The 70,137-nt window shown below is 41.8% G+C and overlaps 5 protein-coding genes across 8 annotated transcripts; 2 read left to right on the forward strand and 3 right to left on the reverse strand.

Moving 5' to 3' along the window:
* Positions 1-15,677: 15,677 nt before the first annotated feature.
* On the reverse strand, positions 15,678-28,294 carry enc1 (ectodermal-neural cortex 1). Its single transcript, XM_026173293.1, has 3 exons — positions 28,179-28,294; positions 21,235-23,050; positions 15,678-18,141 (listed from the first exon to the last, which is right to left on the reverse strand). The coding sequence occupies exon 2, from the start codon at positions 23,042-23,044 to the stop codon at positions 21,269-21,271; it is 1,776 nt and encodes a 591-aa protein (XP_026029078.1). The 5' UTR covers positions 23,045-23,050; positions 28,179-28,294; the 3' UTR covers positions 15,678-18,141; positions 21,235-21,268.
* A 4,596-nt stretch (positions 28,295-32,890) lies between these two features.
* hexb (hexosaminidase B (beta polypeptide)) lies at positions 32,891-41,152 on the forward strand. Of its 3 annotated transcripts, none has more exons than XM_026173296.1 (14): positions 32,891-33,226; positions 33,371-33,525; positions 35,157-35,222; positions 36,068-36,114; positions 36,234-36,344; positions 36,437-36,538; positions 36,625-36,757; positions 36,845-37,025; positions 37,112-37,198; positions 37,287-37,359; positions 38,693-38,873; positions 39,229-39,319; positions 40,527-40,631; positions 40,781-41,152. In XM_026173296.1, the coding sequence occupies exons 1-14, from the start codon at positions 32,976-32,978 to the stop codon at positions 40,842-40,844; spliced, it is 1,647 nt and encodes a 548-aa protein (XP_026029081.1). In that variant the 5' UTR covers positions 32,891-32,975; the 3' UTR covers positions 40,845-41,152. The 3 variants fall into 3 exon arrangements, with proteins under 3 accessions (XP_026029081.1, XP_026029082.1, XP_026029083.1); XM_026173297.1 differs by lacking the exon at positions 38,693-38,873 and adding an exon at positions 38,128-38,302 and having other exon boundaries at positions 32,892-33,226; XM_026173298.1 differs by lacking the exons at positions 39,229-39,319; positions 40,527-40,631; positions 40,781-41,152 and adding an exon at positions 38,128-38,302 and having other exon boundaries at positions 32,892-33,226; positions 38,693-38,807.
* On the reverse strand, positions 41,143-47,087 carry gfm2 (GTP dependent ribosome recycling factor mitochondrial 2). Its single transcript, XM_026173295.1, has 20 exons — positions 46,645-47,087; positions 46,473-46,557; positions 46,062-46,107; positions 45,871-45,968; positions 45,625-45,750; positions 45,466-45,554; positions 45,276-45,364; positions 45,115-45,175; positions 44,557-44,742; positions 44,383-44,463; positions 44,129-44,277; positions 43,245-43,385; positions 43,027-43,126; positions 42,749-42,935; positions 42,576-42,652; positions 42,356-42,494; positions 42,078-42,263; positions 41,814-41,929; positions 41,550-41,732; positions 41,143-41,452 (listed from the first exon to the last, which is right to left on the reverse strand). Exons 1-20 carry the CDS (start codon positions 46,684-46,686, stop codon positions 41,324-41,326), a joined length of 2,310 nt encoding a protein of 769 aa, XP_026029080.1. The 5' UTR covers positions 46,687-47,087; the 3' UTR covers positions 41,143-41,323.
* A 90-nt stretch (positions 47,088-47,177) lies between these two features.
* On the forward strand, positions 47,178-50,073 carry nsa2 (NSA2 ribosome biogenesis homolog (S. cerevisiae)). The gene is made up of 6 exons (XM_026173301.1): positions 47,178-47,327; positions 48,546-48,733; positions 48,820-48,970; positions 49,108-49,287; positions 49,419-49,611; positions 49,804-50,073. The coding sequence occupies exons 1-6, from the start codon at positions 47,325-47,327 to the stop codon at positions 49,869-49,871; spliced, it is 783 nt and encodes a 260-aa protein (XP_026029086.1). The 5' UTR covers positions 47,178-47,324; the 3' UTR covers positions 49,872-50,073.
* A 1,946-nt stretch (positions 50,074-52,019) lies between these two features.
* On the reverse strand, positions 52,020-55,912 carry tor1 (torsin family 1). Of its 2 annotated transcripts, none has more exons than XM_026173299.1 (5): positions 55,505-55,912; positions 53,712-53,977; positions 53,446-53,621; positions 52,986-53,113; positions 52,020-52,905 (listed from the first exon to the last, which is right to left on the reverse strand). In XM_026173299.1, exons 1-5 carry the CDS (start codon positions 55,701-55,703, stop codon positions 52,661-52,663), a joined length of 1,014 nt encoding a protein of 337 aa, XP_026029084.1. In that variant the 5' UTR covers positions 55,704-55,912; the 3' UTR covers positions 52,020-52,660. The 2 variants fall into 2 exon arrangements, with proteins under 2 accessions (XP_026029084.1, XP_026029085.1); XM_026173300.1 differs by lacking the exon at positions 55,505-55,912 and adding an exon at positions 54,941-55,263.
* Positions 55,913-70,137: the final 14,225 nt, after the last annotated feature.

The raw sequence follows: 70,137 nt of genomic DNA on the forward strand, positions 1-70,137 counted from the left end.
CCCCCATCAGACTCTTTCCAAAGTGCCCAAAGGATTGACCTAGATTGAGGCCACTTTAAGAACTAATTTCTGCAAACACAAAGGAGGATTAGTGGAGATTAAGATGACAAGGTCTGAGGATTGAGTGGTAGCTGGCATAGGCCAATTATAATTACTGTTCGAACAAAAAGTGGACTGTGGCTAATCCATAGAGGGCTCGTGTTTGGATCTGCTCTGCTCCAAAATTGTTATTTAGCTCATAATTTTGCCAGCGACTGTACCTTAAAAGCTGCACATGGACCACAGCACCGCTGTCCATGTCTCTCCCAACTGCCGAAATCTTCTAAAAACAGCACAGGCTCATTATTCATAAAGGCGCAGCGATTAAATCCTGTGAAAGGATTCGAGATGGGTTGTATTCAGAGTGTGACATTTTCTGCAAGGTTATGCTAACTAAATGTTTTATCTTGCTCCTTTCAGCCTAATGGTTGCATTGTTGTGGCCACGCTTCCAGACTATAAACAGGTTGCTGGCAAAGAGCAGCTTACCCTGCTTAAGCCAGTAATTTTTCCTAACATATTCCATATGTTGATCTACTTTGCTGAAATACACATTCTGCTCGGCCAATGTGATTAAGCCCGATCACACATATATTGTCAAATACATCCAGTGTGCACGTTTAAAAGTGGGATTTTAAAAAAAATTGTGATGAAAATGGGACACTTAGTCCTCTAAAGATCAATCCAGTGCTTTAAGTTTATGTTGTTGCCATTGATCTGCTCTGAAAAGATGGCTTTTTCATGTTGGTCCTTTTCTGCCCGTCTTTATCTCCTTTGCTTAGACTAAATGAAGCAAAATGCTGGAGAGGGAAACATGTTTAAGGAGCCGACCCAAAGTAAAGTTTGATGTGGCCACTAAAGCTGTCAGTAAAGCCGTGTGATAAAGCTCCTCCGAAATGCCAGACGCTTTTCATCGTTTCTGACGCAGAGCTTTGGGTGTTTCGAAAAGTTTTCACTGCACATTGGGGCATTGGGGACTGGGTGTGTGAGCGACTGCGGCCAGCAGAGTGTGTCTGTGGGTGTTTGGAAGTGTGCTCGGGCGCATGTGCGGCTTGCAGTGTTTATGTTCATGTGTGCGTGTGTGGTCCGGTGCAGAACAAAAGCGGACACTCATCGGCGGGGTTGGCGTGCGCAGAGCACATTCGGAACGGGAAAGAGAGGCAGGCTTTCATCTTCTCGCGTGCTTGTTGATACCCCAATGGGGACCACATGCCCGAGTCAAGCGAGGAATCCTTTTGTGCGATTAAGACTAAAAGTTTAGGTGTCCCCCACTGTTGGGGCCCTGAGATAAAGCTTCATAGCCTCATCAGGGAAGCCAGTGGAAGCCAATGAAATCCCTCTAAGGCTCAGATAACAACCTGCCATGATGGAAGCCAAGCAACGGATAAAACAGTCAAAATCCTAACCAGCTGTCAGGCGTCCTGCATTACTCTGCTAATTACAAACTCTGTGGGTTTCCAGATCCCCCCCCTGCGACCACCTCCAACACCCTCGGCTGTCCCAGCCTCACCTCTGCTCCATCTGTAAGCGTGGCATTTAATTAAGGAGACTTTCCTAATTAATGAGAAATGCTTCAAACCTGCAGTCTGACTTCAAGTGCTTATAAAAATGCCTGAGAAATTGCAGCTCTGCACACCGCTCACACTCATTCATTAGCTGCGGCTAAGCTACCTTACATCAGCAAACATTCATTTATCAAGCTCATTGTGAGCAAACCTCAGTAAACACTGTTTTCTTTTCCTTCAGCTATGTTTTCTTTTCATTGTTGTCTTGATATATATGTATTTTTCCCTCTTAGTCAGGTTGTTTTGGTTTGCAGATTAAGGTCTTAGCCCGGAGTTGTTTGTACCGACATGTCTGTCAGAGTAAAAGCAGCGCTGACCTTTATCTGACAGGTAGTTTCAAAGGATCAGGGAAAGTCTGTCCCCAGAGAACGGTGGGTAATAATGAGTTCACATCATGTCCGTCCTTGAAGATTGCAGAATTCCAGTCGTTTGGTTAATCAGGAAAGCTAGAGGTGCACTGTTTTAAGTCCCTGAGAGTAAACAGTTTTGAGCTACTTTTCAATTTTATGCAAAACTTACTTCACTTTAATTGCAGAGGTAAACAGAAAATTCAAAATATTCTTAAAAGTGAAACGAGGGATTTGCACCATTTTGGATTGAGGGGCCTAAATTAAAGAGTTAATTAATTTTACCTCTAAACATGCCATTGTACCCTAACCTCTTAACCCAAACCTAACCATATATTACCTTTAGGGGTGCAACGATATTTGTATCGATATTGAACCGTTCGATACAGTGCTTTCGGTTCGGTACGCATATGTATCGAACAATACAACATTTGTAATTTATTTTATCAATTTTCCTTCTGACGATGCTGTCTGTGTTGAGCGCTCAGTGAATCTGCGTTCGACTACTCCGCCTAGGCTGCACTGTCCAGCGCAGATCCACTGAGCGCTCAACACAGACAGCATAGTCAGAAGGAAGAGCGCAGGGCAAGCTAGCGAGACAGAAGTTAAGCTCTCCTTGCAACAGGCAAATTGAACCTCATTCAGATCTGGCGTTTGGAATTATTTTGGTTTTCATGTGACGTATGACCCTGAAGGTAAGCGAGTCATGGACTAAAGTAAAACAGTATGTTGGATGTGCCATGCAATGCTCAATTACATGGGTGGGAACTAGTGTGTTAGCGCAGTTAGCTCGTTAACATGTTGGCCGTCTAGCCCCATGCACAGGGCGATCGGTGGTAGCTCGTTAACGGAGATTTGCCGTGTTGTGGCGTTAAGGTCATTTCAACGAGATTAACCTGAAAGCACTAGTGGGAACACAACGAATATGACTGCACATTTACGCTGACATCATCCTAGTGCAAAGACAAGTGGAAGCAGACAAAAAAAAGCAAGCATGCTACTAACTTTAGCCGAGTCATTTAGACAGCTGTTAGCACATGATTCTCCTTATGCTGCTGAGAATATAGCCCAGAAGAAGCGGATAGTATAGCTTTTATTTTGGAAAGAGACATTTCTCTGTAATAAACTCTCTTTTCCAAAGATGAGTGATTCCTCAATCAGATACAGGGCTCGCAATATCGCTAGCCTGACGTCCCGGGGCTAGAGATTTTTTCAGTCGGGCTACCAAAATCTATCTCTTCCCTGCCCGTCGGGCTATTGTAGGAAAAATATATGTCAATGCTTTTGCATTCTTTCAGAAATGTAGCTGGGTAATTATGTCATTGGCATCGGTGAGCCACTGTCAATATGTGACATATTGAAGTCGCGTTTGAATTTGCGCTTGTTTTTTTGCTTTCACTTTGCAATCGTGCGAACTGTGTATAGAGAGCGACAGCACTGATCTGTGAGTGATGATAATTTGTGCACCAATTCCTCTGACATCGTCTTATTAATCGTTAGCTTACTATGCAAACATGACAAGTGAAATCTCCCGCAGCAAGCTTAAACATGTGAGAGGTTGATCGCGCAGAGAATCGCTGAGCTTATGTGAGTGCATGTGTAAAAGCATTTCAGTTCTGCTGAGCCAAATAAGACAGGTCAGGGTGAAGAAGTGACAGCCAAAGAAAAGCTTACCACAAAACGGAGAAGTTATGACAAATCAGACTATAAGGCAAAAAGAAAGTGCAGCTTTGGACAAAATAATTTCTGTGGCTGCAATATGACGAGCTAAATAACCAGGGCTGCACATAAGTGGTCCGCAGGTGCGCATTCGCTGTCAAAATAAAAAAACACGCACAAGGGTTAGGGTTAAATTTAAAAACTGTACTTTTGAGTTAAAATATATATTTATAATTTTAATAAATGACAAATTAAAAGTGCATGAACATTTTTTTGTATCGAAAAAATATCGAACCGTGACACCAAAGTATCGAACCGAACCGAACCGTGAATTTTGTGTATCGTTGCACCCCTAATTACCTTATACTCAATCTTCATACTAAAATGTAATCAATTATGTCATGGGGTGTTGCTTTTGTCCCTAAAAGAGGATGCAAGTGATTTATTTAAAGTATGACGTTCACTCACCAGCCACTTTGCAACATACATCTTGCTGGTACCAGGTGGACAGATTCAGCAAGGTCTTGAAATAATTCCTTGTGATAGCATCATGCAATAGTTTTAAGGCCACAGTATACCACAGTAGTCACTTTGCATGCCAGTAATGTCAACACAGTAACATTCATTCATGCTTGGCGTTAACTAGCCACTGCAATATTCTCCTGAACAGTAGGTGTTGCAAGTTAAAACATTCCTCCACATCATCTCCCTCTGTATAATCTGTGAATCTCTGTGCTGATGTGCCATTGAAACTGTGTTAAAAACTGACATGGTTGAAAGATGCACGACCGGCACAAATGGCATCTTGCGACAGTGGATGTGACGTTCATTTGGTGTAACTTTGTCTAATGGTGCCATTCGCCTGGCACCACACAGCCTTGTTGTAAGCTGACAGGAGTGGCACCTGTGGGTCTTCTGCTACTGAAGAGCATTCAGAGATGGTATTCTGCATACTTTTGTAGTAAAGAGTGGTTAATTGAGTTACTGTAGCTGTCATGTTTCGGCTGTGTGGCAGGCAGGATGAGGACCCAATCGCAAAACTCACACACACGGGGATGAACTCAAAAACACAGCTTTATTGCTGGCCACGAGAAACAATACAAAACTAAACTGGGAAAAACTAACATAAAGCTCACCAAGGAACACAGGGGAATCACACACAGCATGAGGGATGATCAGGGGAAGTGGATGCACACGGGGAACACAGGTGACACTGATAATCATAACAAGACACGGCAGGAGTGAACGTAACACTGATGGGAGATGGGCAAAGTAAAGCAGGAAGTACACAGAGGTTCAAACAGGAGGAGAGAGAGCACGGGGAGAACGCAGACATAACGGGCTGGGGAAAACATAGAATAAAGCACAAAGAGAGACGAGGGCTCATAAATACACAGAGGGCACACAGGGGGTAAGAGTCACGAAGGGAAAACACATAAGGAACAACGTAACAGATCAACCCAGGAAGCATGGCCTAAATAAAGAACAAAATACAAAAATACATGAAAACTAAGAATACTGGGCCCACATGGCCCAGGACCATGACACCACCCCCCCACTAAAGGGCTGGCTCCCGACAGCCCAAACCCGAGAAACAAAACACAAGCGAAACAGAAAACACCCCACCCAGGGCGGGAGGCGGGGGACCAGGACGGAGGGAACAAAACGAACCAAAAACAAGGAGCACGAGAACAAAACTGAGTCCACAAATACACAAAAGAGTCCAGAACAGGAAGGCGAATGTCCAAAGAGGCCCGAAGGCCAACCCGAGAGGCGACAACACAAAAGTCCAGTCCAACCGTTCCGGAGGCCGGCCACGGGAAAGGTGGCCACGGTGACAGAACAGATCCGGAGGCCGGCCACGGGAAAGGTGGCCACGGTGACAGAACAGTTCAGGGGGCCGGCAGTGCGCAAGGCGGCGGCGAAGCAGTTCAGGGGGCCGGCAGTGCGCAAGGCGGCGGCGAAGCAGTTCAGGGGGCCGGCAGTGCGCAAGGCGGCGGCGGCGGCTCTCCAGTGTCAGGCGTACTGGCCGAGGCCCGGTGGGCACAGGACCGGCTGAGGCGGGACCAGGCGAAGCACCGGCTGAGGCTGCAGCAGACGAAGACTCTGAGGCTGCAGCAGACGAAGACTCTGAGGCTGCAGCAGACGAAGCACAGGCCGGAGCTGCAGCAGACGAAGCACAGGCCGGAGCTGCAGCAGACGAAGCACAGGCCGGAGCTGCAGCAGACGAAGCACAGGCCGGACCAGGCGTAGCAGAAGGTGGCTGGATGGGCTCCTCGGGCCCTCCAGCAGACGAGGCGTGAGGCCGGACGGGCTCCTCGGGCCCTCCAGCTGAGACAGGAGGCTGAACGGGCCCCTCGGACCCTCCAGCGGAGACAGAAGGCTGAACGGGCCCCTCGGACCCTCCAGCTGACGTGGCATGAGGCTGGTGCGGTTCTCCAGAACCCCCAGCTGACGAGGAAGGTTGCTGAACGGGCCCCTCAGACCCTCCAGCGGAGACAGGAGGCTGAACGGGCCCCTCGGACCCTCCAGCTGACGTGGCATGAGGCTGGTGCGGTTCTCCAGAACCCCCAGCTGACGAGGAAGGTTGCTGAACGGGCCCCTCGGACCCTCCAGCGGAGACAGGAGGCTGAACGGGCCCCTCGGACCCTCCAGCGGAGACAGGAGGCTGAACGGGCCCCTCGGACCCTCCAGCTGACGAGGTAGGTGGCGGCGTGGGAGCCGCGGAGTCCTGGATGAGCTCATCCGAGCTCCCAGCAGGAGCTGATGCAGAGCCAGAGAGACTTGAGACCCCTGGCTGAATGTTAAGCTGACCAGCGGACCGTACTGCTATCGGGGACTGGGCTACAGGAGCTACTGGGGCCTGCGCTACAGGCGGCACGGGAGCTACTGGGGCCTGCGCTACAGGCGGCACGGGAGCTACTGGGGCCTGCGCTACAGGCGGCACGGGAGACTGAACTGAGGGTGGCTGCGAGGGAGCTAACTGAACTGAGGGTGGCTGCGAGGGAGCTAACTGAACTGAGGGTGGCTGCGAGGGAGCTAACTGAACTGAGGGTGGCTGCGAGGGAGCTAACTGAACTGTGAAGGGCTGCGGACCCTGGTGGCTCCGAGGGCCCCCGAGAGCCAGGCGTGTTCCCCGAAAGATGTGCTGACAATCGGGGGTAGGCCACGGCTTTCCCCGGAGCTCCTCCTCTACGTGGGTGCAAGCTGCTTGCTGCTGCTCACAGAGACCGGGCTCCATGATTTCCTTAGTAGGTCTTTCTAAACAACTAAACACCGTACTGTCAGTCTCCGAACACGATTCAGTCATAGTGTCCGGCCCCGGCAAATCAATGCTCATCTCACTCTGCTTCATAGAGGGGACGTGAGGCACGAAAACGCAGTCACTCACCGGAGTTAATGCGGTGCCACGGCGGCGCCGGCGCCGCCCCCTTCTGGTAGCTGGCGCGATGGGCGCTGATGGTACCAATGCAGGGGGTGATGTAGCGGCGATCTCCCGGTCGTCCGCCCACATCCTTGCCAGAAATGAGGCAGGCGAAGTAAAGTCTAAGCGGATTGGAGACGGCGAGCGGCTGGTAGGCTGTGCAGCAGGTGAGAGGTCCTCCTCCGGGATGAGCCAGGGCTTCCACCGGAGCTCGTCCTCCCGATAAGCCCGTAACACCTGCTGCCGCTCTTCCTCGCCAAAGTCTATGGCCTCCGTCGTCTCCGTGTGCCACGCCGTGCGGCCAGACCGCGGTGAAGACGCGGAAGCCGACGGGGCGCGAGCGGAGGGTGTGTCGGTGGCGAGCCTCACCGTTCCAACCGCAACTGCTTCCGGCTCCTGAGACAGCGGCGATGACACCCGTTCACGGGACGGAGGTGTGGGTGCTGAGGCGGCATTCAGGACCCTCTGGGCCAGCGCACGGGCACGAAGCTCCTCCTTAAGGGGGCCCAGGGAGTCAAACGCCTCGACGAGGTGGGGGAGCTGTCGCAACCGTGGCTCCCGCAACAAAACGGCGTCCACGGCCGCCAATCCTGTGGAAACCACACTTGGATCCGCGCATCCGATGATGCGATCCATAATGCGGCAGAGCCGGTTCAGCTCCTCCCCTACCTCCTCTGAAATGTCCGCTGAGTCCGACATGGTCGTGTCGTCCTGGAGGTCCGCGGAGGGGTTGTGAACTGCTGGGTCCATGTTGTGGTCGCGTTCTTCTGTCATGTTTCGGCTGTGTGGCAGGCAGGATGAGGACCCAATCGCAAAACTCACACACACGGGGATGAACTCAAAAACACAGCTTTATTGCTGGCCACGAGAAACAATACAAAACTAAACTGGGAAAAACTAACATAAAGCTCACCAAGGAACACAGGGGAATCACACACAGCATGAGGGATGATCAGGGGAAGTGGATGCACACGGGGAACACAGGTGACACTGATAATCATAACAAGACACGGCAGGAGTGAACGTAACACTGATGGGAGATGGGCAAAGTAAAGCAGGAAGTACACAGAGGTTCAAACAGGAGGAGAGAGAGCACGGGGAGAACGCAGACATAACGGGCTGGGGAAAACATAGAATAAAGCACAAAGAGAGACGAGGGCTCATAAATACACAGAGGGGCACACAGGGGGTAAGAGTCACGAAGGGAAAACACATAAGGAACAACGTAACAGATCAACCCAGGAAGCATGGCCTAAATAAAGAACAAAATACAAAAATACATGAAAACTAAGAATACTGGGCCCACATGGCCCAGGACCATGACAGTAGCTTTCCTGTCACTACACTAAACAGTTCCTGAAACACTCAGATGAACCCTTCCTGCACCAACAACCATGCCACATTCAAAGTCTGCTTTCAAAGTAGCTTTTTTTAGCTTGTCCCTGTATTGACAGTGATACTGGAGGTACAGACAGGAACTGTAGGAAAGGATAGAGACATACAGCAAAGGTCAAGCTAGTGGTTTTGTGACATGTGCTCTTTACCATTAAGCCATGAAGCGCCCCCATAACTGATTATTCTGAATGATTTCTGCAGCTATACATCTTGTCAGATTGATATAGGTCAACAGTGACATGCCACCATACTTGTTCCTAATGTTGTCTGTTTGAAAAGGGCAGCTGACGAGGAGTGGAAGATGCAAACAGGGCACATTTAGACCCCACCGCCCCTGTTCCCTCCCTTAATTAGAAGGCAAGAGTTAATTGATTGTTTTGGCTTCTCATTCACGTCACAAGGGAATAATGTTTACAGACTTCAGCCTGAGCTATGCTACTTTAAAGTTAAGCGCTTTTACCCCATCAACCCACCTAAACCACCAGGCCCTTCTTCAACTACTCCCCCCCACCCCTTCCTTTCCCAACCTCAAACCACACCCGAGTGAAAATCCATATAACAGCAGAAATTGCAGGGCAAATGCCTTTGAGCCACACTGATTAAAAGACCCACCAACCCCATTTCAAAGACGACATAAACAATGTTAGGAGCACGCTGCCTGCAGTAACTCACCCCACTGTTATTACATCTTATGAAGTAGTTCGGCATTTCATCTTTCTGTGGTTTTCAGCACTGAGATAAGCCTGAGAAAGCTGAGGTAAGCTAAGTGGCCTTAAAAGCATCCCTGAGTGGTTAATAAGTATGTACTAATGACTCCCAAACACATCTTATCAACATAAAAAAGCCTGATAAAGCGCCAGCATAACCAGAGGGTGAAGTGGTGTTTTGATTCGTAGGCTCGTAAATCTGCAGCTGTCAGAAAAAAAGGAGTGTAGGTATTCATGACACTTGCAACATGCAGTTATTGAGCTGTGGTAGAAACACAGTCTTATCTACGGCCTCACCTAAGTACAACTTCATCTCCTGATTGTGTCCTTTTCAAAACCATTAAACCATAACTAAAAAGCCTTGTGTTTTCACCATCTACGCCATCTAAATTGCTTCTGTCTCACAGCTTTGAAGCAGCGTGAAGTGTTTAAAATCCAGCAGAGGAGAATTTAAGAAGGGTCACGGGTGCTTCTGTCAAGAGGTATGGTGTCTCAGTGACAATTCAGATAAGATTCCCGTAGATTGGTTGCTCAGTTGTTCTCAAGCTCCTATGGGAGATGCAAGTGAGTGTGTCATTACACATGATACATGTGCTCTGTCCCAGAAGGCATTTTCTCCCATACACAGTCATTGGAACAGCAGCAGCTGTGCAATGATGAATCTTGTGTAGCATCACAAACCACTCGATCCAATAACATTTGGAAAGTCTAGAAAAGGTGATTTTATTTCATCACGTGCAGGAATGTTAGCTGGTGGAAGTCTTGGACTGGAAAATGATATTGTACGGAGGATAGGTCCTGTTAAGACCGTGCCAAATATTGATTAGGTGGTGTGTCCACACTAAAAAACCCTAGCAACTCCTGAATCAAAATGTATATGTGCCATTTAGGGGATCCAAAAGGACTGCTTAGCATTGTCGTGTCACAGAACAGAAGGTTTGGCCTTTCCCTCCACAGTTCAAAGATGTGCATGTTAAGTTAATAAGTGATTCTAATAGGCTGTAGGTGTGGATGGGTGAGCGTGCGGTCGTTGTTCTCTCTGTGCTGGCCCTTTCATGTCCAGCCTTTTGCATTCAAATAAGCTCCGGCAACTGACACCTCATGACCCCGAAATTGGATAAGCGGTTAAAAAAATGGATGAATGGATCCCCTGACCTTTCCCTTTGCAGCACCACGAGGTTGACATTTATCTTATTGAGTGTATGCCCCCTCCAGGTGAATTCTTATTTTTTGTCCAGTGATTTATGGTCAAATGACTGGAAATATTAAACCTGCTATATGTTAACATTGTCATTCAACGTACCAGCCGTAACAATTTGTCTAAAGACTCGGTGTAAGTTATGTGCATTTTCACTAAGCAGCCAACAGTAGGGATTTAAAACCACTGAAAGTCATATGAATGTGTAGGCAAAACTATAAACCAGGCATAACCATAAACCTGATTAATAATTGTGTGTATTGTGTATAAATCAGTGTATAAATGGGGCATCCTTCAAGTCAGGTATCGGAACTAATTGTTGATTCTGAAATGGCTACAGGCGCAAATGTGGTGGGCGAGTGGCTGTCTGTGTCAGTTTTTACACGGAGAGACACTATAGGAAGGTGGGGCTCACTGTCTCTACCAATGGTTCCATCCTCAACCAGTTTGGGACGAGTTTCTGCAGATGCAGCCATCAGAGTGTAAGTGCGACTACTAGTCAAGGTGCACACTTATGTGAAGAACATGCTTTGAGTCCTCATATATATAAGTGACAATCCATTAACCATTTCTGGGGCTAAGACAATGGATGGATGAATGGATGAATGGATGAATGGATGTGCTGCGCTGTGCTGTGTTGTGCTGTGCTAAGATAAGATAAGCTAGCTGGTAGTCAGTAACTGAACTTAGCAAAAAGATAGAAAACAAGATGAAAATGCTAGCCTGCCTCTGTCCATAAAATAAAATAAAATAAAATAAAAACACAGACAGCACCTCTGAAGCCCACTAATTAACACATTTAATAGTAACCTAGTTCTAAAGTCTTCCAAAATCAAACAAAACCAGGAGCAGGAAAGCTCTTGCTGAACACTACTTTATTGAACAAGTCATTAACAACAACTTCTTCTTCCTGTGAGTCATGGTGCTCACCTCACGTGTTTATCGACAGGCACAACAACAACAGGCACCTTCCCTTCTTTTTTTATGAAGCAAAACTTTAACAAACTAAGTTTGCTGTCTAAATTTGCACTTGGACTGAGAGGTGAACAAAACCAAGGTCAGTCATGCATTAGTAGCTCCCTTGTGTTCTTTTAATTAAAGCACTTTTCTTAATGTCCTCATCTCACTTCAGGTGATGTAAAGCAGTAAATTAGCTTGTGGCTGCAAAGCACCATAATCAGCAGGATGTCTTTCCAGGGATACCCACAAAATTTGAAGGACAGGGTCAGTAGGATTATCCTTGGGGGAGGCTACATTAATGACACAAGCAAGAGACAAAAGCACAGGGCAAAGATAAATAAAAGAATAAGAAACAGAGTCATTGTGGATCAGGAGAGACTTCCTCAGACTTATTTTCTGCCCATCCATTTTCATTCAGCTTTCTCACAACAATGCAAGAGCCGTGCTGTGGAGGATAAATAAAATGAACAAAGGTGTTTTAAATGAACTGGAATAAACTCGTTTAAAAAAAAGAAAGAAGCAAAAACAAACATGTAATGGAAATTTAAATTGGTAGAGACAAACAGCAATAAGCCAAAACCATAGAACATCTCTGCAGACATTCCTGTCTGCAGTTAAAAGGAAGCCTTGATAAAGGTTAGAGGAAGGTTTTGAAAGTCTTCTGTGACCTGAGCCTTGCATGGCCTTTTCTTTAGCAGTTTATCATTTTTCTTTTTTTCCTGCCCGTTATGTTATCTCCTGAGTCTGCTTTGTGGTCTAGATAAGCAGCATATGCTGAAGGGCTTTTGAAAGTAAATTAAACTTCACTGAAGGACACAGAAAACAACAAGGTTCAAAAGAAATACCAAAACATTTCAATGTCACCATTGCATTTTCAAGCAATCTAGAAAATGTAATATAATATTTCAAAGGGAAACCTGGTGTACTTGTGCTATGAAGTTATTTTAGAGAGTACTTTGAAAACTTTTTAAATTTTTAAGTGAAAGATTAACTTTATCATGTGGATTTTTTTTCTGCTATAAGCTTCATTTTGGGACATGTGACAGTGGCACACTGGCCCCTGACACAGTACCCTTGCCTGAGGCAGATTGGTTTTCAGCTGCCTGCCTGAATGCTGATGTAACTCATAGGTCAGAGCGAGCACAGCCCAGTGGAAGGCTCTCTCATTTCGAAAACATTCCTGGCATGATCACAGTGTCTGTCTGGGGTGGTTTGAACCAGCTCCACCCTGAATGGCATGAAAATTTCGTGGTTGGGCAAAACCAAAGAAGCTTCCAGCTTTGTGTCCATGTACCTGAACCTCTGCACAGCTGTCTCCAAAAGTTGATTCTGTTCATCTGGACGTAGCGTTTTGTGGGAGAAACGTTTCGTCACTCATCCAAGTGACTTCTTCAGTCTCAGCTGACTGCAGGTTTCCCCAATCTTATAAACAGTACATTTGCATAATGGCTGAAACCAGCCCAGTGAAGGAACAATGGGCTGGGAGGTCAGTTCCTTAATCTTAATTATGCAAATTCTCATGACCATTGATCAGCAACCACTGACTAAAACCCACTGATCAATGGCCATGAGTACCATTCACAGAGAGTTGGGCAATGGCTGCAATCACAGCATTGTAAGATGGCGAAAGATGTACCCTTAGGCCCCCTCCTCGATTCATTGATGGTCTTTCCCTTTTCACATAAATGACCTCCTTGACTCCGCGCTCAAACCAGCATTCCTCCATGTCCAAGATGTGCACATCCTCATCCTTGAAAGAGTATCCACTGGCCTGTAGGTGTAAATAGACTGCAGAGTCCTGGCCTGATGAGGTGGCTCTTCTGTGTTGTTCCATCCGCTTCGCCAGAGGTTGTTTGGTTTCCCCGATGTATAAATCCTGGCAATCCTCCTGGCACTTGACAGCAAACACTACGTTACTCTGTTTGTGTCAGGGGACCCGATCCTTGGGGGGGGCTTTGATCAGTGGATTTTGGTCAGTGGTGTTGATCAATGGTCATGAGAATTTGCATAATTAAGATTAAGGAACTGACCTCCCAGCCCATTGCTCCTTCAGTGGGCTGGTTTCAGTCATTATGCAAATGTACTGTGGGCTTGACCAGTGAAATGACATGATAATGTGTGTAAAATTGCACACAAAGTTCTGGTAGCACAGAGTGTCCTGTAGTTATAAAATCAAACAAATATTAGGGTTTCGTTAATTTACAGAAAACGTCCTCTTTTTTAGTATGCTTCCTCTGTGCTAATAATAAATTTTAGATCAATTTATTGCTTTCATGTAGTATAGAAATCCTTCCTATTTTCCAAAGCCATCCACTGGGCTAATTGAGTCTTTGCCGGGTCGATACTGGCCCCCTAGGCCTCATGTCTGACACTGCCGCTCTGTGGCATGTCATCCTGATATTGAATTTATGGCTTTAGGTTGAAGAGAATATGCACATTTAACTCTCAGAAGCCTTCCCCCTACTGTGAGCATAGTACTAATCTGATATTGTATGCTGTAATTTCTTTGTACCATGGAGCTTTATTGTTTCCAAAGGCAATTAAAAACATCATTTGCCAAATGTTCGCCCTCATTCTGGGGCCATCTCACATACACAGTGCCAATGCTGGAAGTACTCATCAGTGCATCACATGTGTACTCGTAAACAACTGTAAAAAGTCACCGACATAAAATGCACTCTGACTCATGCTTGAGTAGCAGTAAAGTTAAAAACTACAGTGCCCATCAGTTTTGAGAAATGGAAGAATCTACAAATAAAATGAAACTAAATATCTGTATATGTATTTGTATTTTCTATAGGAACCAAAGATCTTGGAGTTCAGTACCCCAGACAAACCAGCACTGAGACATATGCACTGTTTGTTTTGGCCTTCTAATGCAAGATGAATAAAATATAATGATACCATATAGCCACGTAATTATATTTAATTGTTCAGGAACATTTTTGTGCCCCATCTCAAAATTTGTATAAATAAATCAATAAGACCTTTGATACTTTTTCATTCATCTTTCATTCATGTTCCAGATCATCTGCTGACATTTACAAAACACAGAGTGGTGGTAAAGACACAACAAATGTGCAGTTTTTATATTTTACTGGAAAAACATCTGAAATGTTTTTGTCTGTGTGCGCGTGTGCGTGTGTGCACATTACTGAGTCAAGCCTAATGCCTGCGTTGCCAGGCGACGGTGACATGTAGGTACATTGTTTTTATCACACTCGGCCACACATACAGACTGCCCACACAAAATCCTAGACTTTTAGTGTGTTCAAGCCAAGTTCTGCATAAGCTTACAGCACCCAAAGGATTCACAGTGTTAAAGGGTCGAGCCACCCTCGGTATGGTCTGGGAGGCGCAGGGAGGTGGGGGTAAGGCCGACATCCTGGCGGACAGGAAGCCCAACTTCCTGTCTTGATTAATGAAGGGACTGTTGAGGCACAGAGGGGCCTCCCACACACAAAGCCCTCGCATTTAACCTTCAGTGTCAGCTTGATGTTGGTTTTTTCCCCCGGATCTCAGAGTGCTTGAGAAAAACATTCTTGTAAGAAAAGTGAAAATGGTGCCGGTACGATTTTTCACAGCTTTTTTTGTTTTTTCACAACATCTCAGCACATGCTGACACAGTCAGAAAAAACACTTGTTTATTTCTCAAGCCACCATCCCCTCCCCTCCAGCGTGTTTTTGCTTGCATGAGGGTCGGGGATCCAGTAGAACTGGTGTTTCTCAACCACATGTCACCGGTCAGGAGTTGTGTCAGGGCGAAGAATGTAAACAGAGTCAGCAGAGCTGGAGCTGGAGGAACTCAGCCGGTGGCGGTCGCGGGCTGATGGGATGTTAAAACTTGTTACTTGTTAAAACCTGGGGACGTCCTAAAGCAGCAAGGACTTCACTACTAGCGTGCTGCTTTGCAATGCATTTCATTGGAAGATAGAGGAGGGGGAGGGGGTGTAAAAAGTGAGAGGGGGAGTCAGGGCTGGGGAGGTGCTTTTTAAGATTTCATGATGTCTTCCAGCCCCCACAGTTGGCAGGGAAAAAAAAAGGTTGCTGTTGCCAAGGTGACTTGACAGAGAAAGGGAAAGTATCTGGCTGTTCTTGTGCAGGAAGCTCAGAAGCCAGGGGCACAGATAAGATGATTTCAGTCCCTCCTCCACAGAACAAAAGCCGTACGCATGATATACTGCCTTAAATACCTCAGGACGCTCTGGCTGCTGCGTTCACCCCAAAGCTGCCGAAATATGTGAAACATGCAGCAGTGCAGAAAGTCTCCTATGCTGTGCTGAAGCTGCCTTGCGCCCTTTAAAATACACACCACCACCGCGTTAAAACAAGCCAATGGACAAATGGTTTTTGGCACTGAGAAGAAAGACACAACACTTTACAGTCAAGAGGAAAAAACTCTCATGTTTATTTAGCCATGAATTTCACATTGTGAAAAAAATCACATGTACAAAATAATGCCATAAAAATAGAAATTAAAACTCTTACATGACGAAAGGAACCGATGCACACCGACGGTGGCTTAATTTACATCAACACATGAAAGCAAGATACTGCATCCGATTCTGAGCCGGCTGGATTTCCAGATAAAACAAGAGGATAAAGGAGGGCAAAGAGCTGAAATGGGAAATGCCACTCAGCAATTAGGTGCAAATTGAAGGGGCATTCATTACTCTCTTGTTGCCAGGGAAACTTGTGTTCTACAGGGAAAGAAGTACTCCCGTCTGATTGGCGGGGCCGGAGGCTCCGTGTTCCGTGGTTGGATGAGGTCAAACTTATGGAGCCACAATGGTTTGTCCTGAAATTGACAATAAAAGGGAACTTTTGGGTGGCTTGGGGCGCTGAAGCAGAATTTACTGGGCTGTTAATCCCCTGTTGATTTAATTTGAGTGCACATAGAAGTTTTAAAAAAATTACATACATATTCCACCAAAACATTACCTCTTACATTGAAATTCAATGATACCATTAATATTCAAATGTAAAACGCCAATGTTCAGGTCACACAGACAGACACACAGATGAAAAACGCTGATTAATGTTGCCAAGTGTTTCATATGAAAGTGTTTAATGACACATGTTTTGGTCTTCGGATACCTCTTTTTTTTTTTCTTCTTTTTTTTAATGTGTATGAATGACACTATGGTGAAAAGCACTGTGGTGTCTGCCCTTAACAATGCACAGCTTACTGGAGTTCTTAACCTAATGATTACAAAGACTCACGAGAAGCCAAGTTAGCACATGTGACAGTCGTCCAGCTGTCACAATCTTAGCCATGTCAGGGTTACTCTCCCTTGTTGGTACTGGGTCATATACTGCACCGATCTGCCAGCCTTTTCTGTTTTATGGTTCATCTAACCCACTTCATTTGGTCTCCTATTTAGGCTGATTTAAGGCAAGTTTGGACCCAGATTAGAGCTTAAAGAGAATTAAAACAACATTTCTTTCAAAGCCGTTCAGTCTTCTATAGTGTAAGGGACTCTATAGTCTTGCTAATGACTGCTTTACATTATCCGTAGTGTGAGTAATTCTGCCTCTTGCATCCATGAAACCCTGGGAGAGGTTTCTCTTAAAAGAACCAAGTACCTCACGCAAAAAACTGGACTGTCCAAAATACAGCCGCCCGCCCCAACTGCGATGAAATTAAAACACAACAACCGGCCATGCACAACATAACCCAAACATACATTCACATAATGAACACAGGCAGAGAAGAAAATAAATACGATTAAAACATCTTAACATAACAAGAGTATTCATTGCCATATAAATTAAGACTACATTGCAGCAAGTTTAAGAAGAAACTGATAACTTCTCAGTTTGCGTTTAAGGTGACGAGAGTCCATGCCAGTTTTTTTGTTATCTTTTGTTTGTTTTCTTAGCGAATCACCACAAACATGCTCAAAAAAGGGTTCAGCTACGACTCAGGCGAGCGAGCCGCTGCGTTTGTCAGAAGCAAAGCCAGTCTTTTACAGCATGAAGTGTTACGGCGTTCCTTCCGAGCCTGCCGAAATCCGCCCAGCCCTGTGTACAGTGGGTTGGTTCAGCGAGCGTCACATGCAAACATGTAAGGTCATGACCTCAAGGCACCTTCACCCCATCCCACTCCTTGGCCATGCACAGATCTACCCCTCCAACCTCTTCCAACTCAGCTTGTGTTGGCCATCAAAACCTCACAAACCAGGCAGTGCCCTGTCACTGCCTGGTTTGTTTCTGTGTCACAGCTGTTAGACGCACAAGCTTGAAACGACGCAAAAGAAGATACAAACGGAAGAGCTTATTAGAGGACTGAGGGGGTGTTTGCTCCTTCATTCTGCCTTTTATAAATCATCTATGTTCAGTCAAACTTTAACCTATCCTCGTGTTCCACCTCCAGCAATCTAAACAGGGCATCTGTCATGCTATACATTTTTTTCTTCTTTTTCTCTTAATATTTAAAAACAACAATAAAGTCCTAACAAGCATTTCATGACTGAACGGGGGGAAAGAAATGCAGGTAGTGTGATATGTTTTCAGCACGCCAGTGGCAGCATGAAAGCACAAGTGTAAAATGCCCCACGCAGAGTGGGAGTTTGTGCCAAGCAGCAGTTTGTTTGGTTTGTTTGCGTGAACTTCTTTTTACTGTACGCCTCAGCTTCCATCTCACAAAACGAGAGATGGCATCGTTCTAGTGAAAGCGTCCATCTGTCCATGCCTCTGATTTTTTTTCTTCTTTCTTTTTTTGCCTCTTTGCAACATCAAAATGAATGCGGGCGTCTGTACATCACTGCTCAGTGTCTCTTTTGGAGAAAAAGAATGTGTGCTTCTTCACAGTTGGGAGACCAGTAGATGATGCAAAACAGGGAAATCTAAGGGAGAGAGAAAAGAAAGACTCATTAGGCAGGCTAATAAGGTGAAAATGCCTGAAAGCAAACAGTGCTAAACAGTTTAAAGGTGACCTTTTAATTAATCAAAACAGTACAGAAGATGGATTAGGAATAAAAGATTTTTTTTCTGTCTAAAGAGTCAGGGTGCACAAAATAAAACCAAACTCCTGCCTAGTGGACTGTATCCCTGCTGTTGAGTCAGCTTTTTGGAGACGTGTATTTGTCTTTACATGAGCAGTATTGGATTGTGTTTAATTCACTTAATAATCATGACAGACATGAGTGATGCACATGATCTAAACAACAATTTAGGAGTATGAACAGTCCACAGGTTGTGTTTTACTGCAGAATCAGTGAATCTAATTCAAACTCAGTGAATGTATTGCTGGGAACCACAGTGAGAGAAGTGTAGTGTTTGGTGTCATTTGGGTGAGCGTGCCTCACATGTTGGTTACAAGTTTCCTTCTGTTAGCAGTATATTCAGTTTAATTAAATTCCATTTTGTTTATACATTGCGCCAAACCACAACAATAGTCATCTCGAGGTGCTATATACTGTAAGGTAAAGACACTACAATAATACAGAGAAAACCACAACAGTCAGACAACCCTCTATGAGCAAGCACTTGGCAACAGTGGGAAGGAAAAACTCCCCCTTTTAACAGGAAGAAACTAATAATAATAACTCGTGACTAAATGCAAAGTAGTGCATAAACACATAGAGAGTGAAAAGAGATGAGTGAAGTGCATATGAGTATATGTCTGTGTTACACTCTCCCCGTATGGGTAGTGCTGTTGTGTACCTTCAGATCCAGAAACCTATTTAAGTACTGGATTTCTGTTCAAAATTATTAGTAGTCTGAAAACTGGAGTCCTGAGTTTTGTTTTAGTCCAGAGATTAACACAGATTTGCTAGAGTATTTAAAGCAGTGGATACTGTGTGATCTCCATTTGTTTACTTTTATGTCAATAGTTTGTTGTTTGAAGCCTGATTACTCTGACATGTTCTAAAAGATGGGATTATTAGCTTAGCTTATCTTATCTTAGTTTAGCTTAGCAGCTAACTGTGGAAAATTGAGAAAAAGCTAGCGTGGCTTCATCTGATGCTAACAAAAGCCATCAACCATTATATTCGCTTCACCCATACAAAGACTGAGGCCTAAAATGATTCTGTTATGCCTCACATTAGGCATTTTGGTGGTAATTCTTCAACCATTTCCCCCTGCTAACAGCTTTCTGAGAAAATAAAAAAGGAGAACTCAAAGAGGAGTTAGGAATTTTCCCCTGGGAGAAAAAGACTGCAAACTTCGTTTTTTCCCCTCACAGCTACAATCTCCTCCTGTGAGGTCTAACATCCTTCATTCTCCTTTTATTCCTAAACAGTCAGCCTTCTTTTCCATTCCTCCACATTTCATCTTTTCACCGCGTTCATTGAGTAGACTGTCAGTTGCCATGACAGGCAGACACAGAAAAAAAACAAATTCTCTATTAAATTAGTGGCAGGATTATTCACTTCACTGAGCATTTTATTGCGCTGGCTTACAGATAGTTCAGGCCTTCAGTCTCTCTTTCAGAGACAAGTCACACACAAAAAAAGAAACAATGCAAAATATTTCATCCAGTAAAGAAGAGGAACATCACAGCCTTATAGCAGTGATGCCACTCCGAGCAGTTTCCTGGGATTATCAAGTGGGACACCGTTTGTGTGTGTCAGTACTTTGCATTCATACCTGCTAGCCATTTCAGAAAAAAATAGAGAAAAATGAAAGACTGTCTGCAAGGCTATGTGTGCGTGGGCATCGGAGTAGGTTGCAGTGATTGTCTGATGTGATGTGATCATGACCCTCCAGCCTGCAGTGCGCAGAAAGATCAGGTTTGCCAGCTCACTACCCATGCTCCACATACGTCCAGCCTATTTACCATCAGAGCCGGAGACCGTAGTTAAAAATAAGACCAGGAAGGCACAGACGGAACCGGAAGAGACCGTAAATTTTCAGAGCGAGGCCACTACTATGAAGGATGGTGTGTGTTTGAGTGGGCTGAGGGGTAGGTCTCACGCCGTCTAGCTTTACAACGCCTCCTCATGTCCCTCGCTGCCACTTCTCGCAGTCGCCTCATCTTGTAGCTGATGATGAATGGTTTCCGACACTGCGTGAGTCGCCGGCCACCTCCCTCTCACCCAGTGTAAAGACCATAACCTCATCAAAGGAAGGCAACTGAGAGTGGATTATCCGCGCTGGGGTGTTGCAGCCTGCTGGTGTGGAGCTTGTCTAATTGGCAGACCCCTTTTTCCCTCTTAGAGAGATTTCCCCCACAGGAGCAATAAAAGTATCCTATTCTCTTTCAATTACCCTCTCTGTCCTTCGGCCCATCCCCGCAGCCGCATAACTCACTTAACTAAAGCACACAAGCCCTATCAATCCCCCACTGGTCTGCCCTCCACTCCACTTATCGTGCCAGTATAACTCTTATTGTGAAAATCTAAAAGCCTAACAGAGTGAAAAATTGCATCATGTTACAGGCCTGAATTCTTTTTAACTTTAAAATCATGATACTTCAAACTCTAAATGCAATTCACATAGACATACATCTATACGGGGGTAAAACATTAATAATGCAATTCAATACTGAGTGTTTATACTACCAAAAACTGTCAAACCCTTCAAAGGTTGCTTCAAAGAATCGCTCTAGTGTAGCACTGTCAGATTTGTGATAGAGGGTTCTTAAAAAAGGATCAAATTGTATGATTTCCCTTGGGAAAACCCGACTCTTGGACTGCCCTAGATCAAACACGAATGCTGACAGAGCTGTCAAAGAGTCAGGTGTCTTATAGCAGTGGCTAACATAGCCTCGAGGTGCTAGTCTCAAACAGAAGGGAAGTGTACTGCTGAGGTGGGTTTTTTTTTTTTTCGTATTTCTAGTTAAATTTCCAGTTACTTCAGGCAATTTATTGGATTTTTTTACAGCTCCAACTGAAACAAAAAAAACCTGCTTCATACAACTGTTCTCATATATCGCATAATACCAGTACTCCACAAGGCACGTAAAATCAAAGGCATCAGGAGCACGATCTTACCTAATGGAAAGGGTGCATGTAGAGGGTTCTGAACTCAAGCAGGTAGATGTTTCCAGGTGCTGACAAAAGCAGTAGGAATGAGTGAGTATGGCACTGTAGTTATGCTGTTCCATGCATCCAGTGTGGGGTCATAGCAGTCCAGAGTTTTACACCTCTGTGTGCCAAAGTACCCACCCACCACATAGAGTTTGTTCCCTGATGCCACAGCCTGGCAGCTCATCCTCTTGGCAGTCACATCACCCACTTTTGTCCACTGGTAGCTCTCGCTGCTGAACTTGTATGCTGAGCATGCTGAGAACTCTGTGTCTCCGCCCATGACGAAGATCTGGTTTCCCAGGACAGCGGCGGCTGTGTAGCGCCATGGCTGAGGGCAGGATGCAGGCACGGTCCATCGGTTCTCCTGCGGATCGTAGCACTGCACCTTGGGCAGCTTGTCGTGGGTGACGCTGGTTCCTCCGAAAGCAAAGAGTTTGAGTTTGACGCTAACTACTGCTGCGTTGCTCACACCCTCTCTCAGAGGAGCTACCATTGTCCACTTGTTTGCCACGGGGTCAAACTGCTCCACCTGTTTGAGAGACACTGATGGAGAAGCTGGAAGGCAGCCTGTCGCTGCGGTGTGACCACCTACGACGTAGAGACAGTGTTTCAGCTCTGCAGACCCGTGGCCGAACCTGGCAATCAGCATGGGTGCCGCCTTTGACCATTCCTCGTGGACAGTGTCATAGACCCAAACATCTTTGGACACGCCATTTTCTGAGCCTCTGCCACCAGTGATGTACACCTTACATCCAATTGCACAGGCACTAAACTCCTTCCGTGGACTGGGGATGTCAGCCTTTGGGATGATCTCTTTGGCTTTCTGGTCCACAAGGTACAACTTGTCACACATGAAAGTCTGGCCACCCAGAAGAAACAGGGCATGGCTGGTTTTTCTGGGTCGAGCACATGGGCTGTTAACAACGCCATCGTTCTGTAGGATTTTCAGCTTACAGCGAATAGCTTCATCCACCAGCTCCTTGCTCTTGGCCTGGGAGTTAATTAGCTCTTCGGTAGAGACGTTCTCCATTAAAAAGATGGCAGGCAATAGCGCAAGGCGAACCGTTCTCAGGAGCTCCGGGAGATGGCAGTGCCTCCTTTCCAAGTCGTAGTTGATCCAGTTAAGAGCAGCTTCGTAAACCAGTCTCTCGTCTTCTGTCTCTAGCTCCTCATGTGATAAAAGCTGCACCACCATATCTTTGGGCAGTTGGAGGAAGTCCTCCGTCTTGCAAATAGCAGGAAAGTTGCTGAGGCACATGCCCCAGGAGAGCTCTGACAGCTTGGTACACTGATGGGCATCTGACAACAGAAGCATGCCAAGGCAGTTGGATGGGTGAAGGTTTCTCTCTAAGAATTCTGCGCAGGCATCCCGGATGTCCTGAAATTCCAACATGTCCCCAGCCTCCAACAACGACTCTGCATTCTCCTCATTGATGACCACCCGTGATGAATAAGCGTAATCCAGCAGGAGCTCCAAAACCTCCGGGTGGATCGAATCATGGAAGTCAACCTCACTGGCCTGACTTTCCCTCAGGCCACCGCTGAACATGGCCTCAAAGTAGCGACTGCAGGCAGCCAGCACTGCGCGGTGGCAGGGAAAGGAGCGGCTGCCAGCATGGAGCAAGACGTCGGTGAAAAGCCTTTGCTGCCGCAGCGAGTTGAGGTGCATAAGGACGCTGTCGGCATAGGAGGACTTGTGAAAAAGGTAGATGTTCATGGAGCCGGTGCTGGCTCGCGATTTTCGGTTCTCATGGACGCACACGGACATTTTCATTGAATCCTAAAATGAAAGAGATAAAGAAAAATCTCTCATCAATGCACTGCACATTTGAGGCCCACTACACATAATTATTATTCACCAATTCAACATTTCCCACAACGTGTATCTTCCGTCTTCAAATAGTCTGTAATATGGTGTATCTTAACCTTTTAAACACATCCACTAAAATTTAAAGCTAGATGCAATTTATGTTGAAAAATGGGGCATGTAGTAGCTATTAATCAGGAGCTTTACAGTGCAAACAAACTGTTTGTCCTGTACAATTAGTCATAAAAATGTAGGTTTAGTGAAGTGAATACAGTGGATGCACTATGTGGTGATGTTGATGCTGATATATTACATTGTTGGGCACTGATATCTACAATGAGATAAAAAAACAAAAACGTAAAATGTATTTTTGGAGGAGGAATCTCAATCATTCCCAAGAGATCAAGATATTCAGAAAGAGATCAAGTGATTACAAATTACAAAACAGCATAAACCTGAGGGTTCTGAAGGTCGAGTAGATAACAATTGTGTTCTTGCAGAGACTGCAAGGCCTTGCAGCTCTGAGCAATGCTAATCCTCCTCTTTCAGAGATGCCACGATTAACAATGAAGTTTCCCTTTGCAGAGGATTCTTCATGAAAAGGGAAAAAGAAAGAGACAGTGGGGCTCTTTTAAGCCTCTGAGAAATGCACTCTCCTTCCAGAAAATCACAGCTCCCATCTTCACTGTCTTCGCCCTGTGCTCGCTCACAGCTCGCTTTTATTCCAACCAATTTCTAGACATGTCTAGTGCCTTCTGCACTCTATTTACAGAGGGACCAAGTCTCTGTCTGACCCAGTAAATCCACAGCTGACAGACATTTTAAGTTGTCAGCCTGCCCCTAAGTCTATCGGTCTTGATAGAATTTGATAGAAGGCTGGTTAATCCTAGTAGTAAGGGTAGGTTTTAGTACAAAAACAGGACTGGGCTTGTTTCTAATGGTTTTGTAATTTCATTCTTGACTGCAAATAGCTCCACAACCTGACAGCTGCTGTAAATTATAATGATTAAAAAGTTCTGATGGCTCAATAAGAAAAAAAAAAACATCAATAAAATGCTTCAGAAGAAGGAACAGACTTCCATTTATATGCTAGGTATAAAACAGATGTAGACGTTTAATAAAAACTGAATTTCTATGGAGGTTCAACGCTTAAAGGAAGTCATATATATATATATATATATATATATATATATATATATATATATATATATATATATACACACTTTTCTGCATTTCAAAGGCTCTCCTGAAGTGAAATCTATTGTAGCTGAAAGGGGTCAAGCTCTGTCAGCAAGCAAATGTTTTACAAACCTACAGGTTTGTAAAACACCTCCCTCAAGGTGGTGTCGGAGAGGCGGATGCTGTCCAAGATAAAGACAATGTTGGATAACACCTCCCACCCACTCCATGACATGTTGGTCAGTCACAGGAGCTCGTTCAGTGAGAGACTGAGATTACCGAAAAGCACCACTGAACGACACAGGAAATCATTCCTGCCTTTGGCCATCTCCCTGTACAACGCATCCACTTAACACACTGTTTGCTGCTACAACTACACATGTTTCTTTTCCAAATATTTATTTATAAGTGACTTATGTATGTATGTATATATATGTATATATTGTACTATTCTTAGTTAGCGTATTGTCTGTCTTGTCTTAATGTTGGTTTAAAATGGAGCACTGTAACAAAAAATAATTTCCCCCAGGGATCAATAAAGTATTCTGATTCTGATTCTGAGGTGGCGAGCATTTGATGTTCGAATGATAGGATTTTCACTTCAAGAGTGAAAGAGTTCAAAAGTTCCTTGCTGTCATAAATGACTCCTCTTCAAAAAACAGAAAGCTACAGAGAGCTAAGGACAGTTTCCATTTTCGCTAAGTTGCATCATCTGTTCCAAAATCCTCAGAATGCAGTCTCATGAATAGGAAATCAAGCCCAATCCCTGCAGGTATAAATGCAAGTCCAGTGGGGATTTCTGGTGAGCAGTGGCACTCATACCTTGGGCTTAATATCTCAATGCATACTGAATGAACAGCTATGAATTTTGATTTTATTTTTTTGGCATTCAGGGTGCTCAGAGGATGAATCCTAATGATTCTGGGCTTTGTCCCTTTGAACATGTTCGCACAGGGATGTCAGCGCACAGCTCAAAGGACAGCCATTCCACGTCTTTGTATAAAGAGGAAGAATCTTATTTATCACAAGTTAATGAAACCCAAAACCAACCGCCACCGGTTGAACAGGATTTACTGCATTCCTGCAGTGACAAAACTGGCAACCTGTCAACTCCTGGCCTCTGGCTCATCTGTAAGGAGAACATCCTCACCTAATCTCCTTGCACACGTCACATGCTACACACACACACGGACACATTGCAGCTCAGGGTTTCTAACTGGAGGTTGTAAGTGACTCGATTTAAATATGTGATCCTTATAAGTCAGGCGCTAAAATGAAGAGGTTTCACACTTGTTAATCATTGGCATATTAATAAATAGAACCATTGGTACTCTCAGGCACTGGAGCTGGCAGATAAACACTTCAGTTAGTCCAATAATTTAGCTTCATACTAGGTAGCAAAATGATTACAAGCTAATTATAGTCTACCAGTAAATGATAGACACTTAGCTGAGCTGCTAACCGTCTCTGTTCTTTTGCCAAACAAATCATTTAGTGGCAATAAAATAGCAAAGCATAACACAGCTTTTCCATTTAATCTCACTGCAATGCACTCATTCCTCCAAACAACACTGGTGGCCAGCACAATTACCAAAGGTGATCTGTTTGCACAATCTTCATTTTCCCTGTTGTCAAACGAAAGTGCTCACTCACGCCCGCATACTGGGGAGTGCGGGAAAGGTGAACAATGAAAAGATCAGTAAACCACATGCCTCAACTATTTGCATATTAAAGGGTAAAGCCTGGATTACCAGCTCAAGCAGCTGGTCCCGAAACCCGTTTGTGACATATACAAGCACGGCTAGATTCAAAATAGAAATAAATAAAACAAAACAAAAAAAGTTTTATACAAATCTTAGACAATGCAACGAGAAAGAATAATTGAAGACTGCACTTACGCTTAAAAGTGTTGGATTTGCTTCCTGATTATAAGCTTAAACTTAGACTAACCTCTGAAACATAAGCACGTTTCTCTTGTTTTGATCTTAAGCACTGATTACAGAGGAAATTAGATAACTCGTATCACTGTTTAAATTTGCTTAATCTCATCATCCACAGGGCACAGGCACAGAGCGCATTCAAACATCACGAGTGTGACAAGTCTGTAAAAATTCCTAACAGCTGTCTGGAAACTGTAAATTACATGGAAGTTACAAAAGGAAAACTATTTCAAAGCTAGGATTAAACTGACAAACCCTTTTCGGCTATGAACTAATGCAGGCTGTCTTACTCCTGCTCTAAATGAGAACAAACTCCTGGACACATCTTCACATCTGCAGACGCAATCATTTTCCATGAGAATATAGGAAAATATAATCAATTTCAAAGTAAAAATAATAATAATAATAATAAGCAAATGACAACATTTACATAAAATGTTGGGAAACATGCACTTCCCTCTTTGGTGACTCAAGTTTTTCATACCATAATTTATCTGATTATCTGATGTTTCTGACTCTTTTTTCTTTGCGCAACATTCTTCCTCCTACTTATTCATAGCTTCATGACAAAGCAAAGTAGCAAAGATTTTTAGGTTAATGAAACTTTATTAACATAACCTACAAAGAGGTTCAACCTCAAGTAGTTTAAGTCCCCGCCCTGCCTCCATTCAAACCAAATTGGTGAGAAGATTCCTGAAGGTTTTGTACTGTTGGTCAGAAAGAACAAAAGACATTGCTGTGAGTACTGAGAAGTTCTGCTGTGCCATTAATATTTCTATTTCTTTTACAAAGTGGTCATTTTTATAGTTTATTTTTAAGGACAGTGGAGAGAAAGACTCACAGTTGCAAAGGTGGTGCCCAATTTACCGCAAATGTGCAGATAATGCAGCCTAATTTCAAACACAAACCCTTTGATGACCATTACAATATGTGACAGCTTGTGGTATAATAAAGCAAATATCTCTGTTGCACAAGTTAATACAAACAACTAGACTAAAATAATAATTTGTGACAGCTTATCAGCATTGAGGTTTCCACGCTGCTCTGGAGGACTTCCCTCTATTATAATACCACAGTCAGTACACCAAAGGGTCCAGACAGGAAGAAATGCCAGCAGTGCCAAGATGTGTGGTTGGCTCAGTGGCTGAGAGAGGGAGAGATGTCTTCCTCATCCCACCCCTCACAGAAATCAGATCCACACACCGAGCACACAGCCCAGAAAGCCCACACTACACGCCTCACTCAGAAAGCACACAGTTAAAGGACATGCACATGCAGCCACTGGACTCGAGCCAGGGCCTGGCTGACTACAGCCTGTTTAAAAATCATTGCCAGGTGTTCACAGTCAACCATGGACTCAGGAAGAGGGATGGGAGGGGAGTCACTTCAAAAGTAAACACCGGAGCTTATGTGGACCTCGTTCTGTACATCTGCCACTCGGTGAGTGGGGGCGGTAATTGAAGCAAGATGCAAAACAAGAGGAAAGAGCAACGAGCTATAGATGTGTTCGCCTGCTTCTTCAGTGTTGAAGATCGAAATGTACGATCTCAAGTCTAAATGCACAAACAAACGCCGTACAATTGAAAAAACAAACAAAAAAAACCTAATTAAATAAATTAAAATCATGGCTTTGTAACGTCGAGAAGAGCGTGTCACACCTGACGTCGCATTTTAAACAAGCAAAACATCCCCAGCATGCACGAATGTGCAAGGAAACAGCTGAGGACATGAACGCAGACGACCGAGGGGAGATCAGCTATCGATAAATCAATAAATCAATAAAATGAACCTGAACGTGATCAGCGAATGTAAACATTGTTGCGCTTCCTAATGCTCCATCCTGGAGCAGAAGGGGGATGCATTCGTAGTTACTATGTAACAATCGAGCCACACGCTTTAACATGATGCAGTGAGGTGGTTTAGCATTATTAGTATCATCATTATTATAATCAGTATTATTATTATGCTTTGTTTTGTTTTACCTCTTTGGGTGAAAGCAGGAGTTCAATTGTGCCCGGAGTTTCCCTCGAACATGCCACTTCTACAAGAGCCACGATGCAAGCCTTACGCTCGGGGAGTGCAACTCCGTGGGATTTATATCCGAAAGGTCACGGAATACTAAGTCGAGATCCACGCCGATTGTGAGTTACAGGTAGTTTACCGAGGCTTCAATGGACCTCTGGGCAGCCGGGTATCAATAGATGGTAGCTGTGATGTGAAGGATGAGCGGAGATGTTTGGATGAGCTCCTCTAAAGCTGCTGCTGCTGTGTGACTGAATCCTATGTGTCCTCCTCCTTCTCCTGCGCTCCCACTTCTCTCTCACTGAAACAAGTGGGTGTGTCCGAAACCGAGCGAAGGAAAGAGAACATGTACCATACCATCCCACTGTGTAAGATAATGACCAAGTAATCGCTAAAGATGAGTTCAGTTAAAGTTTTCTTTTTTCTTTTTTAAGGACTTTCTGACCGTTCAGACTCTTAATAAAGTATGCATTAGAGGAGTCTAATGCATGATTAACGTAATCATTAATATGATTAACGTATCTGTATATATATATATATATGTTTCTAAATCTTTCTACAAAGTAACTACTAAGCAGGCTGCGTGGATAGGAGCGGTGCTTAACTTGGTTTGAAAGGCAAATGCTTTAGTAAAATTCTGATACAGTGTGCAGGATCTGCGTCGCAGCAGTCCACGTAATGGTTTAGTGGTTCCTCAGAAGACCAAACAGGATCCACCCAGCATTGTGACAGAAGAGTCAAGAGAAAATTAAAGGTATTGTTCCGGTGTTGTGCTTTGTGGACTCAAGACTTTAAACAGCCACTCCAAGACATTGTGAAACAATAACATATAGGAAATGCCACAAAGTCTGACTGAGTCACATTGAGCCAGTGTCAGGTCCTATAGGATTACAAAGGTCTCTGTGGTTTTTAGTAAAAGGGGGGAGAGCTGGGAACGGGAAGTCCAATTTTATCTGTGAGCATCTTGTGTGAGTCACATCTGCGGTGCTCGTTGACGGTGCATTTGGCTGTGACTAAACTCTTCAGAGGATCCTCGAGGCTGTGATGTTGCTGTTTGGTTTGTTTGTTTTTGATGTGTAGTGTGGTGGCCACAGAGCTGTTGAGAACTCACGCCCAGTTCCCTTTCCCATCGACTGTTGATGAAAACCGAACAATCGGTTTATGCTGAGGATAACGCAGCATACTGTTCACCAGGGAAGTACACTCTGAAAAGTGTTGAAGAGAAACGTCTTTGCGCTCTAACATGGACTTTGTGTATGGCAAGAGAGACACCTAGTGGGCAAAGTCATGCAAGTAGGCCTGTTATGTGCAGGATGCTACTTTATTTGGCAGCATAATTGTCGCCAAATAATGACAATTTAATATATTTGCCAATAATTATTATTGTCAAATAATTAATTATTGTCAACAGCAGACTAGCAGACAAACAGGTTTTTGTATTGTTTCTTTGCTCACTTGTAAGAAGTTTGTAGTGCAGTAAAAATCAGGTAAATGTAGCATGACATATGTTTTCTTTATTATACAAACATTATATAGGAGTAGACAATGGATAACTGAATAACTTTATATTACAGTATATTCCTAACTAAGCAGCTCATTCTCAACACTTTTATGAAAATTTGACCTTATATGACCTTGAAGAAGAGGTCAGAGGTCCAAGCTAACGTGATATCCCTTTACTGTACTTTCTATAAGTTGATAATACATACACTAACAAATCACCATTAGGTAATACTACTTTACATGAAGCTTCAAGGTGGAGCCTGTCCCAGATGCCATAGAGTGAAAGGTGGGTACACCCTGCACACATATGCTAGCATGGATGGAAACTGGAGGACCTGGAGAGAACTCCTGGTACTCCAGCGGATTCCAACACAGAATCCTCTTGCTGTGAGAGATTAATAATAACTAATGATTCAATGCAGAGAGGTGTATAAAGACATGGTGAGTGGAAAAGGTGCATCATGGGAATCCCCCAGCAGCTATTGCAGCGTAACTATGGGAGGATTCAGGCTCACCTGATCCTGCCCTAACATTTTCAAAGTAGAGAGGATGTCTGTCTCCCTAATACAAAATTGGAAGCTGGTTCCACAGAAGAGAGCCCTGAAAGCTGAAGGCTCTGACTCCCGTTCTACTTTTAAATACTCTAGGAACTACAAGTAAGCCTGCAGTCTGAGAGCAAAGTGCCCCAATGAGGTGATACAGCCCTATGAGGTCATTCAGATAAGATGGGGCCTGATTATTCAAGACTTTATATGTGGAGCAGGATTTTGAATTTGATTCTGGATTTAACAGGGAGCCAATGAAGGGAAGCCAATATAGGCAAAATATGCTTTCTCTTTCTAGTCCCTGCCAGTACTCTTGATTTTGGATCAACTGAAGGCTTTTCATGGAGTTTTTCGGACATCCTGATAATAATGAATTACAATAGTCCAGCCTAGAAGCAATAAATGCATGAACTAGTTTTTCAGCGTCATCCTGAGACGGGATATTCATAATTTCAAAGATATAACGGTAATACAAAAAAGCAGTACCACATATTTGTTTAATATGTCCATTAAAGAACATGTCCTGGTCAAAAATGACGCCAAGGTTCCTCACAGTGTTACTGGAGGCCACCGTAATGCCATCCAGAATAAGTATCCGGTTAAATACCATATTTCTACAATTTTTAGGGCTGAGTACAATAACCTCAGTTTTATGTGAATTTAGAAGCAGAAAATTAGAGGCCATCCATGGTGTTTATGTCTTTAAGACAACTGCAGTTTAACTAATTGTTGTGTCCTATCTGGCTTCATGGATAGATAAAGTGGTATGCTATGTTGTATGATGGCATACCTCTAATTATTGGTATGCCATTATACAAGTGGTTACAAGTGGTAGATATTCAACTACATAGTGTATTGATCAAGTCCATGTGGTGTTTGGTAGATTTATTTGTCTATTCTAATTGTAGTAAAATGGTATTCTGAATACTATACACCAATTTCTTTAAAGCAGGGATCATACTGTTATTTGTCGATTCATATATAGATAACAAAATGATGTGCCATATTTAGGAGCAAAGCCATCAATCCAATGGCATAAAATACTTTATATGACATGAGAAACAAAAAAACATTGGCCTCACACAGCTGAATAACACTGTGGTTAGTAGATGTTGAAAGGAAGCATCAGTGATGAGTTAAAATGACCAAATGACAATGCAAATACTGTTTTACCCAAAGTGTCTGCCTATATTTTTATCATTTGTGAGTTAAATAAATGCTCCAATCTGCATATTATTCTTTCAGTTTGGGGTTCTTGTGTTTAAAAGTAATTAATGGACGAATAAGCATGCAAAGAGCTAGTTATGTTACGGTTTTTTAGATTACCCTGTCATGTGGGCTGTCAAAGATACACAGTAAAACCTGTTGTTCTTGTTTAGCACTAACTTTAGCGGCCAAGCACGTCAGTTAGAAATGAGTAAGCAAATATACCCGATGGCAAGTTGTATGTAAATTCACACACTTCACTTTAGGCTGTAAACACATTCACATAATCTAGATAATAGAATAATAAGGTATAATTTACATACTGGTCAAAGTTTGGTGTCTTTCTTTTTAAACAGAAAGGTAGGTTCGTGATGCAAAGCATACTGTACATTTAGGTGCTATCCCAAAACATAGTGTGAAAAAACCTTCTTTTTAAGTCAAAGAAAGAAAAAAACGGAATATTGTTAAAAGGCCAAGTCAGAAACCTGATGTCACAATAATGTAGTGTGCTTTTGACTTACACAATACAAAAGTAAAAGCAGAGAAACTATTAAAAACGCAGCTGCCATGACGGCCTGCCTATTGTGGCAGAATAAACTAGAATCTTCTGGAAACTAAACTGATAACATCAATGTGCTTCTTCTTTAGCCGATCCTTTGTTGATTTTATGACATGTTTTGGGTCACCGTCGTGCTGGAAGACATATCCGTGATCCAGCTTCAGTGTTCTGGCTGAATGGTGAAGTCATCCTGTATCCTTATTAGAAAAACAACCCAAAAGCATGATGCTTCTACCTCCATGCTTGACTGTGGGAAGGGTGTTCTTTAGATTATACTCAGCATTTCTCTTCCTCTAAAAATGGCGGGTCGAGTGACCACAGCGTTTCCTCACAATCCTTCACTGAATCATTTAATGATCATTGGCAAACTTAAGATGGGCCTGTACACCTGTCTTCATGTACAGGGACCATATGATCACTGCAGGATTTCAATCGATTACATCCATTCAGTCCTTACTGAGTTACCAATGGTGTTCTCTGTGATTGTTCAGATCATTAACAAACTCCTCCCTTGTAATTTTGGGCTGATCCCCCACCTTTCTCATGATGATCTTCACCGCATGAAGCAAGATCTTGCATGGAGCTCCACACCAAAGGTGATTCATTGTCATTTTGTATGTCTTCCATTTCTGAATAATCACACAAACAGCTATCATGTTTTCACCAAGCTTCATGCTGATTGTTCTGCGTACTTTGTAATAGTTTAGCATTAGTAAATCAGCTTACTTCAATAACATTTCATTCATACTGGACCCGACTCGATGATTTGGGTGAGTAAATATACGATACATTGTACTTTTCAAGAGAGTAGGCAGGTTTGTGGTTTCTCTTTAAATTTCTGTTAAATTTGACTTCCGCATGGAAGTCCCGCCCCCTCTCGCAAAATAAAAGTGCTGCTGTCGCAAGGTCTTGTGACTTGACTGTAACTTGTCAACAAAACAGTAATGCTGAAGTTCGTGTCGCTATTGCTGGCCCTTAGTTTCTGCCAGGGCCTGCAGCACAACAACATCGACGACTATGTTGAGGCCGAGCCCGTTTTCGAGGCGTCAAAGTACGGCTCCCTGTGGCCTCTGCCGCAGAAAGTGCAGATTTCAGAGGTTTCATTCAAGTTAACCAGTAGCAGCTTCAGGATTGTTGATGCCAAAGCATCGTCCGCTGGACCGAGCTGCAGTCTCCTACAGAGCGCATACAGGAGGTGAGCAGCTGTGTTTATAAGCTGTTTTTATATTTATTTATTTAAATCGCTGCACATTATTTATATATGTGGCGAAATCTCAACACCGCAGCCCGTGTTGCGTTCAGGGGCCAGTTTCCACCCTCGTGCGGTCTCTCTCTGCAGGTATTATGAGTACATGTTCGGCAGCGCTAAAAAGCAGTGGTGGAGCAAAAACAACAGGCGATCAGATCCCTCTGATCTGTCCGAGCTGCAGGTGTGGATCACATCACCTGACTCTGAATGTGACGGATACCCCAGTGTGACTTCTGACGAGTCATGTGAGTACCTTCCCTTCCTCGTTCATGTCATGTTTTACGGCGGTATCCAATCAGGCGCCTCTTCCTCAGCTATTCCATGTAACAAGCTGTAACTACTGTTAATAAACTGCCTTGCGTCACAGAGGGGAAATTGTGTACTTTTTACTCTATTACATGTATGTTCCAGCTTTTCAGGGTACTTCCCACTTTCTGATTTTACAAAGCAAACCAAACGAAAAAGATGTGCAATGAAAGTGAAACCGAATGAATGAAAATATGGAGCAAATTTGTACAGCTGTTTTATATTGATTATGTATGAAGTGTTCCTAACTTGATTGTAACTATTGCCACCTGAAAACAAATTTTCATACTATGCAACCATGTGGAAAAACTAAGTACACGCTTACAGCTCCCATAGGAATTAAAAGGTTAAGTGGCAGCCATTGATTAATTGATCATTGGCCACTGTGGGCACCTCTCTAAAGGCACAAGTTTGGGCATTTAACATCCCAGGAAATTCACCCCAAGGTCAGAGCAAAAGCATTTCAGACACTACAGGCCTCAGTTAGCATGTTAAAGGTTAAAATCCATGATAGTACAATTACAAACAGCCTCTCCAAATGGGTTGTTTAGAGAGGTTTTTTATGTTGTTTTTTTTTATGTGCATAAGAATGAATCACAACACTTCTGGAACAATGCCCAAGGGGTGATGTTTGGTCATAATTTACAACTCCAAATTTCGAACGCAGTTAATCAGCACAAATACCTCATACCAACTGTCAGCCATGGCTTTTGGGCCAAAATGCCTCTACACCAACGAGAGACTATTCCAGTCATACAGAGAACACTACAACAGTACAATACTACAATAAGCAAACAATAGTTTGAGGCATTCTGCTGCTGAATCAAGGGGTGTATGTAGTTTTTAACAGGACTGCATAGTCCTGTAGACAAGGTCGTTTTCACAAGCGTATATAAATGATCTTAACACTTCGTCCATCTGTGATTATGCGGAAATGAATATTGCAAACTGTTATCTGCCTCTGCATGATGAGCATGATATTTATCTACTCTTGCTTGTGGTTTCTGTCCTGTTTTCTTAGACTTTAACACCTAACTTAGAAGTACATTTAGAAATCAGACTGAAATGAAGAAAAAAAACAGGTTTATATTGTGACGTTTTAAAGAGATTAAAATTTCATTAAATTACAGAGTTTAATTACATTTTTGACATGTGACTTCTTACAAAACGTCAGTATTGACTTTAGTACCACCAACTTGCATTTTATTTGATTTACAAATGAAATTGTTTTCATTCAAAGAAAGTTATAACATTCATTTTTCTGTGAATGCTCTGACTAATATTTCATTGATGATACATTTATTTACATTGGAAATGCAGGGTAATTTCAGTGCACTAGAGCATTTTTGGCTGGTTTCCGTGGTCACACTGAAGACTTTGCAGTGGAATTAGTGATCACCTGGAGATCAAATACTAGAATTAACCCTAACCTTAATCTACACCAAATGTTCAAATCCTTCCTTAAGGCCGTGACTTGACCATTTCCGTACCCTGACCTGAACACCTCTACAACAATCGGCCAAGTTTTGACACGCTGAATATGCAGTAAACAGGTGGTGGTTTCTTACAGATGAACTGACAGTGAATCAGCCAGTTGCTGTCCTGAAGGCACCTAAGGTCTGGGGAGCTCTGCACGGTAGGATTTACAGCATTTATTTTCTTTGTCAAATAATTTCTTATTTCCCCTTTTCTGTTTAGTAGTAAGAAAACAAGAAATTCTATAAAGATTTCTTTGTCTTTTTTTTTTAAATTAAATAGCTCATATGAATAGTTTTTGTTTATCTTGTTTGTTTTTTGAGAAATTTCCTTATTCGATTACTGGCTGAGAGACGAGATGATAGCTATCAAATCAAGGCCCTGATTAGCTAGAAACGGGGTGAACAAAGTCATCCAGCAGCTCTCAGGCTTATAAATGATCATGTTGCACCTCATTTATTTGTGTACAGTAATAGTCTGCTCAGGTCTTCCGTGTTTGCAAATGCTAAATGGACTCATACTTGTATGGTGCTTTTCTGCTCTAATTGAGCCCTCAAAGTGCTTTTTACTGCACTCACCCAAAGTCCTACACATCCTACACACACTCAAAATCCTATGAACACACTGGGAACATGTAAGCTGAAGGAGCCGGGATCAAACCACAACCTTCCAATTGGTAGACGTGCCACAGCTTCCTGTTTATAGCTTTAATGCTAAGCTAACTATAGTTGTAGCTTCATAGACTCTTTGTCCAAAAGTACTGGGCCACCTACAGGTGCTGCTCAGCCTTGGAAACCCAGACCACGAAGTTCCTAGTGCAGTTTTTGTGCTGATGTTAATGCCAAAGAGCTTTTACACAGGACACACCTCAACACGACTTGTTGTTGTTGAACTTTGGTCATATTATCCTTTGCTGTTTTCAGATTACATTTAGTTTTATGGGTGTGTAATGTTTTCCAAGAACTGTATCATGTGTTTATTTTGGATTGCTATATTTTTTTCTAGGCCTGGAAACTTTTAGCCAGTTGGTGTTTGAAGATGAATATGGAGCTGTAAGTTGAAGACATTTGGCTGGTTCTGTTTTTTGTTTCTACCATGTTAATCCTTAAAAAACTTTTTGTGAGCTAGATTTGAATTGAATTTTTGTCCCCCAACTTTGCATCTTTTTCAGAAAAGTATCAATGCAGCAATAATCAATGACTTCCCCAGGTTTCAACACAGAGGCATCTTACTGGACAGCTCTCGGCACTTCCTTCCCATTAAAGTCATTTTGGCCAATTTGGTGCGAGTAAAACCATTAAAAAAAAATTTTTTTACCTTTCAATCATTTAACAGACTTTCTAAATTACTTTCTCTCCTGGTTCATTCATACAGGAAACAATGGCAATGAACAAATTCAATGTTTTCCACTGGCACATTGTTGATGATCAGTCCTTCCCTTACTTAAGCCGAACCTTCCCACAGCTCAGCGAGCAAGTCGGTACAAAGTTTGTTGGTTTTAAACTTCACCAGAGAGGAGCAGGGTGCTTTTTATTAAGAGTGCTGTGATCCACTGTTCGCAGGGAGCTTACCACCCATACACCCACGTGTATACACCAGCCGATGTGAAGATGGTAATCGAGTTTGCTCGTCTAAGAGGCATTCGCGTCATACCGGAGTTTGACACTCCAGGACACACACAGTCTTGGGGCAAAGGTGAGGTTTTTAGACAACTTTTTAGTTTTAACAATTTTTTTTTGTTTTTGAAGATGTCTTGATCTTTACTCTATCATTTCCCATCAGGCCAAAAAGATCTTCTCACACCCTGTTACTCTGGGTCCAAACCCTCTGGCTCTTTCGGGCCAGTGAATCCCATTCTGAACACCACGTACGACTTCATGGCTCAGTTCTTCACGGAGATCAGCACCGTGTTCCCCGATGGCTACGTTCACCTGGGAGGTGATGAGGTGGACTTCACATGCTGGTGAGACTGTGCACGCATAGTCAGAAAAATTACTTTTCGCCTCAGAGGTCAGGCAACAGATATTAGCTGCTGGCTTTGTCCTGCAGGAAGTCCAACCCAGACATTCAGAAGTTCATGGAGCAGCAACATTTTGGAGACGACTACAGAAAACTGGAATCATTCTACATCCAAAAGTGTGTTTCCCACCAAACCTCTGTTTGCTATTTAATAGTTGAAATGAAAAAAAAAAAAGTTTCCTTTGATGCTTTCTTGATCCAACAGACTCTTGGATATTGTGACCTCTACCAAGAAGGGCTACCTGATCTGGCAGGAGGTCTTTGACAATGGTGTTAAGGTAAGTTCTTGAAACATTAGCTAAATCAATTTGAATGTTGAATGCTTTATCATCAATTTAACTTTGATTTAATTTGAAGTTTTTCATTTAGTTAGTGAAGGACTAATTGGAAAAATTATGCTTTTTTACTTTCTTGCTGAAAGTTGGATAAATACTCAATTGTCTAAATGCTAAATTATAGGCTCGCACTAGTAGCCGGTTACTGGGGCTATAGTTACCATGATACATATATATATTTCTCATGAGCCTGAAAGGAAAGGTGACTCCAGACTTCTGCACAGTACTGTATAATTGTGTTAAACTGTCATGAAATTAGTCACTTTTCTCAGGAAGCTTGTTAATATTAGCTAGCTGACAATCATAGAGAAATATTCAAATAATCAATACTGTGAAATGATGCTAAGTCCAAACTAGCTCAATTTGCATCATTAAGAAGCTTGTCTTGCCTGTATGGGGTCCTGGCTACTAAAGTTTGAGAGTCAATGGCTTAAAAGATTTAAAGTCTGCTTATTAGACTTTGGGATTTTATGATGTAGGCCGTAACAGCAATTTACCCATTTCAAGACTTTGTAGTAAGCTTAGCTTACTAGCTTTTTATGCTAACTTAGAGACAGACATGAAATTAGTCTTGAGATTCTCGTCTAACTCTTGACAACAAAGCAAAACGATGTTACACCAGTCATGTCCTCTAATCATTTCTTTAGTCACAGTCAACCTTCATGTAACGATTTAACTCAAGTGCACGAGTTTGATTTGTAACCATTCCAGCTAAAGCCTGACACGGTAGTGCATGTGTGGATTGGTGGCGGAAGTGATAAGGAGATGAGCAGTGTCACGGCAGCAGGCTACACCACCATCCTCTCTGCTCCATGGTACCTAGATTATATTAGCTACGGGCAGGATTGGCAGAAGTACTACAAAGTTGAACCACTCAACTTTGAAGGTCAGTTTTAAACAAGAATTGGTCATATTTTGAATATATATTGATATGAACTCAATTTTTTTGTTACTTCTAACAGGCTTACACTTGTACACTTGAAAATTGCACAGTTGTGACAAAAGGCCAACAGACTGAACATGGGGCATTGTGGTTGGTGGTTTCAGATGTTGTTCCTTTTAATGTGCTGCTGTTTTCACCACTATGGGGGACCAATCGCATATTTGAAATGATACTGAAAAAAATGAGAAGGAAGTCATGAGTAAACAATGTTGGGTACATTTGTGCATGACTGGTTCTCTATAAAGCTAGAAAAAGCTTTTGTCCTAGTTCCTCCCCGTACTTTTCTCTTATGTTCTCATTACTGAGATGTCTGTGTATGTGTGTGCTGTGTAGCTGAAAGCAGACACACTAATCCACGTTTGGAAGGGAAACCAGGAACAATACCAGAATGAGATGGCAAGCGTTACTGCATCAGGGTACCAGACCCTGCTGTCCACTCCCTGGTACCTGAACCGTATCTCCTACGGGCAGGACTGGCAGGGTTTTTACAAGGCCGACCCACAGGACTTTAAGGGTTTGTGTCTGCATTTTTTTTTTTTTTTTTTAAGGTCATTTCCGATTCATATTTACAACCTGTCAGAACTTGACCACGTTCATGTGATAATATTTTATTGCTTTGTTGTTGTCAGGGTCACACTGTAGTCAACTTTTGGCCTAGATCTCAAGTTTCAGGAAGGTCACTCCTGTGTAAATTGGTGTAAGCCTGTTCAGTAACGAGCAGAACAATAAATTAATATTTTACTGTCATTCGGGAGAATATATAATTTAAATAATTAAATTATTTTATTCATCACTTGTCCCTTTTCAGTTTTTCGAATGTGTCATTGTTGAATTTCCCTGACCCGATCAAATGCTAAATTTTAAAACAGGAACTGATGAGCAGAAAAAGCTGGTGATTGGTGGAGAGGCCTGCTTGTGGGGAGAGTATGTGGACGCCACAAACCTCACACCCAGACTTTGGTAAGCCTGATATAGGTGCATTTTAATAGGCGATTAACAGACAATATGCATATTATTCAGTTCTAAATGAGGTAAATGCTACCTGAGCTCAACAACACATGACATATTACACTCTTTTATTCAATAACTAAGCAAAAATGCAGAAGCAGTGTATAGAAAACGAGGTGCACTTTATCATTCAGTAATTGTTTTCGCTCACAACATTGTGGAGGAATTTTGGCCCTCTATTGTTTACAACCGCGGTCCCCAACCCCCGGGCCTCGGACCAGTACCGGTCTGTGAGTCGTTTGCTACTGGGCCGCGAGAGTTGAGGCTCAGGTGTGAAATGTATGGTTTTCAGGGTTTTTATCGGTTTTCAGCGTTATTTTGTTATCGTTTTTATTGTTAACTCTGTTTTCCTTGGTCTTTTCACATGTGTTATGAATAAATCTTCTTTTTTTTTGGTACCGGTACTAGTTTTATTTTGTTGTATTTATCCGCGACACCTTAAAGGCCGGTCCGTGAAAATATTGTCGGGCATAAACCGGTCCATGGCGCAAAAAAGGTTGGAGACCTCTGGTTTACAATGTTCAATTTATTGAGGTTTTCAGGAACCTTTGAGAGCTATTTGCATGAACACAGCTCTCTTGAAGTATTTATCTAATGCTGTGGAGTATATTTCAATCAGGTTTGAGGTCGAGAGCGTGGTCTGGACTTTGACTGTGCCAATACAGCATTACTTTTTTCTCTTTCAGCCATTCTGTTATAGGTTTTCTGAATTTTCTGAAATCTCACATTTGCTTCTACAATACTTTAGTATTCAGAGGAGTTCATGGTTGACTCGGTACAACCTGAATCATCACCCCTCCACCACTGTGCTTGGCAGTTGTTACGAGGTGTTTGTGCCAATGCTGTGTTCGATTTCCACCAATTTGGCCAAAGACTTCTGTTTTAGTCTCATCTGTTCAAAGGATATTATCCCCGAAACCTAATCTGTGCTGCCATGTTTTAGAGGAGAGGCTTTCTCCTGGCAAGTCTTCCAAACAAACCCATACTTGTTCAGTCTTTTTCTGATGTGAGACTTTCAAAATGTCCATATAAGCCCTCCCAAATTGATGGGCAGCAACAATTGCTTCTCTAAGATCACTGCTGATTGCTTTCCTCCCTCATTGAGTTAACCTGAATACTCCAGACAACCAAAACTTCTGCTTCTTGTTATTACTTCCAGGCCTCGTGCCAGTGCTGTGGCAGAGCGGCTGTGGAGCGCCAAAGACGTGACCGACATCGGCGATGCCTTCAACAGACTGTCGCTGCACCGCTGCCGTATGGTAGAGTAAGTATCAGAGGAGCCTTTGTACCACTAATTTGTATCTACCTGCTAATTTTATCAGTTAGCAGGTGCCTTTCTGTTAAGAGGAGATTCATTTAGGTATTTTGCATTAAGGTGTTGTTCCACTACTAAATAATTTTGTCCTACATTAGGCGCGGCATCCCAGCTGAGCCGCTGTTTTCCAGCTACTGTCCACATGAGTACAAGGGTGTCTGAAAACGAAGACCGGACCCAGCAAATGAAATGGAAAGGGAAGAAATTCATATTCTTTTGACTATTCTTCAACTATATGAAACTAAAATGCTGAACTTCCTAGATCACTGTACCGATGAGCTCTGAAACACATCGTCCTTTTTTTAGATTTGCTCCACAGAACTTTTAAATCACATTTAATGTCGAGGGTGTTACTGTTATGATTGCACTTTTTTTTATGAATGTTTCTAGAATTCATTGTCAATAAAAAGTTAAAAGTTCAGAAGATTTTTCTGGTTGTTTACAAAATAAAAACCAAGGATTTAAAGTGACTGGTTTCACGTTTATTTTAGAACATCATACACAACTTCTTGTCTCTGTTAACCAGCTGTAGATATTCACAGAATAAATATTTGATCCAGACTAATTATTATTGTCTGAGGGGGAGGAAAAAAACCATCTCTCTGTTTGAGAAGGCTTCTGGTCACATTACTGAACTGGGATCACAGCAGGCCAGAGAGTCTTTTGAGGAGTGTGTTCTGCTCCTGAGGGTTCATGGCCTCGTAGGTATCCAGCTCCAGGGAGAATGTGGCGTTGCCAGATGTCAGTGTTCGTAGAACGGTGGAATAACCCTTTACGTGGACACAAATTTTTAAATCAGAAATAATTCTCACTAGCAAATTAAACCCTCCAAAAAAGCAATCTGTTAACGTTTGAGTGTCCTCTCACCATCATCTCAGCCAGGGGCACGGTTGCTAAGAGCACCTTGTTGTCATGACGGCTCTGGATGTCTCTGACCGTTCCTCGTCTTTGAGCCAAGTCTCCCAGCACCGAGCTGAGGTGGTCATCGCCGACAGTCACTTCTAACAACATGACTGGCTCGAGGACCTGTCCGCCCGCGAGCCGCAGGGCCTGCATCCAAAGAAATGGAACCACGGCTCAGCCTTATAGTTCCAGCACTAACCAATTAGAGCTTATCAATAATGCTTTTACCTTCAGCATGCAGCGAGACACGCAGGCAGACACCATGGCAGGTGAAGTCCCAGGTTCTATGGTAACACGCTGCATCAGTGTAGACACACTCTGCAATGGGTAACCTAGCAGTGGCCCTGAATGAAGGAGTTATTGCAATTAAGGGGGGGAAATTGTAATAAATATACAGCATATAATTAAAAAAATATTTAACTAAAATAAGGGACGTTCCAGTGCTTTGTGTGTTTCCCTGAAAGAGGGAAAAAATGAGTTTGGTCCATTTACCTTGAAGAAATGAGCTGTGCACTCCATTCTCCACTGCCTCTTTCATTTCTGCTGAAAGCTGTCCCTCTAATTCTTCTGTGAAAGCCAGTTCGCATGAACCACCCACTGAGGCGACATCCACAGGCCTGACAGCCAGCTCCACTGTTACGACATGTCTTCTCTCCCCTACTGTCCGGTCCAGCGTGTCTGCACCAAATTCATAAAAAGAATTTGACGGCTGCTGCGCGAAGCTGACGAAAACTGTTCCTCCAAATGTAACAAGTGAAAAGTGTTTGTACCTGAAGCCGAAGCCTCGTGGAGAATTGTCTCTCTGTAAGCAACCTGCAGCGGCCCGAGGTGAGTCTCAATGCCGTGCTCTCTTCTGATTCGATCGTGGATGATCTCGATGTGCAGCTCTCCCATTCCGCATAAAATGGTCTGAGAACGGAGAGCGAAGGTGGTTTCGGTGACTCATTCTAGCACTGGACAAAGAAAGTCCCGGCTAATCCGATGCATTACCTGACCAGAGTCTGGATCAACTCGGACTTTGAGACTGGGGTCTTCTCTTTGGAGGCAGTTGAGCACACTTTCAAGATCTTTCATGGTAAAAAAAAAAAAAATTAATAAGTGAGTGAGCACAGTTGGTGAAGCACAGCTACACACTTTGCACATAATCGCCTCAAATAACTGACCGGCCTGTTTGGACATAGATGGCGGTTCTATGGTGCAGAAGAAGACGGGATCAGGGACCTCCACTCCTGACAGGATCACGCTGGCACACTCTCTGCTCCTCTTTCCCGCCTCGCTGTCATTTTGGGCTCGACGGGCCGCGGCTGCTGCTGACGCCTTCGATGACACAATAGTGTCTCCTGTAACTGTCTTAAATGAAAGGAGAAACCATAAGGAACATTTGATGGTGGGGGGGGGTGTCTTAATTTAAGCAAATATTGGAAATTTAGAGAAGCTCTACCTGCTTGAGTCCCACAGTAAGAGCAATATTTCCCGCTGTCATCGAAGGGATTTCTACATGCTGGTCAGCAAATGGCACCAGCAGCCTGCTCATCCTCTCACTGCAAATATACAAGATTGGACATGCTGTGTTGTAATAATGACTCTGTGATGGAGTACGTCTGTGAAAGTGTGTTACACTGCAGCTGCTGTGGAGATCAGAGGTTCGAAACTGCATACGTGCTGTTCCTGTTGATGTTGTGGAGCGCCATCTGTGGTTTCAGAGTACCAGAGTAGATCCTGAGAAACACCAGAGGGCCGCGCTGCTTGTCGTGGAGAACCTTGAAGGCCAGTGCACACAGGTCGTCTTTGTACCACCGCCTGTGAGATGATAATGAACAGGGCTTAAGGGCCTCCGTGTATCAGTCTTGTTTGTCCAGCACATCCCACAGCCGCTCGATTGAATTTTCAGAATTTGGAGGCCAAGTCAACCATTCCTGATGCTAACATGACCATTGTTGGCCCTTTCAGAGGTTGACAGAGGTGAGCATGGAGAACCTGACGGGTCTGCGATTACGGATCCCCATATGCAACAAACTGGGACACACGGTGTATTCTGACACCTCTCTTTCACCTTTCTACTGACCGCTGCAACTCGGGAACACCCCACAAGAGCTGCAGTTTAGGAGATGCTCTGACACAGTCGTCTAACCATCACAAGTTTGCCTTTGTCAGTCTCGCTCAAAGCCGTCCGCTCTCCCATTTTTCCTGCTTCTAACGCATCAACTCTGAGAGCAAAATGTTCACTTGCTGCCTAATATGTCCCACCAGCTAACAGAAGCCATGACGAAGAGATAATCAGTGCTATTCACAGCATCAACACCAAGCATTCTCTGTAGTTAGGTTCAGTTGTAATCTAGTCAACAGATAAAGAAACAATCGTTTCAGTTACAATTAATAATATCAAATTGAAAAAAACCCCAAAAAAACCCAATCCTTCCAGCCTAATCTGATCTAAACTAGAGCAATGTGATCTAAAATGATAAGAACGGTAAAAAACATACTTAACTTGGTGTTATAACAGGTCTAGTCTAAGTTAGCAGTAAGATGAAAGGTTCACTTACACCACATCATGGTGTCGTTCATTAGGAGCAGGCAGGTAGGCAGGGATGGCATCTAAAAGAGGCTGAACACCTTTGTTTCTCAAAGAGCTCCCACAGAGGACCGGTACACCTTTACGGGCCAGAGTAACTCGCCGCACGGCTTCTTGAAGCTGGAGACGTGTTCGACACTGATAAGTCTATATTCACAAGAACTAACAGCAGCACTGATGTACCTTAAAAGGTCATATTGGGGCACTACAATTCGCAAGACTTACTTTATTAGAGGGAATGGCATCGAAATTCTCGCTAAAATCGGTTAGCAACAGTTCTGCAAACTCATCGTCCAGATCAGCGACCTGTGATTTGAGAAAAGACGTGTAAACTGGAAGAAAAAAATCGGAGGCACCTTAAGTAATGCTGGAAAACGTTACTCCAATCTGATCGTGTACCTGCTCAATTAAAGCTGTCCTTGCATCGCTGACCACCTGCAGGAGGTCTGGATCATCAGACCGGTCAAGAGCTTTGACTTCAAACACTCTGCCATCATCTCTCATAGATTTCATCTTCCACATCAGCTTCTGACTGGTTAACAAGTCAACAACACCTGTGAAGTTCTTTCCACTGCCAACAGGAATCTATGACATAGGGGTTTATAGACTGAAATATCGCTGCTGTGTTGTATTGTTGTACTAAAAGACACTCTGTTCAGTTCATCCAGTAAGTACATTTTGTTTTAAACCTGTTTTTGTGCTAGCCAAGTTTAGGATCACATTTAATATCCTAGGCTTACATGCACACTGGTGCAGTGTTTAAACTGTGAAATGTATGTATGTATGTATGTATGTATGTATGTATGTATGTATGTATGTATGTATTTAAATAGCTGCTGATGTGTAGATGTCAGTTGAGGCTGGACACTCAAAACTATGTGTAAATAAAATTGGCAAAATAAAACAGAAAAACTTTTCAGGAACGTAAAGAGCTGTTAAAAATTTCTGATGACCTACCTGCAAGAGGACTGGATTGGCTTTCAATTTCTGCCTTATGCTCTCAATGCAGAAACTCAAGCTGAAAGAAAACAAAATGAAAGAGTCTCTATTTTAACACTGCAACAGAAAAGTAAAACAAAACTTCCATTAAATGGGAAAACTTAAACTGAGTCCCTCACTTCGCTGCAGGCTTGTCCATCTTATTGAGGAAACAAACACAGGGGATGTGGTGCTTCTCTGCTTGTCTCCACACGGTCAGAGTCTGAGCCTGTTGGCGTTTTCAAAGGAAAAAAACCCCCCCACAATGATCAGAGCCTGAAACCAATTTTTTAATGAAAAAAAGAAGGTGTTTGCAAAAGGGGAAATAACCTCAACGCCAGCCGACGCGTCAAACACCGCCACAGCCCCATCAAGCACACGAAGTGCCCGCTCCACCTCAAGCGTGAAGTCAACGTGTCCTGTAGTGACGCAGTCATTCAGTCATTTTTTAAATTTCTACAAGAAATTGCCTTATTTCTTTATTCTTACCTGGTGTGTCTATGAGATTTATTCTATGACTTTTCCAGTCAAAGGTTACTGCTGCTGACTGTATGGTGATGCCACGCTCTCGCTCTTGGGCCATAAAATCTGTCACTGTATCCCCATCGTCAACATCTAAAAACAACAGTGACATGAAATCAAATTGTTTAAAAAAAACATTTTAAAAAAAGAATCAGAGTCAGGTTTGGATAATTAAGAATTTGCATCACTGCTGCATGCTGTTTTCCTGCACACCTCCCAATGCCCTTGTGTAACCGGCGTAGTAAAGCATCCTCTCTGTGGTTGTTGTCTTGCCTGCATCAATGTGGGCCATGATGCCGATGTTTCGGATTCTGTAGACACACGAATTGATGGGACTCTAAGAACACAGCAGAATCTGCCGGGTACTTTTTAATGCAGATGCAGAATGCAATTAAATTACTCACCTGGATACTTCAGGGTTGACGAGAGCCCGTAATGATTTGACATCATCTATGACAGGAACAGGAAGCACAATTATGAGGATTTCACTGCTGCCACATTAAAGTCTATCACTGACTAGTTTATCTGCAACTGACTGTTGTATTACAGGAAAGAACAGCAAAGGCCTAGTTCGCTTTCTATTGATATCTTTACAAACATACACCCAAGATTTCTGAACCAGTTGTTTTTTTCACATTCTGCAAAATAATTTAATTTATTTAAGAAGGTCTCAAACTGTTTTTAAATGCAGAGCAATAATTAAGTTTAACAATCTCAAACTAAAACACACACAATGACAGGCACTTCATATGAAAATATATCTTAAATATAACACAAATCTTCACCTAACCAATGAATCCAATAAGAGAACTTACCTGGAAGAAGGCTGTAATGTCTCTTTACGTGACAGCTTAGTCTACATCTGCAGCACTGCAGCCCCGCAGCGAATAAACGCCTCCCCTGTGGACCAAAACCAGGTTATCAAATCATAAGAGTTCATATATCTAATCACTGGCAGTACTGATTTTGGGGGGGATTATGTCTCACCCGAATCATCCTGCTAAAGGTCTGCAATCCCCTGAGAGACATTTTTAATATCTGCTTATTATCCGAGCTGCCTTTTCTTCAGAGTCAGAGAAGACTTGAGCCATACTGGAGGAACATTAGACAGAAGAGGACTGAACGAAGCAATGTCAGCCGACTCTTTACGGATGCAGCACAACATTTAAAACAGGAGAGCCGGGAAGACTGTAGTTCTAATCAGCCGATTATTGAACTTTACCCAAAACCGAAAGAAGCCCTACATAAATGAAAAACCTCTCAAAACATTCACGCTTGGTACACGTCAAAATGCATCCCCGGGACACCTTAGAGGTCATAACATAGTTCCGGCTATGAAATCAATTCCGTTTCCGTCCATATTTGCGGCTGTAGCTCATTTTATATACTTTTATAAATTACAATAGCGGTTTTGTAAGTTTTTCTATTCGCAGCGTGTACAGTAAACTTTATCCGTCCGTGTGTTACATTAAACTGAGGCCGGTCAGTTGAAACGAACGGACAAGTGGTTACAGAACGATGACGTCCTTCCTCTAAGTATCGGCTCCGGGGAAAACAACATCAGAAGGACCCCAGCCTGAAGCAAAAAAACACCGAAACTTTGCGTCTTTACCAACTGTTAGTTTCTACGACACGCTTATCGTAACACGTAACTCCGCGCACACAAAATGGTAAGAAATCAAATCGTTTAAAATACACAAATTGGCTTTTATCAGGGAGTTTAACGCGTTAGCATGTCGTGCTAGCGTTAGCTTTGGATTACATGTGGCTGAGTGACGCGCTCCGCTGCTCTGAACAGCACTGTGATTCTTACCGTGTCAAAACATTTTGATACTACTTAACCGAGTGCGTTATATTCCCTCTAATGTTAAAATTAAGAATATTTTCGGGTATTTATCTGTGGAAGAGCTATGTTAGGTGAAGCTAAAGAACATTTCGCTCTGCTTTTGTAGAGCTTTTATATTTTAGACAGTGAAGCTGACTGAAGTTCATTTGAACTGTCATACCTCTTATGCGTTTCTGTGTTGAAATAATCTCCCCTTGTCTTTTTACATCTGGACAAACCTGCCTGTTTTGTGTAAAACAAATTCATAATTTAGCCTTTAATGAGTAAACGTTACATGTAAACAATCAGTTACAAGGTTTTTTTTCTGTTTTTTTACCCTTCTGGCCCTTTTCTTTGATATAATATTTGATGAACATATTTCATTAAATTTCAAGTAGATCTAAGCTTCTTAATGTAAATTAAATAACTTCACAGCCCAACGTAGTGTTTTGGAGGTTTAAGTTAAATGAAACGTTTGTGTTGTGATGAAACCATTAAGGTTTGAATTTTTGTTGGCATTTCTGTTTCTGCCATCTGAACCAGCTGTTTACAACTTATTTAAATCATGAATTTTGAATCAGAAAAATATTGTTGACCTCCATGATCAGAGGTGTGTGGGACAACATCTCCAGCCTGCTGCCCTTTAATAAGAATCTGTGAAAACACACACTCATTTTGACAATATGTGCTGACCTATTTATTTTTGTTGTTGTTTTGTTGCTAACCTTGTGCTTTCTACATCTTATTTTTGGTGGGGTGGTTCAGAGAGCTGTAGAAATACCACCAGACTGATCTGAATTCATTGAGAAACTCGTATAGCTCAGCAGTAAATTCAGATGTGCCTGCTTCACAGCCTCTGGTACTCTTTATAGATTTTTATTTTTAGAATTAGACGGTTGTGGAGTTAAATCACTGAACAGGCTGTTATCAGTAGTGCTGGAGCTACAGTGTGCTGAATCCTGTGCAGTAGATTTTACTTGAAATTTCAAAGAGAAGCCATGCTCTTATTATATGTTTTAATTTGGTTCAATTGATTTTCATGATTGTTTTGTTTCTCTTGTAGCCCCAGAACGAACACATTGAGTTACACCGCAAGCGGCACGGCTACCGTTTGGATCACCATGAAAGGAAAAGGAAGAAGGAGAGCCGTGAGGCCCACGAGCGGTCTCACAAAGCCAAGAAGATGATAGGTTTGAAGGCCAAACTGTACCACAAACAGAGACACGCAGAGAAGATCCAGATGAAGAAGACGTGAGTTTAAAAAAAAAAGAAAGTCAAATACAAAACACAAAAATACAACTTCCATAAACATCCAAATATCTAATGTGTCTTTGCAGCATCAAAATGCACGAACAGAGAAAGACGAAGCAGAAGAACGATGATAAGACCCCCGAGGGAGCAGTGCCAGCCTACCTGCTGGACAGAGAGGGACAGTCTCGTGCCAAAGTTCTCTCCAACATGATCAAACAGAAGAGGAAAGAGAAGGCCGTAAGTGTCGGCAAATATCTGCTCATCAGCTGCAGCTTTTCTAGTTTGTTTTTTCAGGGCCATCTTTCATTTTGCGATGTGTGATGTGTGGAAATATTGTCACTGTTTGTAAACTCCACCTTGATTCATTTCTGTAGGGCAAATGGGAAGTGCCTCTGCCCAAGGTGCGCGCACAAGGAGAGACAGAGGTGCTTAAAGTTATCAGAACCGGAAAGAGACAAAAGAAAGCCTGGAAGAGGATGGTCACAAAAGTTTGCTTTGTGGGCGACGGCTTTACCCGTAAACCTCCAAAGTATGAACGTTTCATCAGACCGACGGTAAGATGGAAGCAGATGACAGACTGAAATGTTTGCACGTGTTACACGTTATATTCTGCACTTGAAATTATCGGAAACACCTTTCTTTCACATGCTCATTGTTTATTGCCATTTTTCTGTTCTGTTTTCAGGGTTTGAGATTTAAGAAGGCTCATGTCACACACCCAGAGCTGAAAGCAACATTCTGTCTTCCGATCCTGGGAGTGAAGAAGAACCCTTCCTCACCCCTCTACACCTCTCTAGGAGTCATCACAAAAGGAACAGTTATAGAAGTCAATGTCAGTGAGCTGGGCCTGGTAACACAAGGAGGAAAAGTTATCTGGGGTGAGTCTTTAAACTCAGCTCATTTACATGTGCTGCAACAGTCCGATCACTCACCAGTCTTAGTAAATGATGACAAAATATCAGTGTTGACAAATGGTTACATATTCTTGGATGAGTGCAGCGGTGTGTATATTTACTGTATTTCAGGCTACAAATGCTAAATATTTAAATGTCATCTATTTCACTCCTTAGGTAAATATGCTCAGGTGACAAATAACCCAGAGAACGACGGCTGCATTAATGCAGTTCTGCTGGTATAAGACTTTGGACCTGCCTTCTGACCGTGCCTGGTAGCTGTTGTGTATCCACCTAAATTTGCAACAAGCAATGAAATCTGCAGACTCATGAAGATTTTGGTGCTGAGCTTGGTAACATTGTTTGTAACAAAAAGGACACTCTGAGGGGAAAAAGTGTGGCAATTACTGTGTGAAATTTAATAAATAAACTTGAAATGACACCAGATCCTTTTTGACTCTTGCATACTTGTGTGCACACATAAAAAATAGTAAAGTAGTCATGATGTTTTCCACTGCGTAAACAGGGATACTGGTTGTTGCTGATAATATTGAGGGTTCAGATACTGTGTTCAACAAAGGAGGACTGTGTGGGATCCTGTGTGGGATAAAGCCAGATCACAGCTATAATCAGACATATGAGTGCTATGTGTTCATGACGCTTTAACGTCTTACAAACTGCTTAGTTTACAGCAGTGTATGGTAGATAATAATTAAGCACTAGCAACAGGATCCCTTTGCTGTTGAAAAGCATCATAGAAACATGAGGACGTCCTTCTTTTGCATTAACATCTCTTTGGACCTCATATTGAGAGCTCCAGCTAGAAGATGCCAAATGCAAATTCAGTGTATAGAATCAATTCCATAAATATCAAACAAAGGGACAGGCTTTACCGGAATATGAAACTGCCTGTCAGTCAGTTGTCCAGTTGCTTTTGGGCCTCTGGAAATGAGAGACCTTGTAGAAAAATGGCTGAAATTCTAGAACAGCAATACTTCTGTAAAATCCCTTGAATTTAAGTTAAAGGCGACTGATTTACAAACCTGTTGGTGTAGAGACTGAGATAAGAACCCAAAATTGTATTTTGAGAATAAAGTTGTTTGACTTTAACACTGTTAATCTCCACATTTCAACTTTATTCTCAGATAAATCAAACTATACTGTTTTATCCTGAAATAAAATGCCCATAAATAAAGATTAATTTCAAAACTCACTATTAGTCTGTCTCTAGTACACGAAATGGGACACATATACTTTGAACTCTGAAATTTTGTCTGTTGCAATATAAAGTTGCACATATGCATCATAAAGCTTAGTTAATATTCCTCAAACTGTTGACATCACACTTTACTTTTGCAGTGCTTAATTCTTTCAATAAAACAATGATTTTTGCTCTGTAATGTGTTTTTAGCTTCACATTTTACTAGACTTTATATTGGCACAAGAGCAAGGTCGTACTTGAATGTATATCAAGTTACGCTCCTCTTCACTCAGACAGGTTCACTCATTTAGACTTTGCACAGTCAGGTTTTGCAAGTTGTTTGATTATTATGCAACTCATGGCTTAGACCCCCTGCTTTAAAAAGTCAAACCACTTTCATTAAGGAATGACGACTTCATAAAGACCTTGCAAGTAGACGGCTTAACCACTAACATTTTTTCTTTTTTAATAACGAGTACTGTAACAATTAACATTTAGCTATTTTAATTGGTTTCCGCATTGCTTTCAGATACTCCTTATACAATCTGTATACCACTGTGTCCTGCTATGTGCCTATGTTCTAACCAAATGTGGAAAAACAAAACAGTCCCACAAAGAAAACTGGATATTTTATTTGTGCATTGCTACTCTGGTGGTGTTTGCAGCCAAGAAGCTTGGTAAGGTAAGTTTCCATAAGCACCAATTATCTCAGAGTGAGAGGAAGCCATAAACAGCTGTGCAGAATATGAAAAAGATCCTTGAAATGCTTTCAAAACCCAATAAAGTGTCAGATTTGGGGGAACTAGCAGATCATTTCTTCCTGTGGAAAGTGCCACGATAACACAAGTGTATGCTCTCATGCTCTTCCTTTCATCTTTCCCAGACAGTATTGTGCTATGAGGGGAATCATTTTTTACTTTCTTTAAATCAAAATAAGATAACCAGTCACATACAACCACATTTTTGAATTATCAAAAAAACCCAAAACAATAGTAATAAAAATCCTGAGTTTACGCAGGGCCCAATTGCAGCTCCAGTGATGCAAAAAAAAAAAAAAAAAAAAAGAAGTCTGTGGTGTCCTTTCAAGTGAGATTATATTCATGCATTACAAACATTCATAATATATTATCATATATAATATATTTGCAATGAATCACATGAAGCTAATTTAAGACATTAACAGTAGCACACATGTTTTGCAAATGTTAATTTTAATATGACACATGTAAAACTATTCTGCGTCATTACTTTTTGGACTGCACAGTAATCCTTTTCTATAACAGCTTCACTGTGATGATCTCACCTACAAAGTCCTCCCTTGACTTAATTACATGTACAGTGGACCAGTGGGTAAAAAAACAAAAACAAACCTAACTTTAAAAGTACTAAAAAGAATTTAAAATTAAGTAGTAAGGCAGGTGTTTTCCAGTAATCTATATGGATGCATTACACATTCATGCACCACAGTGACAGTTTCACTGACTGAAGGACACCCTTAATAACCAAGAAGCTCTCAGGAAAATCTCTCTTTGAGATTCTTGCGACATAAAAGCAGACATCAAGCTCCTTGATCAGTTGCAATGGAAAGTATTTCATTCTTATTAATGTTTCATTCAGCTGGCACTGCGCTCTTCATCAGCCCTTCATTCAGTGCGAGTGACATGTAACACTACAGAAGGCCTCCTGATATAATCTCCATGACCACAAGGCCAGACACAGAAACCGTCACAAAGACCTCTTGAGTCAGCTCTTTAGTCTTTTGGCTGAGTGTTTTCCTCAGGGGAAAAAAAAGTGCACATAGTGACCAAGCCCGGCATCCATCAGATGCTGACATTATGTGTAGTAGTCCAGCTTGCTCTCTATCGTCTTGCAGCCTTTCACAGAGAAAACCCTCTCCGATTTGGGGAAATACACTAAATCTCTGGCCACCATGTCTGCCACGTCCTCGTTTGGCTCGATGTCTCTGGCTTTCATCTCGGCCATGGCGCACTGGACGACGTGTCGGTACTCCAGAGGCAAGAAAGGGACGAAGAAGTCCACCAGGTTCTTGTCTATCAAATTCGTACGATAAAAGCCACCTGGAACAAAGATTTCCATGTGGAGCAGTTACTCATTTATAAAGGATAAAGGCAGAAATATTAGTGTCGTTTACACTCACTTTGGTTGTTGTTGAACACTGACAGAGAGAGCGATGTTTCCAGGTCTTTGAGCTCAATCTCTTCTCGATCTCGCCCTTGTTTCCAAAAATCTAACGCCGTCTGTATAATGCTCTCCCCTCCAGCATTGCTATGACAAAGATTAGAAACATAAGATTTAGCGTTCAACTGTCTGTTATCACTCACAGCCTTTATACCTTTATTTACTTCATTGTTGAGAATAAGTATAGCACACTCCTTATACTGCTAGGGATTTTTTTTTTGTGGACAGCACTGCTCATATTCAGTTGATTTAATAACAACAATAAGAGCCCATTAGCCATTACCATCTCAGAAACCTCTTTCCAAATGTGTTTTTGAGGAGTAGGAGCATTGCTGTTCACATGCACTGTGCAACACCCACACAGATACAGAACCTGCTTAAAGTGACTTAGTCCTGTGGAAATGCATTCAGCTTTTCACCTGAGAAAGATGAAGATTGATTTGCGGTAAGAAACTCCGTCCAGCTTGACATAGTAGTCCAGGTAGGGCTTGATGCTGTCGATCAAGCCGGGATGCATCTTATCCATCTCGTCAAAAATGAACATGGAGCGTTCGCAGTTTGTGACGTTGCCTTTGATCCACTGCTGTAACTGAGACTGAGGAGAGAGAGGCAGCAGAATAAATCGGACCAAACAGAGCAAGACCACTGGGTTTCAATCAAAAGCTAAATGCGTGGCTCTCCGTACCTTATAGCATGCACTTTGACTTTGATGTGGAAAGTGAAGTGTGGATGTGAACACATGAACGAAGCTGCTGTCCATTCCCTCCTTGTAAATGTTTTCAGCAATCAGCTTACTGACAAAGTTCTTCCCTGTGCCCGTCCATCCGTGCAGGGAGAGCACCAGGGGCTTCTTCGGGTTCTCATTGCTCATGAATCCACTCACAGCTTTTAAGAGGATGCGTGAAGCGATGTGCTGCCCAAAGAGTTTGGTATCCAGGTCATTTTGGAGACCTACACAGCAGAATGTCAAAGGAATTAACGGCTAAATGTATGAGTCTAAAACTATTTTCTTGCATTCCTTAGCCACAGCAGTAGGGCTGCTAAAAGTCTCACCTTCTTCATTATCATAAACCATTTATAAGTTCATATGTTCATGTAGTTAGTGGAAAGATATATCAACAAGTACCTGACAGGACAGTACAAACTTTGTGTGCAAGAAAGAGTAACTGATCAAATGGTTAAAAAATAGAATGGATAAAAATTTGAATAAATACTTTAAAAAAAATTTATTAAGTGCACTGACAGCTTGGGTAACCTCCAATTCTCCATTGGATAATCTGTGAAGGCGGATGGATAATTAAATTTGTATTATGGCCATAAAAGATCTGAATCAAACTCCAGCTGCAACTAGGTTTATGGTTCATGTGACCAAAGTACTTTAAGCTGCTCCCAGATCCTCAAGCTGACCAGCTTGGAGGATAAAAAAAGGCTAACATCGTGCCTTTTAGAAGAACTTCATTTAGAACACCCTCTTAATCATACACTGCACGGAGACGAGATGAGCAGTTAAGACTACCTAGAACAGTGGTGTCAAACATAAGCAAACATTTCCATCATTTTACAGGCTGATAAAAAGTTAATGTAAACATTCACAGCACATTTATACACATCTACAGTGAGCTCCTTCAGTCCTTTCACATTTAAAGAGGCAGCAGTGGCGGTCTTTGGCTTAGATCAGGTTACCCGATGGGTCTACATAATGTTCACTGCTGAAAGGTGATCTAAAAGTCTTTTACTCTGATAGTTAGCTTTCAGTTTCGAGGGTTAAAATAAGCCACACCGATAGCACTGTAACGTCGGCGCCGTACGATAACGTAACTAATTAACGTTACAGCTGCCTGCACTTTTAATCGAGGTCAAACAAACCATGTGCACAGAGCTATTATGTTTACACTGCACGGGGCACCTGCTCACCTGTCGCATTGAAGGCGATCCATTTGGAATCGCAGCTTTCGCGAAAGTAATTGTAGATAGTCCGCCCTAGAGTCGCGCCTATACCGATAACCACTGTTGTTGTGATCGGATCAAATGCTTTAACTAGCACGCCGACAGTCAAAAAAATATGCAAAAGAACATATACGTGTCTCGCTCTCATCGTTAAAACTAACTAATTTCGGATATGAGTCGTTTTCTGTGGCAAAATAGTCATAGCACCACGGTGATACCGCGCTAAACATGTAAACCAACTAGCTTCTTGCTCTACAACGCAGAACTTCCTTATTCGTCACGAACACGTGACAAATGCGTCGCTCTACGCTCAGCAGGCAAAAAAATGTTTATCAAGTTTAAAGATGCAAAAAGACAAGAAAAGAAGAGAAAAGCACTATACATGTTTATACTAATAAACTAGTCGTATCGCTAGCTTATCATGTAGCACATCCCCCGCTCAGCTAACGTTAAAGCGGCAGTTAGCGACAGTTGGGGTGTTGTTTGTGTGCAGTTCAGAATAGGTTCAGGGGTGTTTGGTGGGTATGCTACCTGTCTTGTTGAAAGAAATCCACTCTGGTCGGCAGCACTCGTGGAAATAGTAAAAAATGTTCTGATACCTAGCCAAAATCCCGGTGAGAGCCGCAGCCATGCCGACAGCTATGGTGGTGCTAATGGGCTCTATCGCCTGCGTCGTGCCGGAGCACACCAGCATCCACAGCAGCAGGATGTGCCGCGTACTCGGCTTCATTTCTCACAAATGTCACCGCTTCATAAAACAGAGTAGGAAAAAAACAAAAGCAGGGAGCCTGTGAGCGGAGTGAGTGAACTCGATACAGTCAGCTGGCGAAGGTGGCGCTGCGGTTGTCATGGGTCCAAAGGTGAGGTTGCGTCTTCTTCTCCTTATCTATTTTCGGCAGGATTGACAATTCGCGCGTGACGTCTGCCTCTCCCAGGTCCGGATGTTGCAGTCAGTGACTCCTGCAGGGACGTGCACTCCTTTTGTTTTTTCTTTCTTTCTTTCTTTCTTTTTTTCTTTTTTTTTTTAATTTTAAATATTTGTGTTTTACAATATTCTTCCACACTATGTGGTCTTTGGAATTGTGCTCATAAAGCTCCTCCATGGTTTCACATTAGGTCTTTATTTACAATATGTTACAGTAAGCCAAATATCCCCAGGTCACATTGGACTTGTCAAAAATCAGGATAGTTTTGGTACCAAGGAGAGGCCGCCATATTTTATATATACTATATATTGTTTTGTTGTCTTGTGTATTGTGAAGCTGGTCTTTTGGTGGAGAGCATTGCCAAACACAAACATTTCCCACAGCATAACAGTTATGGAGGAAAATCACTGACCTCAGCTGCAGACTAAATCAGGATATGACAGTTTTGAAAGACCATTCAAAATTATTGCAAAATTCACTGAACTTCTGACGGAGCCATTTGTCCAGTAAAACATCTGTTTAACATCCAAACTCTTTTTTTTTCTTTTTTTTTTTACTAATTCTGGCACTTACAAAATGAATTGTAAGCTATTCATGTATACGTAATATAACATTTTACATAAATAAAAAAGAAACAATACAACAATCTTTGCACTGATATTTATTTTTAATTGTATAAATATGACAGCTCTGGTTCTGCTATAATGAAACAAAGGCCTCAGGTGGACCTAAGGAAGAAGGTGGTCTGATGTCTTTTTGATCCTGATCCTCAAAGAGCTGAGCACTCAGCATCTATCTGCACTCCAGTGCCAGTCTGATCACCATGGTAGTATCTGCACACTACTGTGGTGATCAGACTGGCAGGAGAAAAAGAAGAGCATAGAAATAAAAAAACAAACTATAGGAGAGAGAAGACAGTTTAACAGCATCTGACATAACTAAAGGAGGGGTCACCTAATCTACCCTGACTAAAAACTTTATGGAAAAAGAAAGTTTTAAATACAATCTTATAAAAAAAGAGTGTCTGGATAGTCATGGGTAGCGCTCTGGCTGTGGTGTTTTGGATGAACTAGAAGCATCTCACACAGTTTTCAGAAAAGTCTGATAATAGGTTATTAAGAAATTCTTAGACAAAGGAAGGATTTCCATTTCTCTACCATGTGTCATGACAAGACTGAGAGTGTGATTAAGATGATGGGTGGGCTCATTTAGAATTTGAGATAGGCCAGTTGAGTCTATTAATCAATTTAATGTAGTGTTAAGGCAGTCGTGTAATTAGAATGTTAAACCGTGGCTGGAAGTCTTCAAATAAACCATTGATGTGATCGCAAAGCTGTTTCAAAACAACTCGTGAATTTTTGCAATTAAAAAAAGGTGAGAAATTGGTCTATGACCATCTAAGGCATCTGAATCAAACAAAGGTTGACTATGTAATGGTCTAATTACAACAAATTTAAACCTATCTGGCCTTTTCATTAAAATAAACTGATCATATTTCAAATAAAAGCCCAAATAATGGTAAGACAATCAATTACATCTCTGTCTAGGGTTAGTTCATCAGTAAGGATTGTTGCCAGTTCTACTCCTTTTAAGTAGGAAATGGGTCTTTTAAACCAACATATTCTTCCTTCAAGAAATTAACACTCAAAATAGAATAAATATTAAATAATTTATTAACAAGGACCTGGGAGAGAAAGACAATGTTCAATAAAGTTAAGTATTTTTTTCTGCTGTAAATAATGATTCTATCTATATAAATTATGTTGCTTAAATAGATGTTTAGATTGGCTTGTTAGCTATTCTGGGAGCAGGAAGAGCAGTGAACTACAGAAAGATAAGGAATTTGATGCCACGTCTTCACATTAAATGTTAAAAGATGGGTTTCCAGATCCATTTTAATAAAAGTTTATATAAGCAACTTTCACTCTGTGTAAATATCCATTTCAAAGTTTATCCTAAACCAGTGTGAGGCATCACTGCTTTGACTTGGTCAAATCAACAACGTATCATGAAACTTTAAAGCCAGTTGTTTTTTTTTAAGTTAAGCTAAGTCTCTGGAAATTTAAGGAAAATGTGGTTTTCTTTTTTCTTTTTTTTCTACTCTCTCTCTCTCTCTCTCTCTCTCTCTCTCTCTCTCTCTCTCTTTTTATTCTGTTTCTCAGTTCTGGATTACCTCTGTGCCCCTGTTCTGCATACTTTCATCTGTCCTTCCCTGTCAGTCGTTTGTCTTTTCGTCTTCCAAGCAGTCAGTTTAGTTTCCTTCTCCTGATGTTGTGTTTCCTCAAATCACAAAGCAAAGAAGGACATGTTTATGGGCTTAAATTATGAATTCAAATCTTGCTATAGATAGACCACAGTTAGGGTGCTTCCTAGCCCTAACCATTTTATCATCTTTAAATGTCTCAAAAATGTGTCTAGATGTCATAACATAAAGTGAAATTCATGAGTGAACTAGCTATTTTCCACCATTACTGGGTTTTTTTCCTATCATATAAACATATATTCTAACATATATTTGCCACTATTCCATTCTTGGTATTTCTGCATTGTGATGACTATGTGATGTGATTTTACCTGCTTAAATAATGTGCAGATAATGTAAATTTCATGTCCTATAAGGTCGCCTCCTGCCTCAGCTTGACATAAACTTTTTTTTAGCACGTTAAGACAACTAGTGCAAGGCCTGATTGGGAAGAGTGTAACCTGGATCATTTTTTGCAGCTTAATTTTAAAATGGTCACAATATGTTTTTACTCTGCTGGTATATTAACAATCGTTATTGTTATTGCAGCTTTCAGATGTGCAAACATAACTGATTAAGGGTATTTATAATAATGAACAGATGAAAAAATAAATAAATAAGCAGAACGATAGCCTCCAGTTTGACAATTGGATTCACCTCCACATCTTTCTCCAGATCTGTTATCTGCTTGTGATGAAATATTGAGAAAACAGACCCTGCGTGGCCTTGAAGCTGCCTGTCAAGCAGCTCTGCAGTTACGTCATTTCGAGTGGAACTCCCAAACAGTAAATGCAATACCTCTGTAAAACCCTTTGAATCTAAAATTATTTACTGGTTTAAGACAAATTTTAAAATATGACTTAAAATCCACTGTGGGATGTGCATGCATAGGCAAAAATAGAAAGAAATGATATAATTATCCCAAAAAGTTAAACTAACCAGCAAAACCAGGACTAGCTCCACTGTGGGGTCTAGTTGGACCACACGTGGGATTTATGGTGGATAGATCATTTGTGTTTACCAGCACAACAGCTGGAAAATTAACATGTAACAACGATATATTTGTGCTGCTTTCCTTGTTTTTATCAATTAACTTGACAGGAAACACTAAGAGTTCCCTGATTCTGCAGATCAGCTGCAAACGTCCTTCAAGGTAGTCAACTGTGAGAGGGCTGCCTTTCATAAATTGATATAAATGTGCTCCTAATACTGCAACAATTGCTAAACAAGCTAAATTAACCAGAGGTTAACCTGTGCTACTTCCATTGAACAAATCTATTTAGATTAAGATGCTTTTAAAAGTAATAGCACACTGGCCTTGGTGGAGGTGGGTTGAGAGCACTTTACCAAGTTTAGATAGGGCTTCTTTAACTATGACTGTATTCATTATGTTTGCTGTGCTACAGGATTTCCCCTCACTGACTCCAGCGCTTGACAAATCGGGCACCTTCTCAACAGCCATCAAGTGAGAAAGAATAACTTTGCAGAGTAAAAATATATGACTAGTTTTAAAATAACTTTGCTGTTACCAGTTAGTAACAGATTAGAAGTCCTTTCTCCTCTTTTATTCCCACCAGTTTCTCATGGGTGCTGTTGTTCTGTCCCCCAAAGCATCAGAGCTTCAGAGGGAAGAACAGAGGAGACGGGTCAACCTCTAATCCCACTGTAAATAGCACTACTGCAACCTCACACTGACCCCCCACTCCCCTCTCTTTTCACCTCATCTAACCCTCGCCTTAACCCCCCTCACAGCGATAGCTGTGGCTGAACTTAAAGAATCGAACCCGGCTGAAAGCAAATTCTTGTGAAGTGAACAGTGAGAAAATCAGGCTTACCGCCACCACGAGGGGTTCACCGCTTTCATGTTGCAGTGTGTGATAATGGAAACTAGAGGAGAAACAGAAGGGGAAACAAAAATAGACATGGGATCTGCAATACCAAAAAAATGAGTCACGCGTAGTGGGCACTTAGAGCCGCATTTATTGCATCATGATAATCAGACACTGGAATAAATCCACTCAAAAGTAGAACAGTTTATTTTAAAAGTCTGTGTAACACATTTTGATTGCCAATGTGTTCTACATGAGAGCTCAGAGCTAAGCAACATCATCTGTTTTTGCTGATTAATCAAGGAAAAATGCAATTTAATGAACATGCTTTTTGGCTAAATTGTAAGTAAAATCCTCAGAAGGATTGTATTTTGTATTGCTGGTGATGCCAAAGCATTTATTAAAACATCTCTTTCAAATAATTTCCACAAAACTGATCGATGATATGCTGAAAAGAGAGCAGACTGCCTCTTTGCAGTTTCTTCCACCTGATGGTGGTGCTGCAGGACAGGCAGCTCACCAATGATCAGCTACATGCTTATCTGGAGACTTGTATGTGAGAGTTTGTGTAGATTACAGCTCCCTCTACAGGCTAAACATTCCTCATTCCTAGTGTGCTGTTGCAGGGTTTGCTGCTTTTTCCTGGACCGGCACAAATACCTTGATCCTGACCTCTACTCACTACTATTGGAAAGATTAATGGCACTGCTTGCTCTTAAAATAAATTGAGATTATCCACCCTGATCTCAAAAATAATAAATAAATTTAGAAGAATACGATTAATCCTTACTTAGGGAGCTGAATTTAGTTTTAACACAGTGATGAATTTGGTAAGTAAAATGGGCAAACAGTGTAGAATAAGCCAAAAGTCAAAAATCTAAGCCACACAAACTCTGTGCACAGATTGTAGATACTTGCGTTTTATGTTATGATCAGAATGCTAAGAATAAAAATTGCATCAGATTTGATGGGTGTATTGCAAGGGATAAAACTGGATTTTTAAAAGTTGACAGACAGTATTCACAGTATATGCCAAGGATGTCAAACACCAAACTGTCAAACCGTTAGCTTAAACTGAGGCTACAACTCTCAAAGACTAACAGAAGATGAGCACTAAATGGCCTGTATTTATATAGCGCTTTACTAGTCCCTAAGGACCCCAAAGTGCTTTACATATCCAGTCATCCACCCATACATTCACACACTGGTGATGGCAAGCTACATTGTAGCCACAGCCACCCTGGGGCGTAATGGCAGAGGCGAGGCTGCCGGACACTGGCACCACCGGGCCCTCTGACCACAACGGGTAAAGTGTTTTGCCCAAGGACACAACGATCGAGACTGTCGGAGCCGGGGCTCGAACCGGCAACCTTCCGATTACAAGGCGAACTCCCAACTCTTGAGCCACTAGAAGAATGGAAAAATGTTGCCTGGTCTGATGAGCTACTACTGATCAACTACTTTCTGCTTTAACATTTGGACAGTACGGTGAGAATTTGGCATAAACAACATGAAAGCATGGCTCCATCCTGCTAAACTAATACCATAATGGTATGGGGGGATATTCTTATGACACATTTCCGGCCCTCTAGTACAAGCTGGAAACTGTTTAAACACTACAATTAATCAGTAGTGTTTTTGTGTCCCTTTATGACCACGGAGTATCCATCTTCTGATGGGTCCTTCCAGCAGGCTAACACACTATATCAAAAAGCTCAAATCATCTCAAACTGTTTTCTTGAACATGACAGGCCTCCACAGCCAGGCTAGCATTAGGTGATTAGTGAGTGCATTTTACAGCAGGAAGTGTAACGTTTAAATCTTTAAGAATAGATTGCATCACGAGATTGGTTGCCAAAAGAGTTTGAGTCATCGTCACTTTACAACCTACAGAGACAGACATTACAGAAAATGTCCTCCTTTGTCGATAGATAAAACATTAAATAACCGAGGATCTCCTGTTTGTTTTTTGTCTTTTACTTCACAGTGGTCCACACTAATGTGAAATACATGAAAAGATGGTTTGAAAAGATAGTTTTGGTGATTTACGGCAGTAATGACATTAGATTTCCTTAATGTGAAAAACTTAAGCATTACTGAAAGTGCACTTTATTATCAGTTTTAAGAATGAATTATGAAATATGAACATTTTTAGCAAGTAGACTAAATGAAAGAGAGTAATTGGATTGAGGGTTTTTTAACAGTTAAAACCACTGGTTTCAGTGGTCGACCTACTTAAGATTTGACATTGTAATGTTTTCAGAGGTTCAGACAACATAGTTAAAAATTAAAAAAAAAAAGAAATAAAAATTTAAAAAAAGCAAACATCAAATGACCTAACATGACATCTTCCTTTGCTGATGCTAATATCACTGTTATTATAGATTACATCTCTTGCCTTGGTGCTGTGATGTATGGCAGTCACCTGCTGGGGTCTTGTTTTGCTTTCCTCGATACATTAAAATATGGGAAAAAAAATCACCCAAAACACTCAAACTCAAACCAACTGTGTCTGTGTGTGTCTTCTTCCGTCCACATTTCATGTTCATATATAAACTGAGCAGCTCACAGAGAAACGTGAATGAGCCAGGAGAGCAGAGTCAATTCTCCACAGATAACATGGAACACCTGCTCTCAGGCTTGTACTACTGCACCATATGTGTGACATTATTCTCTGGATCCCTGCAGGAGTGAGCTGGGTTTTCTGTTGGCTTGCAAATATTTTCAAGCTGCAATGAATGAATAATTATTTCACGATAAACCGAAATTAGCTTCATCCTGGCGTAGATACGAACATCACTAAAGATAAGCAAAAACCTCTCACAGTCGACCCTCAAGGAAAAATTCTGACAAACATGGCGCACAACAAGTAGATAAACAGAAATAGTGAAAGGCAATGTTCATCCTCTGAGGCATCAGCCTCCAGAAAGCTACATTTTTCCTAGCAAAATAGGAACACACATATCCCAGCATGCAGCAGGACAATAAGGACTAAGTGGAACTTTACTCTGAGACTGAGAGAGAAAGAACATTTCTGCACAACAATGCTTGCCGTCATGCCACAAAGATGCTCTGAGCTGTTCCTATTGTGTCAGGCCAGCAGCCCAATATGTAAACATCCTCTCTTTACCGAATCACGACTATATTCAGACCCCGAGCAGGAAGTGATTTCATATCCAACATCCGCCTCAGCCTTCCTCTTTCAGGTGGTGAACGATCCTGGCACCCGGACTCTCAGATCAAGGAAAGGGAGTGATGGAAGAGCTAGTTAGTCTTTGCTAATGTAATTTAACAGTAAAACCACCAAATGTCTTTCTTAGTTTTATTTTTGATATGTGTAAAATAAACACCTTACACACATAAAGCATAAATGCATTTTATAACACAACAGTCCAACAGTCCAACACAACAGTCCATTTTAGTGTTTTCTTTTCTTCATGCAAATACCAAACGTCAAATAAGGCCGTCAATTAAGCAATCAAAAACGTAACCAAAAGATTTATTTGAAGGAGTCTGTATTTATATAACATATTACATTTTTAATTTTTTTATTTTGCATAGCTAGTTGCTCAGACTTACAAATCAGCCAGTAAGACAACACAAAACGAAATGCATACAAAAATGGTTTGCATTTTGCCGTAATAGAGAACAAAAGAATTGAGGTACACAATCTGAACAAAAGGTTGTTTGCTTTAATGAATAACAGCAAAATCAAATGAACGCATTTATCTGATGCTGTGCATGGAAAGTCACTTAGCGATGAAAAAAACGTGTGTAAAATCGAAATTACAAGCGACTCTGCAGAAGGAAAATAAACAATTTAAATAAATGGATCGTTCTAAAGGTGAAATATTTTAAACAATGCATTTTGTATGCTTTATAAGGCATCGGTTTCCATGGCTGAGCAGCTCCTTGTAATGTGGATGTGGTTTCTTTTATTTATATTTCTACTTGTTTTACTTTATTTTGTACATCAATTTCACAGTAGTTGTTACCTTCTATCATACTGTCTTCTATTATATTGAGCTATAGTACTCCTCTGCTAGGCTCTTTTTAAAATTACAAAATATGGGTAAATAAAATATATCTTATCTACATCGACCCACATAGTTTTGTTTTTGTTTGTTTGTTTATCTTATTTTGTAAAGTGTAGTATAGTGAAAAACATGTGGCCGTGTCATGTTGAAAGGTCCTCTGTGGATAGATGTAATCAGTGGAGCTGATTACAACAGACCAAATGTAGAAAACGAGCCCGATAACCTGCCAGGAACTAATAAGCTGATAAAAATGTAAACATACTTGGTTGAATGGAGAGCTACATGCATCAATTTAGTACCGTTTTAAAACAAACCTGTAAACTGTGTATGGGAACGACCAAAGAGAAAACCAACGAGAAACAAAACTAAGAATGAAAGAAATAAATGTAACTTTCTAACTCAATTTAAGGGTCATTACATACCTTCATTTAAAAAAAAAAAAATCACACACAGGAAGAAAATTACTCACTTTGAATCCCAGGATGTACACAGCTCTAAAAACTGGGTTCAATCAATTCACTCCATTAACATCTGCAGAAGCACTGGAGCTGAACGGTGGTGCTGTTATTTTTTAAATGCCTGAATAAATCATTTCGCTATAACCATCTTAGAAAAACACAAGGAACGACATTGGAAGCATATAAAACATAAACAATGGCAAGTTTCAGCGCTACAGTATGTGACAAGGAACGATAAAGCAGATAAATGTATTTGCTTTTAATGAATCTAGTCTTCTGGGAGCTTTAGGCTCATATATACAAACTTAACAACTCAGAGCTTCAAGAGGGCAGCTGAGAACAAAAAGACTGTTTTCACCTTCAGAGTAACTGGTCTATTCAGTTATGCTTGCTTTGGTGTGTAAATGAGTCAGCGTCCTTCAGGTCTAATAGCTAAACAAACACAGACTGAATTGTTGGATCACACTATTCAAACAGGTGTCCAACAACGGCCGGAGCAGAATCTGTACACAACCGATCTCCTCACAATACAGAGTGTGTCATCTCCACTTGTTTACGTAAGAACTTGCAGTACTACTGAATAACATCAAAGTCCTACCGGATCAGAAATAGTAGTGAAATCTATCGCTGCCATGTGTGACTCCCAGCTGTAAAACAAGCTCGCAAACAACTTGTCACACACGGAGCAGGTGAGGGATGAAACGAGGAAAGTGAAAATAAATGAACTGAGGCAGCAACGGTGGGTGGTGGTGAGAAACAAACAAGCAAGAGGTTAGTTTTTACACCCACCTGTTCCATCAGCTGTTCTATACAAGCTACGACAGAAGGGAACTGGCGAGTACACCTAACCAAAGAAGCCTTTTCCATGTTCAAGTTTATCATCAGTGGGAAACATATTTGAAGCATCAGAAATATTTTTATGTTACTTATGCTGGTGGCATGTCTCTGGTGATGACACTGTTAGGCTGACAAGTCAGTGATTCTACAGCTTTGATGCAGGCTGAAATATACATACAGCTACTGGGTGGTATATCGTGAGATTTTGCCCAGATCATAAATCAAACTGATCTGAGCTCCTGACTCTTCCTTCAGTGCCACTGGAAGGTTTACAGTCTTGCTTTAAATTAAAAATCTACTTGACAGATTGCTACAAAACTGTGCTGCAACCTTTTTGTGTCTTCTTGAAAATAGAAAACACAAATCCTGTCTATGAAAACAAATTAACAAAATTTGATGTCTGTTTCACTAACACTTGTGCTTCATTAACATCCAGACTGTACTGGAATATATTTACTGAGCCTTTAAAAAATTTAAACTCTATCCTTAATGATAGAGATTAACTTCCAGACTTTGGTTTATGCCTAAATTTACATTCCTATTATAATCAGCAACACTTGGGCTTTATGCAGTTGTATTGACTTGCCACGTCAGTACAGGCTCAGGTGTAATGAATAACCTTAAGGATGACTGAGTTTCATATCAGTAGTTATCCAATACATGTTACGACTGTGCTATTTCTGTGATGAGGCAAAATGCCTGCTATATCTTTCAGCAGCTAAAGTAGCATCATAAATATCAGTCTGTTAGCGTGTTAGCTGAAGAGCCTGTTAGCTTGTTGGCGTTTACCTAAATGCTAAATATAGAGCATTTGCAGTGAGTGTTGATCAGTGATGGGAATAACGGCGTTACAAGTATGAAATATGATTCATTAAACATGTTTGTGGTTGCTACAGTAAAAAATATAACTTTTTTCTACTCTGATTTTAGATCAATTGTGTTAATACAGTATGTCAAAATGAAAACATAACTATAAATTCAGACACGTGAGGTTGTGCTGAAAAGGATGAAACCAAACAAGGCAAAGTAAATAGTTTTTAAAGGGAAAATGTGGAGGGAAAATCCAAAGTAGTTAAAAATGGCCAATTATACCCTGGACCCCAGAGGGTTAAACGTTTTTTTTTTTAAGTAACACAATAGTTACTTATCAAGTAATTAATTACTTTTAAAATATTGTAACTCAGTTACTAACTCAGTTACTTTTTTGAAGAAGTAACTAGTAACTATAATTAATTACCTTTTCAAAGTAACTTGCCCAACACTGGTGTTGATAAACCTAAACCTGTAAAAAGTGTCCTTGCAGCGTTATCACCAGGCTGTGATTTCCTATAGGCTTCTTTCCTGTTTTTGTTCCTTTCACAACTCGTATCAATGCTCTTTTCATTTAGCAGGTAGCTCTTTGGCCTCACTACCGCTAGACAGATGTAGTGAGGAGCTGGTGAACATAAAAGCGCAATTAGCTGCTAAAGAGAAGCTATATCCCATGAGAGATAGCGGAGCCCCACAAAAGCATGAAGGATCATCCAGAAACAAAACCCCAAACAAATATTGCTCTTTGTTTACCAGAAGGGCTAAAAGGTAAGTGTTTGCATACTATATCAGTGCTGCCTTAGTCAGTTAATCTGTAACCGTCTGAGGCCTGATGTGCTAATCTTACACCACCAACCAAGATGTCTTCAGCTTAACTCTGGCTGAGCTAGCAAAAATAAAAAATACAAATAAAATAGCAAAATGCAAATGAAAAACTTATAACATTATGTGACTGATTAAATATAAAATACTTTAGAATTTTGTCGATTTAAATTCTAATTACAAATTCATATATATATGTAGTTTTTTTTTAAAGTAATGTGTAACATGTATTTGAAAGATATAACAAAAAACAATTTTAAAAAAGCATTAAATGAAGTAGGAAAACTAGAGAGGAAACAGATGCACCTCCACACACATAGTTCATTATTCTCCTGCTAAAAGCCTTGAAAGGACACTTGGAGCTTCAATAGGCAGTTCAGCTGTGAGATAACACTTCATTGCTTCAAGTGTCCCGACAAAGACGGAGAGCGAAAGGTTGCTGAAGCCATCTGCAACCTTTATACCTCGCTACTCATTTACTTACTCTCCCTCCTTTGCTCTTCGACTCCTCCTTTACTCTCCCACACACAGAGTATGCACACGCAAACTGATAAACACAGAGAGCTGATTGAACTGAGAAAGTGAGCCAGTGCAGACAGCCGACCAAGCCGGGCCAACACGCTGATAAGAGCTGCTAGTAGTCAGGCTGATGATCAATAGCCAGACACCATGTGTACAAGTGTGTGTTTGTTTGCCCCTGGTCACTGCAGTGATGTGCTGCCACCCACACCCCATCCATGGAAAAACAAAAATTCTGCATACACAGAAGAAAGGAATGTTTTTGTGCAAAGGATTCACTTCATATAGAGACAACGGCTCAACCTTATCCAAACACATCTGGCAAGTCACAAAATTTTGAGTGAACACATCTGTGAGATGTTAACTGATAATGTGTTTTAAATATGCAGCAAAGCAATTGTGGTTGTAGCTTCTGCTTTAACAGGTAAACAGCAACTTCAAGTTTCAGAACCACAAACCTTTGAAAAAGAGCAAAATATTGTGTGTATCCACGTAAAAAGGTTTGGGTTTAAGACCGAAAATAGCAGTTACAAAGCGGGGAAAAGGTCTACACACAATTTGTCTTTATTGCAGTCGTCAGATATGCCCGAAGAAGATCCCATTGCCTTTAAAGGATGTTTAGATAAACTGGAGCCACGCAGTGTGCAGACCTTGTCCCCTCTTCCCAGTCTTATCCAGGTTTTGTTAAACCTTACAAAAGCAATGTCTGTGAACAAAAGCAGACTGAATTTTAACCCAGATCTTCGTTGGCCATGTGTGGCAGAAAAGTGATGTGTTCACTGCCCCAGAAAAAATAAAAATCTCAGGGAAGCCAGCAGTTCCTTCTTTATTGTTATTGGTAATTCAAATATAGAATTTGTCAGACTGCACAACTTGTCTGGTCAATTAAAACCAGTTTGGATTGAAAACCAAACAAATATTAATTTTTTAAGGCAGTAGTGTGAACAAATTTGGAGACAAGCAGCTGTTTGATGGTGACATCCAAAATCACGTTAAGCCACTTTATGACCGGTAGTCTCGGATGGCGCCTTTCCATGTGAGAGCTGGTCCATTTATCAACCTGATAAATCCCACAGCACTGACTGACAGGCTCTTAAGAAAGACAGATGGGCCTGCAGAGGATTGTTAAAGGTTTTTCAGATTTTTCCTTTGGCTAGGAGCAAGATTTGGGGGAGGGGGGCATGGGTCGTCATTATATTTAGCAGTCTTTAAATCTTACTTCTACTCAGAAAGTCCAACACGTATTCATACAGACAGAGAGAAACGTGAACCCGTATTAGCGTGTGTGCCTGTGTGCAAACATGACAGAACCGAGGGGATTTTCCCTGTATGGGATTTCAACACTTTATTAGATTTTTCATTACTACATGTGGGGGTTTTTGTTTTTTGTTTTGTTAAATAATATGTCTATATTACATGCTGGGAAATGCTGCAGATGGTGCCAGTGACTGAGAGTGGAGATGAGGTTGAGAGAAAGAATATCAGCATCAGCAGGTTGCAGGAAATCAAGTGATCGGGCTTGTTTTGTGTCCCTGAATGCAACTTAATACTGACCAAGTATAGTCGAGGCAAGACTAGATTTATTTTTCTTGAGTTACTTTAAAAAAAACTCAACTGGTAACAGGGTCACGGCATATCCACGGTGAATTGAAGACGGAGTGCTGTGTATGTAATTCATCTTTCACTCTCTGGCGGCCTTGACACTAAACCTCATCTTGACGCAAAACCCTAAGCGCAGAGCTTTCCTCTCGCACAAATCACAACAGAAGGTATTCATTTTACACCATTTTCACTGTTAGCTGAACAGCCAGCTTACCCATTTTAATGCTGCTGGCCAAACCGACCACCCTCTTTGTCTATCTGTCTTGCACACAATAGATTTCTACTTCTACTACTGCACGGTTTTGTTAGGCTTTTATCTCCGTTGCAGTCCACCCTTCCCTCCTGTTCATCTCCTCATCTATCAGCCTGCAATGTGACTCATATATTGTTGTAGTGTTAACACAGGGAAGCGCCCGCTGACCGGAAGATCTGTTTCTGCAGATTGAGCCAGTAACTAAATGACGCTTCCTGTCTCTCACCCCTAATTCCCTTCTCTAATGTTGCCTACAGAACCATTACATCAACATTAAAAGCCTCATGCTACCGTATAGCCCTGCTTAATGATTTTTTATGAAATTGAACTCTAGCTGTGTGCTTATTAAAGCCACGTTTAGACATTTATCTCGTGGCAAATATGCTCTCGAGTCAGTCATACGTACCTGTACAGTGCAGGAAAATTGTAAATTATGGGTTTTGCATATTTATGAAAAAAGAAGTGGATTACACGGTGACCATTTGTCACATCCAAATGAATCGTGACAGAATAAACATTCAAGGCAAAAGTGCAGACTTTTTGAGCAGGGAACCCGAACGAGACACCCACCTTCTGCACTCAAGGATATTTTCTTTCTGCCACAGGCCCCGAGGCAGAATGCCACATGAATCAGAGGTCAGAGTTCACAGCAGGTTTATATTGAATCAAGCGCAAAATACACCCTAACGCTTGTTACAGATGTATCCTGCTGATTTCGCCGCCAATACATCTACATTTATTTTAAGTTAAGGGAATTGACTAAAAAACATTAAGTCTGGGCCAGCTGGGGTGGATAATCCCAACCAGACTGACCTTGACTGAAAGAATG

The sequence above is a fragment of the Astatotilapia calliptera genome, chromosome 7, assembly GCF_900246225.1.
Source record: "Astatotilapia calliptera chromosome 7, fAstCal1.2, whole genome shotgun sequence".
In the NCBI taxonomy this organism is placed as follows: Eukaryota; Metazoa; Chordata; class Actinopteri; order Cichliformes; family Cichlidae; genus Astatotilapia; species Astatotilapia calliptera.

What these genes read in the sequence shown, in the direction of transcription:
- gfm2 (XM_026173295.1), bottom strand. Translation starts at nt 46,686, where the DNA reads ATGTCTCTCAGGGGATTGCAGACCTTTAGCAGGATGATTCGG. An exon ending in ATCTATGTCCAAACAGGCCG is followed by an intron (nt 42,653 to 42,748) that starts GTCAGTTATTTG and finishes TTACCATGAAAG; the next exon opens with ATCTTGAAAGTGTGCTCAAC. An exon ending in TTGATCCAGACTCTGGTCAG is followed by an intron (nt 42,495 to 42,575) that starts GTAATGCATCGG and finishes CTCCGTTCTCAG; the next exon opens with ACCATTTTATGCGGAATGGG.
- enc1 (XM_026173293.1), bottom strand. Translation starts at nt 23,044, where the DNA reads ATGAAAATGTCCGTGTGCGTCCATGAGAACCGAAAATCGCGAGCCAGC.
- tor1 (XM_026173299.1), bottom strand. Translation starts at nt 55,703, where the DNA reads ATGAAGCCGAGTACGCGGCACATCCTGCTGCTGTGGATGCTGGTGTGC. An exon ending in GTCAAAGTGCATGCTATAAG is followed by an intron (nt 53,622 to 53,711) that starts GTACGGAGAGCC and finishes CTCTCTCCTCAG; the next exon opens with TCTCAGTTACAGCAGTGGAT. An exon ending in AGTGTTCAACAACAACCAAA is followed by an intron (nt 52,906 to 52,985) that starts GTGAGTGTAAAC and finishes TCTTTGTTCCAG; the next exon opens with GTGGCTTTTATCGTACGAAT.
- hexb (XM_026173296.1), top strand. Translation starts at nt 32,976, where the DNA reads ATGCTGAAGTTCGTGTCGCTATTGCTGGCCCTTAGTTTCTGCCAGGGC. An exon ending in CTACAGAGCGCATACAGGAG is followed by an intron (nt 33,227 to 33,370) that starts GTGAGCAGCTGT and finishes CTCTCTCTGCAG; the next exon opens with GTATTATGAGTACATGTTCG. An exon ending in TTGAAGATGAATATGGAGCT is followed by an intron (nt 36,115 to 36,233) that starts GTAAGTTGAAGA and finishes CATCTTTTTCAG; the next exon opens with AAAAGTATCAATGCAGCAAT.
- nsa2 (XM_026173301.1), top strand. An exon ending in AAGATCCAGATGAAGAAGAC is followed by an intron (nt 48,734 to 48,819) that starts GTGAGTTTAAAA and finishes GTGTCTTTGCAG; the next exon opens with CATCAAAATGCACGAACAGA. An exon ending in AGGAGGAAAAGTTATCTGGG is followed by an intron (nt 49,612 to 49,803) that starts GTGAGTCTTTAA and finishes TTCACTCCTTAG; the next exon opens with GTAAATATGCTCAGGTGACA.